We start from the raw sequence: 72,089 nt of genomic DNA, 5'->3' as shown, positions 1-72,089 counted from the left end.
GGCATCACTATAGAATAGCAATAGTGTCATTCTCCTCATAATCAAATTCATGTATTTGAGTGGTGCCATTCTCAAGGGCTCCCATCACATTCAAGAATGAATGACATTGGTGCATTTCTCCCACCAAACTTGATATATGTACATTCAAAGAAGAATGGTAGTGGTTCCATTCTCAAGGCATCCCATCGCCTTTAAGGGGGGAATGGCACCACTTCCATTCTCCCTTAAATTCAAGGAAGAATTGCACCACTGCCATTGTCAGGTCCTCCCATCACCTTAAAGGGGAGAATGGCACCACTGCCATTCTCAAGGCCTCCCACCCCATCACCTTGAAGCGGTCAAGGGAAACCCATGTATTTTCCCTTACGTTCAAGGAATAATGGAAGTGCTACCAATCTCCCTTACATTGAAGGAAGAATGGCACCACTGCCATTCTCAAGGCCTCCCATCCCATCACCTTGAAGTGGAGAATGGCACCACTACCATTCTCCCTTACATTAATCAAAGAAGAATGGCACTGGTGCCAATCTCTATGCCTTCCATCACCTTAATTGAAGGGGAGAATGGCACCACTACCATTCTCCCTTGGGAATGGCACCACTGTCATTCTCCCTTATCAAGGAAGAGTGGCACTACTCCTATTTTCCACAAGGTAGTGGTGTCATTCTCCCCTCCAAGAAATATATACAAGGGAAATGGTAGTTGTGCCTCTCTCCCCCTTACATCAGTTTGATTATGAGGAGAATGGCACCACTACCATTATCCCTTTTAATTTAATGAATTCTTGTCTTGAGTATGTTTATTGAATTTATTTGGGATATATGAGTACTTTATCTGATTTTAGTTTTCCTTACAAAATAAAAAGGGACCATGACTTTTAGAGGTGGGGACAAAATAAAGATGCTAGTGGGTAATGAAGTTGTGCGGTTGGTGCAGTATATTCAACTGACCCAGAGGGCCATTGCAGTGGTGTGAAAATAGGGATAGACAATGTATCGGTGATAATGGAAAGGGTATAAATAATGACGTGCTATTATCTTTCTCCACTATGGATGCAATGGCAATTGGTGAAGAAATTTGGAGTATTGTCAAATGGCTAAGACCTCTCTCCAATGTGTTGATGCAGTTTTGGATGAGGCCATGGATGAAGAGACTATAGAAAGTTAGTCCATGCCCCCTTATGTTGAGGCAATGCCTATTTCCTCATAGGAAAATGATAACAAAATTCGTGACTCTTGGAGAGAGAAAAAGGTGGCCTTGTGGAATGAGAGCATGATAGAGAGACCATTGGGAAGGGTGTGATCTTATATGTTTATCCCTATGATTCCGTAAACTTTGTTGTCTTGGGAGAGGATTGTTTAGGTGTGGGAATAGAGAAGAACAACCAGAACATGAGGACTACCTCAAACAAGCACTACACAAGAGATTGGTAGTGTAATCTTGGTTAAGTGACCAATCAAGAAAATTACCATGCTAGATGGAAGCCCATTGCAGAGATATGTGGCCATGGAACATGATGACAGTATAGATAATGTTGTGAATGGTGTATTGGTAAAATATCCTTCATCTTCAAGGAAACAAAGGTACACTTTCATTAAAAGAAAGCCCAATCAAAGAGAGCCACGGACATCAATGTTTAGAATGTCAATGGAATCAGTGATGTGCTAAGAAAAAAGGACTAAGTGATGCAAAAGTCTATGAGAATTGTTGGAGCAAGTTTTGGGTAGAGAATAAGAAGGATCCACAAGTTTTGGAATGTGTTGATGCAGTTGTATGGTCATGGATGTCAAAAGTCACAAATACTAAGAGGATTAAGATTCCACAGAATGTGTGTACAAAAGCACAAGAAGGCTTGCTTAGAGGTGGAGACTTACAAACCTCATCACTTATCTAGTAATTTGTTCTTATGTTTACATTTCTCAAATTCTACATAATGTTTTATACATATTGTGAAAAAAGTTCTTTCATTTATTTTATTGATGGTGCAGGAAAGCATTGTAAAACCCTTGGAGAACGTATATTAAAAGGTGTTTATAAACACCGCCCATTTGTGTGATTATCAACACCGCCCATTTGTGTGATTATCAACTTGTGTTAAAATCCATTGTACCCCTAAATAGTGTGAACAAAACCATCCGATGTTTGATCATCCAATCTACCAAAGTTATAAAAAGTTTTCCAAATTTAACGGAATTCATCCAATTTCAAATTCCCAAAATTTCTCCATTCGCCCAATTTATCTAATACGGCCTTATCCTCTTTTGTCGGCCTTATCCTCTTTTGTTGCTCTTTCCTTGAGTCTTTGTTTCTTCTCTACCTTCAAGTCCCTAGTATCCACTACCTTCTTTTCCTATTGAGGGATACTATTAATGGAGATGCTCAAGTTCCTTTCTTTAATGTTGCATCTCCTTTTCCAACTAGTCTTCTTGTCCTTAACATTTTAGTCAAACCATATTTTCTATTAGAGCTTTTCTACAATCAACTCAGGCATGGGTCACAATCTGGTCTCTTCTAGGTTTTCCAAGTTAATTAATCTCTCAGCCATGGCATTTTCAGTCAACCCCTCAGTGAGACTACAATTCTTAAACTAGGAACTATGTATTCCATGGGCCTTATAGCATTAACCCTATAGGTTAACCAAAATGGGGTATACCTAGTTGTGGCACTTTTTTGTATGATGCTCGGTAAGCCCATAGCACATATGTAAATTTATACTCCCGGTACATTCTACTATCTTCATTGGTATTTGTTAAAATTCCACAAATGATTTTGTTCGTGCTCTCTGTTTGGCCATTGGCAATAAGGTAACTACTTTTCTGTGAACTATCATGAAGCCCTTCATGAGACAATCAATCACCTCATTGATAAAATGTGACCCTTAGCTCTAAAGGGCATCCAAGACTAAAAATGATATGCTCGTATTAAAATAATTTAGTAGTGGTATGAGCATCAACCTTTCTGGTAGCCCCAACTCTTCCATCCATTTTGGTGAAATAGTGTGTTGCGGGTGATATGATGTAACGGGCTTGGGTTTTATATACATCAAGACTAATATGAGTCCTACAAATTCCATTTCCCATTCGTTAAAAGGTTATTGGACTATTACTGGGGTGAGGGGCATCTTGTCCCTCTAATGTGGTATATCAAATCATTGACACTCTCATCACATAACCTGACAAATTTTGTCACATCGCAAAATAATGTTTGAAATTTTGTCGCATTGCCAAAAAATGTTAACCACCATAGTCTTACTTGTAGAACCTTTTGTGTTGACACTTCCCTAGTGAAGTGTTCTCCTATGTTCCCGGAGTGTGCATCCTCTAACATATGTATAAATTTTGCCTCTCAGGCACACCTTCACAAAACATCATCTTTACCTAGCTTACATAGGAGTTATCCTGTTATTAGTTTCGATATGGTGCCGCTCGTACATGATAAGCTGCCACATCTTATCTTTTTTTAGGGATTAATCTTGTGGAAAACCATAAACGAGTATCGAGATATTTAAGCGCTCCAATCAGGCACCATGTCAATTTTGAGCAAGCATACATCCAGGAGATCATCGTCTATTCCAGTGGTAGATTTAGGGATTTGTGACATATGATTAGAAAGAACATGTTGTGTTCCTTTTCTTATAGTGATTCTAAGTCAAACTCTAAGATTCAAAGCAACCATCATGTAATCTGTCTTGTAGTGCAAGGTTTGTTAATAAGATGCTAATGGCCCACCAAGGATAGTGGTGGACACAAAGGATATAAGTTTATTGGACAAGATATAATGCTTGTACACCACATAAACCATGGCCAACCCTTCTCTTTCTATGGGTTGTGTCATTTATTTCAACTTCATTCAGAGTTATCTACTGGAAAAAAATGGTTGTCCAATTTGTGCTCCCTTGGTTATGCCAACACACACTCAATGGCAAAATTTGATGCATCAATATGCACATGATGGAATATTATATCCTAGTTTGGGGGTCTTCAAATATGTGCACTTACTAAGGCCTACTTTACCTTATTACATGCTTGCTGACATTCCTTAGTCCATTCAAAGAGTACTAGTAGTCTATATAATGGCCTTATAATTTTGGTATAGAATACAATGAACCTTCTGTAGTACCTGACATTCCTTAGTCCATTCAAAGAGTACTAGTAGTCTATATAATGGCCTTACAATTTCGGTATAGAATACAATGAACCTTCTGTAGTACCTGACATGTCCCATAAATCTTTGCACTCCCTTGAAAAAATTAGGAGGTGGAAATAATTCTAAAATCAATTTGAATTTTGTTTCATCGATGGAGATACAATTTTTAGACACAATGTGTCCAAGTATATAAGCCCATGATATACCCAAAATTAGCATTTCAATGGATTTAAGGATATTTGATGCAATTCACACCTTAAGCAAGCTAGGTGGTCTTTCCACTTGGAATGAGCACATAAATTATCAACAAAAACTTTCAACCACTTGTGGAGATAGTCCTTGAAATATGTGCACATAAGTCGCTATTTTTTTTTGCGGGGCCATTGGTTAGTCCAAAGGACGTAAGCTCATAGGAAAATGTGCCACCCATAGTGGTGAATGTCATCTTGTGTTGATCCTTGAGTGCAATGAACACTTGTTTATAACTAGATAAACTGTCCAAGGTGTAGGATTCTTTATCAGACAACTCTTTCTCAAATTTAGAAAGTCGTGGCTCCTTTTAAGGAGAAGATATGGCCTTAACATCGTCTCTTAGCCACTATGTGTATGCCCATTTTCTTTGTAACATGTTATATCAAACTTAATAACACTTTTACCTTAACCATTTTCTAATGTGTTTCCCTTTTGCCTTAACCATTTTCTAACGTGTTTCTCTTTTGGTGATGATTCAATATTAGATCTTGCTACCAACTTTGAGTCTGACACATCAATGAACATTCCCAACTCTTATCATAAGGATATAACTCAAAGGACCTTGCTTCATTGAGTTCAAATCCATGTTCTTAGTTTTTGACTAGGGAATACATCAATCGTTGACAACATATACATCCGATTTTCACTGAAATTTGGAAGAGGGACATCATATCTTCCTCTCCACACTGTGTGAAACGTTTTCTAGTTTGCTTATTTACATTGATGTGGTAATTCACTCATTTACCCTCCATAGGATGAGTCTTCCATGTTTATAAATCCACTATTAGAATGAGGCCATATTTGCTTAAATAGACTTGGTCTAAGGCCTAATCATGCACTAACCTGGCCTCCCTCATGAAATGTCTACAAAGTATGACATCATATGAATTTGGTTGGCACAAGAAATTCATCCCTCCATGAACATGTGAATGATATCCAAACTAGAAGATTTTTAATTTGATCCACGACTCCCATGGGTCTTGTAGATGTTCCATCAACCATCTATACATAAGATCCATTCATTCTAAGGCGAATTTTCTCCACTTTTTTGAGCATTTTTATGTAATTATACTCACCCATACACCACCATCTAGGATTGCAGTTGCTTGATATACAGGGTGAAAAATAAGGAGCATATCCTATGGTTAAAGTAGAGATGGGTTGGTGAATCTTTCTTTGATGGAAGGTAGAGTCTATAGGAAACTTTGGCGAATGTTTGAAATTTTTCAAGATATATGCTCACTTTTAGTGTAAATTTGATAATTTTTTTCCAAAATTAACCCAAAAATGCTACGTTGGGTTAATTTATATTACAAAAGCCCCACCAAAATCTTTCTTTGATGGAAGGTAGAGTCTATAGGAAACTTTGGCGAATGTTTGAAATTTTTCAAGATATATGCTCACTTTTAGTGTAAATTTGGTAAATTTTTTCCAAAATTAACCCAAAAATGCTACGTTGGGTTAATATATTAAAAAAGCCCCACCATATTTTGGGCATAAAAATAGCCCAAGACTTTTGGAAGACCCTTGAAAATTAGCATTTGGGCTGAATTTTACCCCTAATTTTATCTTTGTTGATATGCATTATGGTGATAGGAATGGCAACATTCATGTATCATTCTCATAGTGATGTCCCAACTGGTTGATTGGAATCTATATGAATTTAGGAGAATTACTATCTTCTCTCAATTGCTATGAGGTATGAACCTCTATTTTGTGTCTTGGTTTAACCTATGGTTCTCAACTTCCTTCAACCCATTTTTTAACATCCCTCCACCACCCACAGGGTAGGATTTACATGAACCAAGGGCCCACTAGGAATTTTTACCTCTGATGGGATGAGAATGACATCAAGCTAGGTACATCTCATGGTCCATATGCTATCTCAATTTACCTCTGATGGGATAAGAATAAGAATGACATCAAGCTAGCTACATCTCATGAATGGTCCATATGCTATCTCGATTTACCTCACTTGATGTTTAATCCCATTTTCTAATCAAGGATTATAAACCTCATCCCTTATCTTGTATACTCTTTTAAGAGGTCCTCTCTTGGCCCTTTCATGGAGCTAAGTTGTTTCTCCCCCCTTATTCTAAACCTAGCCCTAGGATGTCCAATTATTTATTTTGCCTTATCTCCCCTTGATGGACACAGTAGGTCAAGAGATTTATGGCTTCTTAGCTTTTGTTCAAACTTTCCCTAGGCCTAACAAATTAAAATCTTTTTTGTTTCAAGTTTCTCAATCTCTTTTTCAACATTGGGATATTCTCCCATTCCCTTTGGGGTTGCTGGTCATTCCATGGAAGTTTATTTGGGGGGTTTTGTATCGAGACACTCTCTTGATTGGATCATGTGACCTTGTTTCTATGGTTCCCTCATCTAAATCATCCTTGATAAGGACCATTGACTCACCCTTGCCTACCCTCTTTGGTCATTTTTTCCTACCTTTTTTTAGAGGTCAACGATAGAAACATGTACCTTGTCTTCATTCAATTGGTGGGCTTAGATTTGAGTTAGCATTTTTAGTGGGGCTATAATGTATCTTAGTTGTATACTTATCAAAATAAGAGGCTTATTATAGGATTGGTGGAAGTTTTTGCTTCCTTTCTTCACTTGTATGGACAATCCTTAATTAGATTGTCTACTCCACACTTTATATAAGTAAAAGTTAGAGCTATTAATACTTGTTTTGTGAAGCTTGATGCTCAGCAAAGTAGGAGAAACCAATTTGTGTGGGCACACTGCTACTTGATGAGGTCCTTTGATAATAATAAAATTACAATGGTGTCCTCTGAGCTGTTATATTTATTTATCCTCTTCCATTGGACAAAGGTTTAAAACATGAGCACATGAATAACTCCTTGCATAATGTAGAAATCAAGCACAATATCTTGTGGCTCATTATTATAGTCATGGCTTAGATTAGACTCACAAAGATATTCACTTTCTTCCAACTCTTCGACCAAAACTTGATTGGTGGGGGTTATCTTTGGTGGAGGTGGTTGTGGTGGGAAGGTGGTGGTAAGCCTATACATTCCCCATACATAACGTTATCCTTGTATGATTTAGGGTCTAGTATTACCAGTATGGTGGGGGTTGTCTTTGGTGGAGGTGGTTGTGGTGGGAAGGTGGTGGTAAGCCTATACATTCCCCATACATAACGTTATCCTTGTATGATTTAGGGTCTAGTATTACCAGTATGGGGGGGCTAGTAAATGTAGAGTTGGTATAGCTATTAGAACTTGTGATAGCAGGTTGAGCACCATATCTACACATGGACTCCTATTTGTACACAAAGGACTCTACTCTAAAGCTAAGATGAATGACCTTTTGACTAAGGAGTCATAATCTCCTAACGTAACTTGGGAGTAAACCAAAAGTAATGTTTTATGTGAAGACCTTGTCAAAATAATTTATGCAACTAGAAAGAATTCATCTTGCTCCTAGTTTCAACTAGAGAGATATGATATCTTATTGAGCTTATGATGTTTTAGATATAACTATGCTACTTGAATCCATGTCTTGAAATTCCTAGGATACTATATTCATGTGATGTGTAGTTTATTCTAGAATCCTATCAAGGTACCAATAGGTTTAACCTCTATTTCCCCATGTGTCTATGGTTGCCGCTAGGTGTACCCAATCCACGTTATCCGACTCAGTCATACCCGGTAGGACATTCATATAAGGAGAATCTTTCCCATCATCAGTCTCTTTTTTGCATGTATAGCAATACCTTAATGGGGCGGAGTGAATAGTGGTATCCGATCGATTATCGATGATAACCTTGCTTCCTAAAGGATGCGCGCGACCATTCTCAAGATCAACTCGAATGACAGAGTCCTGGAATTGTAGGTAGACATGGTTTTTCGACCAGTCAAGAACCATTTGTGCTTCCCTCATGAAAGGACATCCTAAGATCATTTGATATGACATAGGATGCTTGGAGAAATCCATTACAATGAAGGTATGTCTTACCTTGTATCCCAAAACCTTGATCTTAAGGTCCCTTAACATTCCAATAGGTTTAGCAATAGTTCCATTTGCCATCTTAACCACTATGTTTGTGACTTCGAGGTGAGGTCTTCCCATAGATTCACAACAATTTTTAGTCACAATGCTCACTCCAGCACCACCATCAAGGATTCCCTTTAAAGTTAATCCCTTGGTAGTAATGGGGAGGGTTGCATTGGATTCGTCACCTTCAAAGTACTGTCCCAACTTGTTAACATGTATTTCCACGACCGAGTTTTCATCTAGGTTGGGTTGTAGATCCCAATGTTCCTCCTCATCTTGAAGCATGTCGGGTCTATCCATATTTGCAAATTGTGGTAACCCCGCCTTCAGTTCTCCATTGAGAAATGCCCGAAGAGCTAAGAATAGCTCAGGATCTCCGTATAACTTGGATATGATCGTGGTTCTGATTTCAGAGGACATGAAATCCATTAGCTTGGACACATTCAATGGTGCTTTTTGAGACATCGCCCCTTGACTAGGGACTGGTGAAGATGGAATCACTTCCTCTTCGATGGGGTCAGGCATTCCCTCACTAAACATTCTTTCAAGCAAGAAGGGTGTTTGCCCACTTCCTGATGTCCTATCCTCACTTTCTTCCCGAATGATACTAGGTATAGCTAACGGTTTATGGCTCCTGTGAGGCTGAACTTGTGTAGGAAACACTGTGTCTGGAATTTTGATTCTTCTAGGGTCTGCTGGCTCCAGTTCTCTTTGTATTTCTTCCACCAACACAACAGGTGTGGTTCCTCGTGCCTGGTTGGTAACCTCAACCAAATTCAATGGCGTAATCTTGGGTGCACTAGGATTATGTGGACATTGAGTAATCAAATGATCTATGCCACAACGATTACATGTAAGTACCGGCATTCCCGATGTGCTCCCTTGATTTGGTTGCATTTGAGTAGCGATCTTCTGTAGCTTATTAGGGCACTCCACTACACCATGCGGTCCACCACAATCATAGCATTGAAGAGGTTGTCTCCTCGCTAGGGTATTAAGGTTTTGCCCTCTTGTGGCGAGAGCAGCCGCTTGATATACAGGCTTGACTTGCCCGAAATGATCCTCCATGTAGTACTGTGGGGAGTCATTTCAAACGTATCAATCCCATATGGAGCAGTGGGGTCTATCTCCTCTTCGTAATCCCCACACGCACTATGTGACTCACAACCCATCTGGTTTATAGGGGTAATCCTTGGATGTGGAGGTTGTGCCTAGCACTGGCGGTGGTAACGGCACAGACTGGACTACATTCGGGTTCCTTGGAACTATGTGCTGTGACGGTTGCTCGACAGGTGGTGCAGGCATCAGCGCGGGTACTTGAGGTGTGTTTAACCAGGCTAGTGGTGCTTGATTTGCCAACATACGTTTAAGTACTAGGCAATCCTTGGATTGATGGCCATACTTACCACATGCATTGCAATTCCCATTGAATTTAACTCTGAATGTGGGACATTCACTCGTACTATGTGGTCCTAAGCAAACTGAACACCATTGTTGCTCTCTCCTTGGGTACATATGGCTATTTTGAGGAGCTCTATTACCCCTAAAGTATTCTTGGAGAGCCTTAGTAAGGTCGGTCACAGACATTTTGGATATCTTGGGCTCCTTGGCAATAGGTTTTACCGTCATTGGCTCGTGCCTAGATACTTGCGAACTAACGGATTTTGTCTCCGAAGACACATTTTTACCTGCAATCATCAAGTTGTCTTCTAATTGGATTGCATTGGCAGTGACTGCTTCCCACGTCGTAAGACCTCTAATGACTAGGCCATTAGATATGTCCTCGTGGCGCAATCCTCGGATGAATCTATCAAGCAGTTGATTGTTATTATTGAAGCGCTCATCGGGAGTGCAGCGAGAATTTAGATGCTTTAATCGACTAATAAAGTCTCTCACTGACTCTCCTTCCTCGCGTTCAGCTTTTTGGAGTTGAGATGCTACTCCCCAAAGCACACCCTCACGTATGTATTCCTTCAAGAATAATCTCTTGAGAGTGGGATAGTGAGTATGCTCTTCAACCCTTAACTTTCGATACCAATCTCTGGCTTTTCCACTCAAGGTTAAGCCTAAGGCTTTACACTTCTGTAGCTCGTTGTGCTCTTCCAAGGAATCACACACATGTTCAAAAACTTCAATGTGCTTCCTAACATCTTCGTTACCACTGAAGTTCTGAGTGAGCTTGGCCACTTGTACCGCCTTGCTTCGTGGTTCTCTCTCAGGCATGCCCCGCATGTTTTCCACAATAGATCGTCCGATCGTCTGAGCAAATGCTGCAAGATCACCTAGGTGAGCAGGCATAGCTGGTGGAGGCACTTCTGGGATAGCCTGGTTGATAGGAGTTGGCGTTGGTCTTGGTATGTAGGCAGCTGACGTAGGATATGATATGTGACTAGGCCTAGCTCCTCTTGGATAAGGGTTGTGATAAGGCGGTCATGGAGCATATGCCATTGGCATACTAAGAGGCGTAGGAGCTACATGAGCATGAGTAGCGATAGGTACATATGGTCGATAGGCACTGGCACGCACTGTTGTAGGTACTGTTCCACTAGGTAGCGGTGTCGTACTAACTACAGTGGTAACAAGTGCGCTTTCTGTCATGCTCATCATCGGGGTAGGCATTGTGGATTCCCTAATGGAAAGTTGAGCCAAGGTTGGAAAGGTAAAGTTACTGCTCGTGGGCTCAACCTGCATTGAGACTCCAGGCGAAACAACATACGACGGGTCTATGGGACTCACCGAGGGAGTCTCCAATTGTGACAGGGTTGGCTGTTTGGCCTTGCGCGCATCCAAAAATTTCATAGGGCCAGTGGAAACTAGGTTCACTCCCCTATTTTGCCTCTCAAATTGGATAATTCTATGAATAAACTCACATATCATTTGTTGTTGCTCCTCTAGATTAGTGGCACTAGATGTAGATCGTATGACTTCTAACCAACCTACATGGTATGTATAACCCGTGTATAGGTCAGTCAGAGTCTCCGTGTGTAGATCATATTCCCAATTTTCATTGAGAAATATCCCATCTAGACTTGGAGTGCCAAACGGTTCTCTTGAAGTGGACGCAATGTCACTTCTTATGGATTGACTTCTAGGGACCTCTACTTTAGGAAGCGCGTCAGAAGGTGGTAGCTTCGTAGGGCCTTCATTAAACGAAGTGGGTAGAATATCCACATGGACACTCTTTGGGAAGGTAGGGTCTACATGAGATGTGAATGGCGAATCCACTACCCCTCCTTCGTTTACTTCACTGGTCGCATGTTCAGAGCGTGTAGCTCTACTAAAGGTCTCTATTAAACGACTAAACATACTAGATCCGGGTTGTGGGGCCCAAACTGGCATGTTTTGGCTTGCCTCCTCAGGGTTCTTGGTAGGGTGCCCTTCCATGGCTTCTGAGTCATAGGACGAGTCACTATCCACAATTCGTGGATCTTGGGTTGTTGCACTTCCTTGGGTTCTAGCTGAAGGCCAAGATGCTAACGTGGAGGGATGGTGAGAGCCTGCGTAAACTGAAACGCTTTCTAGTGGCTCAGACTCTAGCACCCGACCAGAGCATAGATGCATGTGACGTGGGTACCCTACGAGCGTTGGTAACTACCCTTGAAGCCCACACAAGTGGTTTCTTAGGTGTTTCGCACCCCGTTTTTACTTGTTTTTATATTATTTTTAATCCGTTTTTTATCCCCTTACTTATGGTCGAACCTGGACTAGGGCATGTGATAGCTCGAGACGAGCGTATCGTTTAAAGGGTCCTAGCGTGCTTTACAGCACAGTGTTTTCCTAATTCGGAGCTCATGTGGTCCTCATAACAGTCTATTTGCTTGTGGGGGAAGGGTGAAGGCTTTATCCCACATGCTCACTCCACTCCTTGGGGGGTGGGCTACATATAGAGCTCCACTTCCCTTAAGCTCACTTGAAAGAAAGCTATGGAGGCTCACTCTCCTATATATATATATCAAAAGACCGAGACCGAGGTCGGGGTTGATTGGGAGTTTTCTCTTTTTAAAATTTTTTTCTCACATACAAAATTTCTTTTCTCTTCACACGGTTTTTTTTTTCTTTTCAAATTTTTTTAATTTTTTTAAATTTTTTGGAGTTTTTTTTATTTCTGTTTTTTTTAAAAGAAAAAATCTTCTAGGGTTTGTTTTCTAGGGTTTGGACTTAGCCGCGGCACAGCTCGCTCACAGCACAGTCCTGCAGAAAACCAAAAAACAGAGCGCGGAACAAGAGAATGACCAGAGAGACCAGAATTGCAGAACCAAATTACGAAACACGAAAAAACATCAACATACACACAGTCGCCTTTCCTGCAATGTAAATTTCACTTCACGCAGCAGCCCGAGCTGCAAACTAGAGCTTGGTGTAGGGCATTTCCCCGGCAGCGGCGCCAAAAATGTGTGCTTTGCCGCACGAGTCGGAGCTGGGGACTTGCCGACGAACACCGTATGCGAGCCACGAATGGATGCAAGCATACAACCAGAAACCTAGCAAGCTCAAAGAGAAAGCAAAGGTGTGTCACTCACCGCTCAAACTGTCGCCGTGAAGGATTCTCGCGTCGCAGAGTGAAGAAGGAGCCGCTATCGTCGCTCTATCGCCTTGCCGCCGCCGTGCCGCCACACAGTGCTTGATCTCTCTCTCTCTCTCTCTCTCTCTCTCTCTCTCTCACACATACGCAGGAGAAGGGGAACTAGAAGATAAGGCAAGAGCACACTTTGTATTCAACACATTGAGAATAAGAGTTTTAGGGTTACATTTGACTCTTATAGGTGACTTAACCGTTCACACATGGGCACCCATACATGGCCGGCCGATCCTAACCCTTATCCTGCTGATATTCAAGGTGCGCCTCTCATCGACGATCACCCAATCCCTTTATCCTTTACATATGGTGCCGACAAGCCCGGCCCATGACTCAGAATACTTAAATTAATTACATGACGTAAAACATAGTACGTCTCAATGTCCGTCATAGGTTAACAGATATGGATGGAATGAATGTGATGTGATAAGGTTAGATGTGGATGGAATGTATGTGATGTGATGTGGATGCAATGAATGTGATGGATGTGAATGGGTGTGATAGATGTGAATGGGTGTGATGAGATATGAATGGATGTGATGAGATGTGATGAGATGTGAATGGATGCGATGAGATGTGAATGGATGTGAATGTGATGTGATGATATCTGAATGGATGCGATGAGATGTAAATGGATGTGAATGTGATGTGATGATATCTGAATGGATGTGATGTGATGTGAATATGATATGATGAGATGTAAATGGATGAGAATGTGATGTGATGATATTTGAATGGATGTGATGTGATGTGAATATGATATGATGAGATGTAAATGGATGTGAATATGATGTGATGAGACGTGAATGGATGAGATGTGATGTGATGAGATGTCGATCTGAATGAATATAAATGGATGTGATGTAATGTGAATGGATGGATGAGATGTGATGTGAATGGATGGATGAGATGTAAGGTGGATGAATGTGATGTGATGTGGATCTAGGTAGATGTGATGTGGATCTAGGTAGATATGATGTGGATCGGGGTAGATGTGAATGGATGAGATGTGATGTGAATGGATGTGATGTGATGTGATGTGGATATGGGTAGATGTGAATGGATGAGATGTGATGAGCATGGATGTGGTGTGATGTGATGAGGATAGATGTGATGAGATGTAATATGATGTGATTGGATGAGAATGGATGAAGACGATGATGGGAATACACATGACTGGATATGGAATAAGCAATGTGAACTGATGTAGAGGAATGTGGAATAATGAGAAATGATGTGGAACAATGTGGAAAGATGAGAGTTCGTTTAGAAACTGTATTTATGATCTGTTTTTAAATGACTGTTTTATGTCAAGAATGCTGGGGGAGCATTTTGACCATCTTGTGAATGAGGTCGTGGAAACCTAAGTGATAAAGTTACAATAGGTGACAGAGAGTCAACGGAGGATGTCTCACGTAGCAAGGTCGGCCGAGGTCTTGACCAGCCTCGGTTCGATTTAAATGGTGAGCTTCCAGTATGGTGGATGAGGGACCAAGGGGTCCCCTATGCAAAAAATAGCGAGTTTGGGTCATGCATCATTATCATACGGCATCCGATGGTGGTAAAAATTTGTGAGTAGGTCCATGGGGCTGCTACCCCACCACTAGCAAATTTACACCACCATCGGACGCCAGGTGGACTGGACGGTGTGTTCCCACCCGCTATTTTTTGCATAGTGCCCAAAGGGTCCCCTATGCAAAAAACATCGGGTTTGGGTGACACATCCTCATCATACAGCATCAGATGATGATAAAACTTTGTGAGAAGATCCATAGGGCTCCTAACCTACCACTCACAAAGTTTCACCCACCATCAAAAATCGGATGGGAGGGACGGTGTGTTGCCACCCGCTATTTTTCGCACAGTGCCCAAGAGGTCCCCTATGCAACAAAATAGCGGGTGGAATCTCTTGGTGAATGAGAGATTTGAACTAGAAGCTTGTGTAAAAGGCTTAGAAGAGGCTTGGATTTGCGACTTCAAGAAACTAGTTGGGCCTTGATGTGAAAAGGAACTAAATTGGACTTGCACCTTTTTGTAGCTCCATCACTATAGTATAATGTAAAGGATGTGTATCATTAGTTCAAGTATTTCACTCATCAAGTGGGAGAAAAATATGAATATATGGATGGAAATAGTGAGAAATAGGGAGATAATGGGGAGTTATAGTGAGAACTATATTGAAGAATATTGGTAAAATATTGAGGAATACTGATGTATTTATATGAAATAGTATTTTTGGAGGTGATTTAAGATGGAAATAAGGATTTGTGTATATTGGTTTTTGTAGAGAGAAGATGACCACTATTAGTGTACTAAAATAGGAGATAGTGAGGTAAATATGCTTAAAGGATGATTTTGAAGCTAAATGTTTGGGTTGGCACACTAAAGTGTCACTATATGTGAGGGTAGTCTAACTATAGTCTTAGTATAGAAGGGAAGGTTATAGGGAGTTTGAAATAATGAAAATTTATAGAGTTTAAAATAGTGGAAATTTTATTAGTGAGGAAAATATGTGAAATAATGTGCTTAAAATGATGATTTTGAAGCTAAGTGTTTGGGTTAGCACACTAAAGTGTCACTATATATGAGGGTACTCTAACGGTAGGCTTAGTATAGTAGGGACCATTATGAACTATACTCGGTAGTATAGTTAGTTTGTGAGGGAAATAAGGTGTTTATGAAGGTTATGAACTATATTGGGTAGTACAATGAGTTTATAAGGGAAATAGGGATTCTATGAATATATGGGGATTTGGCTAAGGATTGTGACTGTAGTGAGAAAATAGTGAAATAATAATGTGGAATAGTCTATGGTACTTAGTATATTTTTGAGATTATTTTGATTGTGCTGGAAAGCAAAAAGTAAGTTGTCATAGACATGTTTTAGAGGAAATTATGTTTTTAACAATAATAAAAGAAAAGAAAAGGGGTGTGTAATTATGTGTATTTATGACATTAACTATGACAAAAGAAAAGGAGTGTGTAATTATGTGTATTTTCCCCGATTCTTGAGCGTCCTCACTCACGAACATAAACGACTTGGCCACATATCATTTGCGATAATCAAAATAAAAAATTTAAAATTGTGAAAACCTTTATTTCTTTTAAGAATTCCATCATCAACATCATACACATTCTTCTAATGGAACTGGAATCATGTATAGCTTGTAATTGAAGGAGAGGGTGTGGCACCCCATCACTTCAACTATATGCTACACACAACCCGTCAACAACCTAGAGAATGGCTCATTTTTTGGTGCTTTAGAAAGAATTCTAAGGCATGGAATCCATCAATCCCATGGGCTTTATCCATATAGTATAATTGAGCATTCTCCTAAGAGCTACAAGCTACACATTCTTTCTATGAGAACTCACAAAAACTAATGGATTAACAATGGAAGAATAAGCCACCCACCTCCATGCTGAGAACATCTTCATTCAAATTGATTTTGATCATTGGATTCTCCCATAAAACAAATGCTCAAAAGCCATAGAAATGAGTTGCAAGCTTGATAGTACGATCATTACTACCATGATGTGCATCATAAATTCCTATAGAAATGGCTTAGTTGGCTCCAATATCTTGAAATGAAAGGCTAATTAATAGGAGGTCTCATGAGAGTGTCAACCTTGACCATTGACTACAAGACGAATCACTCTCGCATCAAAAAGTGGATAAAAGTTGACATTGGGGGGAGGAGTTGGAGAACATTCCATTAACATAGGTAATTGAACAAACTGAGGTTGTGGAAGAGGGAGAAACGAAAAAGTCAAAAAATATAGAACTATGAGGGAATGATTAGTAGTGGTAATAAGGTAAGGGAGATTCATAAAATGGTATAATGGATGGGAGTAAAGGAAATGAACTTGGAATATGATATGAAGGGGGACAAAAGGGAAGTTCTTCAAATGTGAGATTTGGAATGAAAGGGGATTATTAAAAACTAGAACACACACATCTTCATCATGAGTAAACATTAGTGGAGTAATTAGTGGAAGAGGTAGCTCTGAAGCATGTAATTGAATGATAAAGGCTAATTTGTCTCTTTGGTATTAAAGGACCAAAGAAGAATTGTCAAGACCTTTATGACACTTAGATAAGGAACTCTAATTCTCAATCCCAAAAATTAGATCATAACATATAAGTGCACAAATTAAAAGAATAAACCTCAATAAACTAAATTAAATAAGCAAAGTGAGATGGAGAATAGAGTAGAGGTCACCATTGACACGTCACACAAGATTAGGTTGGATCTCCCTTGGATGAGTGTGGCCCTTGTACCACTCACCCATATGTATTAGAAAAGTTTACTTTTCAAAAAGATAACTTCCAACAAAAACAAAGCTCAAGTGCTTTTGAGTTTTTGAGCGTAAAAGCTCTATAAAAATATTAATTAAAAGTCTTAGGCCTACCAAAAGCAAAAACTAATATTTGATATATACAAAGGTATGAGACCTTAGCTTTACAAAGATATTAATGCCTAAATATGAAACCATAAAATATGTTTATATTTCTTCAAAATATCTCATATGCTCCACCTACAATTAACACATAATCCGCCACTCAATCATCGCCTACATCCAAAATAATATTAGTTAGTACACATAGCTGAATAAAGACATTAATCCTGACCATATCATACTATCACACATAGCCGATAAACATTAATACTGGTAAATGGTATAAATAAAAGGTGCATCTAAACAAAATATCCCGAAATAAAATAATGGTCATCCCCATAGAGGTATGACTAACATTTTCTCTTGCTCAGGTTGCAATCAACCTCAATTGCGAGGATGGTAAGAGTGAATGAGATTTTGGTAAGAACAAAAAAACTTTTCTGCCATCCATTTGGCATCTTTAATAGGATGATTCTTGAAAGTCACAAGATACTTATCATAAGTGTTGCCTGTGCATGTAGTGATGGTCTCATGGTCAATAATAAACTCAGGCACAAGATGTTATTCTTCATCTACCAATTCAATAGATTGTTATAATGTAGGATGAGAAGATAGAGGTCCTCTGTCAATTAGAAGGTAGTTCCAACTTATTTTCATTATCATTTATTTTTGTAATTATCTTGAAAGGTCCATAAAATCTAGGAGCTAACTTAACACATGATTGGTCTCTATAAATTTAAGTCTCATTTTCTCAATATGAAGAAGCACATAATCTCCTTCATTGAAAATGACATGTTTGTGTTTACGATTTGCGTACTTCATGTATTTCTCTTCATCTTTTTGAATATTCAACTTTACTAACTCATGAATTTGGTCAAAGTCTCTAGCAAAAGAATTTGCAGCATCTATAGAATATTAAATTCTAGTTGTAGGAGTTGTCAAAGTTGTACCATAGACTATCTCAAATGGTGATTTCTTATTACCAGTATGAGGACAATTATTATATGCAAATTGAAAAATATGTACGTACTTATCCCACTACTTAGGGTGAGATGAGGAATATGATCTAAGAAAATCAAGAATTGTGCTATTTGTTACTTTGGGTTGTCCATTAGATTCTAGATGAAAAGCAGTAGAGAAGTCAAGCTTTGTTCCAGGGTGAAAGCATGATAAGGTGAACTAAAAACCTATGTCCTGGATAATGGTTTACAACTAGTTGTGAAACACTTTTATGCAGAGTTAGAGAATTAAAACATGGTTGGTTTAATCTTGTTTCACATTTATTATATCTAAAAGGCACTAGATAAATTGCTAGATACATCTTATGATGATATTAAATCCACTAATATTGGTTGTCTTCAAGTGTGGTATAACCAATGCAACTGGTAGAAAGTGTACCACCTGATCATGATTTCACCCTCCAATATTGTCAAACAAGGTAGTCGAGAAATCACTACAAAACTTTCTATCTCTATTAGAAACAATAATCTTTGGTAAACCATGATGCACAAACACTCGTTTAATGAAAATATGTGCAGCTTGATAAGTAGTCAATGTCTTTTTACAAGCAATAAAGTAAGCCTCTTTGCTAAATATATCAACCATAGTCCAAAAAATCATATCATTCTTGTTGAAATTCAAAGAAAAACCAATAATAAAACCCAAACTTATTTGTTCTCATGGTTCATTAGGAATAGGTAAATGCATAAGCAAACCAAATTTCTTTCCTTTTTGACGCTTAATCTTTTGACAAACAATTCATAAATAAACTTAGCAACATCTTTATGCATAGTAGGCTAAAAGAAATCTCTAGCTAAAAGAAATCTCTAGAAACTATTTACAAAGTAAATAATGCTCCTCTATTATCCACACGAGGGATAGGATATCTATTCTTGAAATTATTCTTATTTAAATCTTGGTAGTCAATGCACATGCAAAATGTTCCATTCTTCTTTTTCACAAGAAGAACATGTTCTCCATATGGCAAACTATTAGGCCTAATAAGTTTCCTATTATGTAGGTTCTCAATCTGAGACTATTAACATCATTTTTTTAGCGTGGTCATGCTTCTTGTAACTTATCATTTTGTAACCGCACAAAGTTCTTATTGATAAAAGAGATATGGGATGACCGAGCTTACAGCTTATGTAATGCCGGTCATAGTAGGAATGACCTAGATGTACATAGAGTTAGAAAGCTAGTTTTGGGCCCCCAATTGTAAATGGGCAACCGGCCATTGTAAAAAGTGAGCTCATGTATAGAAGACATTTTATGGAATATGAAAAAGGAACAATCCCATTTGTCCCAATTGAGTCTTTCTCTCTCTCTCTCTCTCTCTCTCTCTCTCTCTCTCTCTCTCTCTCCCCCTCAACAAAGCGTATGCCCGTACCATCTTGAAAGCATGCGGCCATACCATTCCAAGAAAAAAAAATAGACTGTTCATAGGAGGTTCCATCACTACAATTCCACACATTCATGCACCTACACTTGGGAAAATTGGTGCAAAACAACCCTCTTTTTAATGATATAAACTCTCGCTCATAAGGTCAGACCCCTTGGTCCACAGCTTAGAGCCAAACGGTGCTAGTCTTCAACAACACCAGTGAGAGTGAAGATCATCCCAGCATAGGACGAGTTACTCATGAACTTGAGATAGGAGAACTAGAGGCTCAATGTATGGACATACCACATGTCCAGGAGCAAGACCCTACCTCCCCTACCCATTCACACAGAAGCCTTTCTTCGAGGCTCAACATTTTTATCCTCAGAAACACATAGTCAGACGAGCCACATACCAACAAGGAGTGAGGTATGGAAAACCAACAGGAAAGAGAGCCCACACCGCCTCTAGATCCTAGAGAAAAAATAGGGAAAAGTGAGAGCCATTATAAACCCAGACTCATCCACTAGTCTTGAGGACCACATTTACGTGTGTAAGGGGTGGCTAATTCATACCAAGCCTAGAGACCAATACTAAACCCATGGCAAGAACCAGCTCCCCAAGGGCCTGCAACATCTTATCGGAGAGAAAGGGCCTACCTGGTCCCATCATCATATCAGTCTAGGCCACCAACAATACTCACCTCGGGGACCATATCTAGGGTACCACATGGAGCCACATGAGGCACAGCCCAATCCTCCCATGAGACAAGGACCCTTGATGGTCTACTATCCACATGGCCCAGCTCCTCCACCTATTGTTCCCCAACCAGCACCTGCTCATGGCACAACTAACCCCTGAAATGTTAAGGGTAGCCATGGAAATAGGGAGGGGGTAGTTGTCAGCATTACGCCCCTAGCACTATCTCAACCAGTACAAGGACCCAAACAAGAGAGTAGAACAAACCCACTAATATCTCTAAACTAATCACTAAGTTTGATGGGACTGGATATCCCATACCGTACTTAGAGATGTTTAACCAGATTTGTAAAGCCTTCGACCATGTGGATAACCAAGTCAAGGTGAGTGCCTTTGGCCTCACCCTAGATGGCAAAGCTTGCCAATGGTTTAGGTCCTTGAAAATAGAAGATAAGGCTACCTTCAAAGACTTGAAAGCCGCCCCTATCCCACAGGGCCGGGACATGAATACTGTTGCTAAATGACCACCCATGCAATGTTACCATTGCATAGGACCTCACCGAGTGGCTGAGTGTCCAATCAAAAAAGGGATAGAAAGTACCTCTGTAGGTGCTTCTGCATTATCCAGATAGAAGACCACACATATAAGGATGGTTTGCTGCTGAGAGCAGGGACTAGGAAAAGCTCATGAAGCTAATCCCAACACCAACATTAACTTGCTGAGTGTAAGAGATGGATTCATCCATACGGTCCCTCTCAATGCCGTGACCAAATTGCAGAACAGACAGAGGGCCGCAACTCACACTACAACAAAGGCATCTACCTCACGAGACCAGGGACACATGCAAAGGTCTTATCTTCAAAGAATGTCCTGAAACAAGAACGAGAAACTAAACACTCGAGAAAGAAAACCAAAAAAATTGGCAAAGGGGATTGCTAGGTAGTTATTAAGAGTGGTTTAGAAAGATGGCACAACCACCCATGCATTAACCTCTTCGTCACAGAAGAGGAACATCTACTACCTTCAACCACCCAAATTACAAAACCGATTGACACTAACTAGCTCCCTAAAACCTAGCCGAATACCCTAATCCCATCGAGGAAAAGGAAACGCTCTTAGGAGCCCAACTCCAACTGCTTACCTAGAGCCATGCCCCTCAGTCTCCAACATGCGACCTACTGAAGCAGCTCAAGTATATAATAGAGAGCTCCCAGAGCAGACACCCCCTCATAGGCCAACACAAGTAGCAACACCCACTGCCAACAGCTACCCCCCACTAGGGAAACGGAGTAGCTGAATATCTCAAAAACTTGGGGGATGACCATCTCAAAAGAACAAACACAAAGGTCCCCATCCAAATACCTTATACAAATAAGAGCTTGAGGACAAGCCAAGGTGACCTTCCTCAAGGAACATCGTCTTCTCCTAGAGACATTGAAAGTCTATCTTCCTTCCTCTCTTCTCAAATCCATATCCCCATTGGCACCTCTTCAAGGTAGCCCTAGCTTATGGAGGGATTCTGAAGGATTGGATGGAGGGACACCTCGAGGCAGGCATGTAGGAATCCGTGGAAATAGATAGCTCTAATGAGACACAGAGGAAGATGAACCCACTGAACCCCACGAGATCACTGGCACCCCCACAGTTCAAGTCAGTAAACTTGGACAATATTTTAAAGGCGATGAACTCAATGTTGCATTGCCAGTAACCTTCGACCTCTAGGTCACTACAATCTTGGATGTGGGGCTAGGAGTGAGCATTGTTACCAAACAATGCTGGGAAAAATGGGGGGCACTAGCCATGGATGACACAACATTACTGGTAAAATTCATTGGACGGAGCCACCCTCTAGATCCATTGGTCTATTGAAGGATTTGAAAATAAAGATCCTTGGAACCACCTTTCGCCACACCTTTGTGGTGATGAACTTTGGCCAGCAACCAGTTTCATACGATTGTATCCTTGGATGACCCTTCATAAGAGAAACTAAAATGATCCATGAGTGGGATACCACCACATCTACATTCGAAGGAAAGATTAGACAATTAAGATCAACCTATGCATGTGGAAGGTTCATCCCATGAGCGGCCGACCCTTCTCAGTAACAACTACCCGATCCACTGTAGTCCACCTACGTCAAACATGCCATAAAATAATAGATGAGGAAAAGGATAGTGAGGAATGTGCACCTCTTCAAGCGCCAGAAGACTCTGAGAATTGGATGCATATCCTTGCTACCTTGGACATACTTCTAAGGCGCACGGGAACGAGGTTTGCGATAGCCGATGGGCAAGAGATCACATCTCTCTATATGCTTTACACTGCATACTTGCCTGATGTTGCCACTTAGGAACCAGAAAAGGTTGATAAGGTAGAACCATCACGGGGAACACGCTCACATAAAACTCACAAACTTGATGGATTCCCTAGCCAAGAATGCTACATTTTCTGTACAGATTCAGATACCCACTTGCTAAAATACGTAGGGGCAACTAAAGCACATGAACACTTCAACTAAATAATGCAAAAGGATTTCACAAATAACTCCCTCCTAGTCCACATGACCACCCCCAAGCCAATTGAACCTAGTGACCCCCAACCCGAACCCCAAAAGCTTTGCCACACTCAACATGCGAAGCACGCAATAAGAAGTTAGCGCTGGCAAAAAAATCGTAGGGGGAATGCCCTAGGCTATCACCTGTTTGAGCTTGAAATGCTTGACGGAACACGCCTCCTAGCTATATATAGCATGATTGTAGAAAAACTGAGGTGTAAACAATGGTTCGATAACCAAGTGAAGGACAAGAAAATGAACGAGGGCGACATGGTCCTTCTCTTCAACATAAAAACCCATAAAGGAAACTCAAGCTCAGAGGCTTAGGACCTTTCCTAGTCACTCTGAGATAACCCCGAAGGCGCAGTGCGCATACAGACACTTGACGGCGTCAAAATGGTGGGATATTTCATTGGTAGCAAATTAAAACGCTACTATGGCCCACTAACCAAAACCACCCTCAAGGCCATTCATGACAAAAAGAAAAGAAAAAATGACCCACGAAGAAATGAAACAAGCATCCCAACAAGAGTCTAAAGAGAGACAAGCCAAACTTCGGGGGAAAAAATTTGTGGTCAACATGACCTAGGTTATAGACCTCAAAGAAGAAGATTGGGAGGTGAAGCCTACTTAGTTATGGTGGTTAGGAATGACCACCGCGATGAGCTTCACCCAAAAATTAGCTCTTATAGATACAGAGGCTAATTACAACTTAATGTCTTATGAGACATGGCTTGCCCTCAGGGAAACCTCATTGAAAGAGACTCCTTCCATGATCACAAACAGTGGCCTCTCAAGAAGTTCAGTGTTTAGGTACAATCACAATCTTGTTCCACATTGGAAATAATCCCTTGAAAGGAAAGTTTTATGTGATGCGTGCAGCAGGAACCATGCCTGAAGAGATTCTTCTCAGAAGAGGTTGGATGTGGGACACAACCAGTGCAACACCTGGGAAGCAAGGATGGCTACCCTACAGCTGGCCTCAGGCCTCGGGCCAAGTTACAGTCCTAATGATGGACAAAGAACCATACCCTTTGCTCCCTCATGCCAAGATGGTCCTACTCCTCCCCTCACCACCATTATTCTCCCCTCCAATCCACACAGATCCATACCGCTCAAAAAGAGATTGCTCCCCACTTTGGACACTCCAGTGCCTCACTTATCCTCTCAACTCCTCCACTTGGCCGCAACCCAAACCAAACTCTCAAAAGTCACCATCGCAGGCTGACCCCCCCCACAAAACTAACAACACTAAACCTCCTAACAACTCTAACAAACACAGACAGCGCAAGCACTCTTGACAGTGGGTACCTAAAAGGCTTCTCACAATGCAAGGGTATTATGAAGGTACTTCCACTCTGTGGATGCCCCAACAACGATCCACGTCTCATACTCATATACTAGTGACACAAGCTCCTCGTCCCTCTCGCACCAAATTCTCCCCAAGGCCAAACTATCCTCGCTCACATCCCAAGCCTTGCCCAGCAACATATTCTCGGTGGATCCCAAAACCTCTGCTTCAAGCTCAACATTACTATGAGGGAAATCGCCAAATTCAGGTCCCCAAATCACCAAGGTAAATACTGCCTACTCTTGTCACTCCACAGTTACCAACACTCTAATGGAAGCCCAAAGTGGCCTCCGCTACTAATACTACACAGGAGAAAGGGAAGAAAAAACTTCACGACGAACCCTAGCCCCCCCAATCGAAAACAATGATATACCCTTGACTTCGGCTACTCCCCCACTCGTCATTATAGGCTACCTTGGAGTACTCCCACTCAGCCTTTAACCTCTCCATTCTCAGCTACTCCCTCGTTACAAGCCTCTGAACTCCCGAAGGAGCTACCAACCTCACCATCACCCAATTGGAACCGTCTCCTCCATTTGGTGAAGTGGGCGCGCAGAGTCAATACAAAACCCATGATGGGGTGCTGGCTACATAGCTGAAAGGTACAAAACCTGTTTGCAGGGTGCCCCAAAAAAAATTTTAAAAAAATATTAGCCACGGCCATACCGAAAGAAGCTACGGCCGTACCATTCTCATCTAATGTTGCCACGGCCATTCCAACCTCAACTCCAAATGCCACCATGGCCGTACCATTCTCATCTAATGTTGCCACGGCCATTCCAACCTCAACTCCAAATGCCATGGCCATTCCAACCTCAACTTTAAATGCCACGGTCATTCCAACCTCAACCTCAAATTCCATGGTTGTTCCAATTTGAACCTCAACTGCCACGACCGTTACTAAACAAAAGACAGGCCCGTTACCAAAGAAAGCCATAGCCGTTCCAATGTCTACCACCAATGACATGCCGTACCATTTAACTTGTACACCCGTACCAACCAAAAACATATGCCTGTACCAATTAAAGCGTATGCCCGTACCCTAGAAATGCCACACCCGTAGTACCAACATCTGACACGACCGTGTTCTTCTGAAAGCTATAAATATGGGCCCACCACTCCCATTTCCTCACTTTCTACTTTTAGCCTACCAAAACTCTTGCAAAATTTTTCTTGAGCTTTCACTTCCTATCCCTCATCCTTCACCCCATGGCCGAGACTTTCGACTCCTCTCCCTGGAGGTTCCCTGGAGGTTCACAAGCACCCCACCGTGAGAAAGAAGCGCCCAACAAGGGGATGCTTCGAGGAGTACGGCCGCCATCCCACCCAGTTATCACATCTCGGGGATCATCTTATGAAACAAGTCAGCGGGCCACACATTCCACTCCCTTATGAAGAATAATCATAAGGTGCAGCATAAGCTCTTATACTACTCCAAGCCCTGCTACCACTAGTGTTGCTGCCGATCCAGCCACCATCACAGCCCACCTGGAGCAGCTTGGGCTCGACAGGCTACCAACTTTGGAACCTTGGGGCTCAGACTTACACAACTACCTCTACTTTACAGAAACTTATGATGCCAACAATAAGGCCACAGGTCAAGCGCTAGATAATGACGGCTAGGTCCACACCATCCATCTAAGTGTCAACCGGTCCGTGAAGCCCTCCACCCAAAATGCAACATCCATACGTGCACCTCACCAACACCCCGCGGTGCCTTTCGGGGTAGCACCACCAAGGATAGAGTAAAGTGGGCCAACATAACCCCGAGGAGGAGGTTGTGATGCCGGCCAGGGCCCTCTCGTTTTTACTCACACAACCAGGTGGACGGATTGCTTTAGTAGATACAGTTAGTATCTCAACACTGGCCAAGGTCCACCACAGCATGCCTGGTGGCATTCTTGTTGCCAGGCTGAGAGAGCTAGGCTGAGAGGTGGAGAAAGGCAAGGTGTCTTCATAAACGGATGATGCAATGGTGATTATCTTCAAGCGTCCAACCATGGAATGGCACTTCTGGAACCTCCCTGCCTACAAAGAGATGCCAACAAAGACTCTGTTGGCAATGACCTCGAAAACCCACCTTCAGTGAACACATCATGGGGTGGTGTTGTAGGCACTCGCAAGCATGAACATCTCATGGAAGCAAACCACTGCCTAAACAAGGCTTTTCTATTCCACCTGCTTAAGGACTACTCTTCTCTCTACTCTGAGTAGGAAAAAGTGAATCTTGTCGGCTTGGTATTGCAGGCTAGTTGCTAATGATCCAAACCCTAATGTAAGCTAGAAGAGCTAGACCTAACGCTCTGATACCATGATGAAAATATGGATCAAGCTCTCCTAATGACACACATATACCTAATTAATATTCTAATCCTACTCTAATGATAATACAATTAACATGACTAATCTAAGGTGAATGATACCAACACTATATTCGTGAGTTTGGGAATTTCCCAACTCCCATTTTTTGAATACTAAAAAGGTGGGACCTGGATAACATGCCTATAAGTTTCTCAAAACCATATCATGTGACCTATTGTTGGAAAGCACTTGGAAAATGGAATCTAGTGAGCTATAAAGCGCTCAATTTGGAGTAACGGTGTTCAAGTTATCATTAATCCAAAGATTTGACCACGTGTCCCAAACTACTAGGAAATTCCCATATTCCCCAATATGGTGTTTACCTAAGTGAACTCATGATGATGAGTATGTGTAATCGACTCAAGCACAATTAGGTTACAAGATTAAGACTTGTACTCATAAATAGGCTTGAGATGTGTGCAAGTGATATGATTTCATTGCTTGAAATGGCCCCCTTTTATGTGAGGAGGTACACCCTTGGGCTTGTACATCAATGTGGGATAAATCCCTTTGCTGATGTGGCTTCAGGCTATGCTTTGCACTTTCTTGGCTACTCTTTCTCACTCCCTACCTCTATCTTGTGCTCTTTGGCACCACATTTCTCAACACCTAGACGGTGGAACACCATCTAAGAGATCATTGAGAAACACATCCCTAAACTCTCGCAATCAAAGCAACTATGTACTTTTGTTTTATTGCCTTGGTTTTAGCTTTGGTACCTATGTTTTGTTCATAAGAAGACAAAATAGGTTTTTGAAAACAATGGTCTCGACCAAGGCCATGTAAGTTATCACAATTTAAATTAGTTTCAACTATGGAAACTTATCAACTACACTACGGAAACAAACTGATGCAAGAGAGTACAAATGTATACCTGTTGTTTGTCATCGATGGCACAACACAACTCTAAGGATGAAATCATGGGTGTACCTGGAACGTCCTGCTCACCCTATAGCCTCACTACTCTCTTCTCATGCATAAACTCTAGGCTGTTATCCTGGTAGCTATAACTCAAGGTAGGGACGAGGCACTTCCTACCGATTTTGCGGGTTGGGTTGGAAAACCCGCCATCTCCGGGTTCGATTAGCCTTTTACTCCTAACCACAAGTTGTCTCCATATAATGCCATACATGTGGGTTCGGTTTGTTCCACCTTCTTATCAACTTGCTCATGGCACTCAGTCTCGGGTCTTTTTAAAAGAACTTCCCATGGTTTACAATTTTCTTTCACTATGCCTACTCGAATCAATTAAGTTTGCTGTTGCAGCCAAAAGTGGAGAACTAGAATGGAAGTCAACATGTTGAACGATGAACAGGCTAAAGAAGGTGCAAAGAGAGATTCAGCCAAACCACATAGCCCGTGTAAAAAGAGAAACCCTCGACATAGAGCCAGGGAACCTCTGTAAAGCTATTTCTTGTCATAGCATTTCTTTTTTTGCCAGTCCAACCTTCAAGGTTTGCAAAAACACTCAAGTCAAATGAAATTGTTTGCAGGAATGCAAAAGCACTCAAACAGAATGGTTTGCAAAAGTGCTCCCCTGCTTAGGTATATATCGACTCTGGCCAGGTGCATGACCTAAAAATCCAAACTAGCCTTATAGCCCTGCATAGCTAAAGGTACCCCCAAGACCATTGTGTCCTAAACAATCTTATTGTGAGACCATTAGCCAATGATATAATGTACTTATGGTCATTGGCAATCACAACTTCTTAACTAACACGTTGTTAAGGAAGTTGTGAGTGGCTCCATCATCAAACATGACAGTGACTGTATGGGGCCACTTAACCTGCCATACAAGCGGACCAAATCATATAGTCGCTGGCTGCCACATTGCCTAGATAACACAGCAAGCGTGGGTACTATCCGTATGTCTAATAGTTTCCTCTCTAAACTCTACAGAACTAAGAGGTAACTACTAGATAGTGTGCAACTGTCGAGAGGATTTACCATCCTTCTTGGCATCATTGGAACTACCTCCAACTCCGCTGCTTTGCTATGTCTAGCCTTGAATGAGTTAAAGCATAGATTTTCCTTTCTAGCTTTCTTGTATTTTTCTTTCTTAGTGGATTTAGATTGGTTTCTCTCTCGAAAACTGTGTGATTTCTTTGCCCAGCACCCACTCTGCCCTCTTTGTTGCTCGAGGGGTTTACTATAAGTAAACCCTCTGTATCTCGTGCGTTTAAGGCCTATTTTAAAAATCCCTTATCTATGATTTTTTCATGAATAAAACATACCCTTTTTCTATTCAATCTGTAAATAACCCCTTTAAATGGTACCCTTTTATATGTAAAAAATGTATTGAAATGGATTTTTAAAATCCCTTTTGTTGAACCCATGTGCTATGCTTACATATTTATGAGTGACTCCCTCCCCCTCCCCCCTCGAGCTTTGCTGGTCACTCTGGTCTCCCTTTCTCCTTGTCGGCCCTCTCGAAAGAATTTCCTCTTAAATCTAGAGCCATCTTTACACTCTTAAAGTTGGAGCCCTCTTTACCCTCAATTGTCTTGCTAAGCCCGGATTTAGAGCAATGTGAAATGTTGTTCATAAATTTGCGCATACTTTATGGCCTCATCAAAATCTATCGGCTCGATTCCCTTTAATTTCAGCACAATCTCGTGGTAGTTGGAGATGTATTGTCTGATGCATCAACTGTGTATCCCAATCATGCCAGGACCTCTGCAACTCATTCACAAGCAAAAACTCTTTTCGAAACATCATCAACTGTGTATTCCAATCATGCCAGGACCTCTGCAACTCATTCACAAGCAAAAACTCTTTTCGAAATATCATTTTGAACTCTACCTAGGCCCTCAAAAGTCTGGCACTCTTGACCAAACTCATCCACCATTTGTACACCTTGCCTGTCAATGACAGGATGGCCTCTATAGGCCTCACCTCCTCTGGCACCTACCTAAGGTTATGAATATCCAGCCACTTCTGCATAAAGACGTTCACTGAGTCCTTGTTGCATTCTTTATCCTCTCCCTCAAAGCTTGGCGGCTTGAGGTCCTTGAGGAGATTAGTAGTCACTATTGCTCTAGCCCATGATCCTACTCGAGACACTATGTCCTCATTCAGTAGGAGGAAAATGCACCCTCCTATGTGTAGATCTCTGCACAACAACACCCCCTGTAGGAGTAACAAGACTAGTTAGTAGTGTCCAAACGGTCATGAATACTCCTAAGCATGGACAAAATCTTGGTCTGGTTTCTCTCCAATGCGTTGGTTCTTACAAATAACTGGGCTAAGGACCCCCTCGAGATATCCATCTTAGCATCTAACTCCACATCCGTGGGTCGAGTGTCATCTCCATAGGTGTCCTCATCATCAAGAAGATAGTCCTCGCAGTAATTCTCATAAGTGCCGTCAACCTGCAAGGGCTGATTGTCCACGAACTCTATGATGTCTGTCTTGCGGACAGAACTAGGGGGTCATCTACTAACTAGGAAACATTAGCATCAGGAGTAATTCTCATTAGTGTCATCAGCCTGCAAGGGCTGATCATCCATGAACTCCATGATGTTTGTCATGTGGACAAAACTAGGGGGTCATCTATGGACAAGGAAACATTAGGAGCTGTACGTTAATGGGAACATCCACGATCCCTTGTGAGCCCGAATGACGTTGCGTCATCTTGGCCTAGCGAGCGGTTCACTGCCTGACGAATGCAGTCAAACTCGACCTAGGACAAGCCCTTGGAGGACAACATATGAGAAAACCCCCCTTAATCCACCTAACGACAGTGCACTACCCCCACTAGCCATGCTGGAATATGATTTTTCAAGTCTTATTATTTTTTATTATATTGTTTTATTTTTACAGATAATCGTAATTTGTTATTTTTACAGATAAATAACAAATTATGATAAATAAATACATCAAAGGGAAGAAATTGGAGCTAGCTACCCAAGTCTCATATAGACGTGGTTTCATCGATGTTGGTGTCGATGTGCTAGCGGTCGATGCGCTGCGGACCTTATCCCACCCTCTCTCCCATGTGCGCAACAACAGGACGGAGAGTCATTCCATCATCAAGCTCAATCATAGCCATGGTGTGAGTAATGGCATCAAACGAGACGACGCATTTAACTCATTACATACACAAAGCAATAAACTGCTTGCAAGAGGAGGCAACCATCACTCACGAGATAACCCACACTCTCTCTCTCTCTCTCTCTCTTTCTCTCTCTCTCTCTTGATCCGACACGCTAGCCAACTATAGAAGGGGACGCAACAGTGAAAGGAGCAGTACTCTCTCACAACAATCGAGCATGCATTTTCACCATCACCGTGACATTAGGCCATTTGAGGCCGCGTCGCCATTGTGCATGCTCCATCCTCGACATCGTAGCGACCACACCGTAGCGCGTTGGTCATCCCTTAGAGTAGTCTCATCGCAGTGTGTGTAGGGATTGCAGCTGCCGTAGTGCATCAAACTACTGGCACATCGACGAGACTGCGTATCCAACGAGACGACCTGCACACTCTACCCAAGACCCAGAGAATGTGCCGACCCCGTTGGAGACGTGGTCTCGCCAATGTCGGTGTCATGTGCTTATGGTTGATGCTCTGCAGCATCGGCGACAATCCCTGCGCACTGTGGCAAGGTTACTCGAAGGGACGACTGGTGCGCTACGGCGTGGTCTCTACAGTGTCGAGGATGGAGCACACACAACGGCGGCACGGCATCGAATGGCCCAATGTTGCGGCCACGAACGATAGCAGAAATGCGTGCTCGACTGTCGTGAGAGAGAGCTGCTCCTTTCGCTGCTGCACCCCCTTCTGTAGTTGGTTGCACGTCGGATCAAAAGAGAGAGAGAGAGAGAGTGTTCTCTCGTGATGGTTGCCTCCTCTGGCATAGGCCCGCAAGCAACCTATTGCTTTGTGTGTAATGCGTCAAATGCGTCGTCGTCTGATGTCAGTGCTCACACCATGGCTATGGTTGAGCTTGATGATGGAACTACCCTCCTTGCTGCTGCTGCTGCTGCTGCGCACACGGGAGAGAGAGGGTGAGATAAGGTGACGGCTGGTGGCCCCAACTTCCTAGTTTCTACTGTGTGCGCCTTGCACTTGAGGTGGTTGTCGGGCCTTATTGCTTCACGTCCGTCAACGTGGACGCCTGTTATGCTATTGGGTCTGCTGGCAACATGGACGTCCGTTAGCTTCTGCCCTTGTCGTGGCTGGTCGCCGTTGTTTGTTGTGGCTGGGCGCCATTGTCCGCCTGCTATTGCTGTTGTGTCATGCCACGCTGTTGTGCGCCGCCTCTTTGCCATGCTATGGCCGCTACGCACGCCCGGGAATGTTGTTGTGTTAGTCGTGGCTATGCTGTTATACATCAAGAATAAGTGAGAGAGAGATGGTGGCACCGTGTCACGCAGCTGCTGCTGTTGCCGGCTGAAGATAGATCCCAAGCCCCTCCCGTTGTCTTTAGTACTGTAACACGTAAAGTCAGGACCCATCACTTTTTTTCTCACCCGCCAACGCATGGCCCATGGTCGAGGCATGCCCATGCATGTAGCATGCATGCTGGGGCCAATTGCAGCCTGACGCAACTTTAATAAAGACAGCGCAACCTTAATAATAGAAAAATTGGCGGTATACATTGAAAAATAGAAATTCGATATATATATATATATATATATTTTAGTTAAAACGGTGGAATATATTAGAAAAACTTAATTAAAATACATTAAAAAAATAACCTAAACAAATCTTGCGTTATCCAGAGCTTCACAATACCATTCACACAATGCTGCAAGTGAATGTTTCCACTGGGATTCGACCTCCAATGTCCACCTCAAATCCAAATCAACAAAGAGAGCGACACATATCAATTCAAGAACCTACACTTGGTGCTTTTGATGCAATAAATCTTCAATGGGAGACTCGTCATAATCCCCTTTCCAAGCTCGGTATTCTACAAATTGCTTATGTACCATGGGAAAGGGTACCCGACTTTGTGCTTGGTGAAAATCAAAGGCTCGATGCACCTACCAACTTTCGAGTGGAGTGGACAAAGAAGAGGGATCTTAGTTCGTTGCACGTACCAAATGAGGATAGCTACCTTCGTCTCATTGCGTGAGTTCCTCAAATACAGACACCATGCATCTTTTCATGCCCATCCATTGTGTACATTATTTGAAGGATTTTTTTTTCTTTGGCTTATAAGGAGATACTGGTGTGCTTTTGGGCCCCAAGATGCTACCCGTAGCTCCAATTTCAAGCCACATCTCAAAAGATGAGTACATTCCAAAAGGCAATTTGTTAGATGCCAACGTCACTTTGTCGTCTCACAATTATATTTATGGCCTAATGTGGCTCACATAAGCTATGTCCAGTATCAGCATGTTAACTCACATAATGATGTGTATCATGGAATGCATGATATGGGCCTTCCATCTATGAAATTATCTTTTGCTCCATGGTTGTCCACTCACATGAAGGGATGGATTTGTGACATGCTCCACAAGGGATTTACACCACAGCAAGTGTTGCAGCATCATATTGAATTGGTACAAAGGAGCTCACAAGAGGGTACATTTCAAGCTGCAAGAGATACCTTCCTTACTTTACGTGACATTTTAAATGTTGCAAACAAGCTAGAAGTGTTCATAATTGGCAACAACTATTACTGGGTAGACCTTCTTTTACCAACCATATGATGAGGCAAAGGGAAAGCCATTTACATTGGGTATCCAAACTTGCTGGCAGCTAGACATGATGAACACATATGGCAACAATAATTTGTTGGCCATGGACGCTACTTTTGGCACCAATAAGTATAAGGTATTGTATATTTTTATGATGCATATTATTTATCATTATTTCTATGAGATTGAGCTATTACTCTTCTTTGCACTCCATTTCCCAGCTTATTGTACTAAATTTCCATGCAGTTTCATTTCTACACCATCTTAGTCTTTGATGCTTTTTGGAATGGTGTTCCGGTTGCATGTATTAAGAGACTAAGTGAAGCTAGGAGGCATTTTGTATGGAGCAAGAAGCCTAGTTGTATTTTGAGCAACTTAATAAGCAAGATATTTTCTTGTATTTTGTGAGTCTCTCTCCTCACATAATGATCTAGCATGAGCACCACAAAATTCTAACATGGTATCTAGAGCTTGGCAAGATTAGGTCCCTTTTGTGGTGTAGAATAGGTCAATTTTATCTCTTTTTCTTTTGTGGAACTGAACCTCCTGCCAGTGGAGGAGCTCTAGCAACTCATGGAGGCAAGATCTCAACGTGTTTTCATCTAAGAAAATGTAGAGGAGGTCTGGGCGCTCATCTTCGTACAAGCAATTGGCGGATTACTCCTCTCGCTGCCGCGACATTGTCGCCTGAGCAAACCGGTGCATGTTTTTCTACGTAGCTGATGCCGTACGCAGGCATCTATAAGCTATGAAAGTTTAGGGCTTTTGAAGCCCATAGTCTCCACTATCCACAGCTCTCAAATCTCAGCTAAAATGGAGGCGTAAAACTCTCGTGGGAAGCAAAAGACCAGGCGCATACTGGTTTTTTCCATGAAAGCTTGCTCAAGCTTTTTGGTAATAGTGTTTATAAACACTAATAGTGTTCCTTAACACTAATGAGGCTTCTAATCCAGCAAAGGGGAGTCATTCCAAAGTGTTTTAAACACTAAGAGTGTTCTTAAACACTAATGGTGAATCTAATCACCAATGCAAGTGTCATTAGACATTCGAAATATGCTCTTAAGCACTAATCGTGTTTTTTAAATACTAATGGTGATCTTAATCACCAAACAAAGTGTTCATTGACACTAATGAAGCTCTCCCCATCAGAATTAGTGGTTGGCGGCACAAACCCTAAGTGCTAAACCATAAGCTTAACCATCTTAATCTCCTTTTTATGCAACATCCTTGGCTTGATTAAGGGTTGTTGCACTCTCATAAGCCTCTCTTTCTACTTAAGCCAAAATATCAAAAAATTTTGGTTTTTTTCTCTTTATAAATCAGCCCATTACTCTCTAGTAATCTCCTTCAATACCCAATGTCAAAGGACAACACCCAACTTAAGAAGTTCTCAGGAGAGGGCTTCCACACTTGGCAAGTCCTTATCAAGTACAAGATGATGTCCAAAGGTTTTTGGTGGCCATTCATCTCTGGCACTAAGGTTATTGATCGAACTAAGGCTGAAGATATTGAAGATGATGAGAGGACACAAGCCATCATCATGCTTCATCTTGATGAGGCTCTCATTCACCATGTGGACCAGCTTCCGACTGCAAAGGAGAAATGGGATAAGCTTGATAAGCTCTATGGAGCTCGTGGGTAAGAATTTCAAGATCTCACTTACAATTGAATTTTTCAGCTTGGAACTCAAAGAGGGAGATGGCATTGGAGCCTTCATCTCTCACTTGAAGGGCCTTATGGCATCAGTGAATGCGAGAATGGATGAAGATGATGCAGTGGCTGTTTTGCTAAAAGCAGTCAAGAAGGTGTACCCCACCTTAGTCACCACCCTGAAGAACATACCTAATCCCACCCTTAAAGGAGTCATTCAATCTTGTCTTGATGAAGAAAAGAGGCCAAAGGGAGGAGCTAAATCTTCAAATACAACAACTTCATCGAATATCGAACAAGCTTTGTCACATCAAGTGATCAAAGTAAGATGTATCCATTGCAAAAAGGTGGGTCATTTGGCAAATAATTGTTGGATCAAATATTCCAACAAAATGAAATGTAACAAGTGTAAACAAACGAGACATATCACTTCTAAATGTCCTAACAAAGAGTCAGAGGCTAACTTTGTATCAGCCTATAACTCCACTGAGAAATTGTTTTAAATCTCAATGTAACTACACCTATATTACTAACCTTGTACGCCTAATGTTATAAAGGCATCCTATGTCCAATACCACCTATTCCAATTTCCTTCATAGTTGGTATTGAGGGAGGGTATTAAGAGACTAAGGTTATGTAAAAGGGGAGGAGAAGGGTGTGTGTGTGTGAAGGGACTTAAGGTCCACTAGCTCACTTATTTAAAGGTGAAGCTAGGAGGCATTTTGTATGGAGCAAGAAGCCTAGTTGTATTTTAAGCAACTTAATAAGCAAGGTATTTTCTTGTATTTTGTGAGTCTCTTTCCTCCACATAATGATCTAGCATGAGCACCACAAAATTCTAACAGCATGGATTATCACCTAGTCTTGTCAAGCCGATGATACCAAGGCTTGGATGACCACGCTTAGAAATCACATTCTGGACTTTAATAGATCATGGGAAGCAAAGGATTTTATGGCTGACAATGCGGAAGAAAAAATTCAAGCTTTACAGTAAGTTCGTATTTCCCACATTTAATAATGAGTAAAACATCAAAATATCGATGTGTTAACTATAACCATTCATGTCTTTATGCTATGTAGGGAAGTACTTGGAGTCCTTATCTATTTATGCCTTTGGCATGTCCGAAGATGTTGGCTTAAGAACTTAATAAAAAAAGTACCCGATGCTTCCATTCGAGCTGACATGTTCAGAGCTTTGGGGCATATTATGAATATGCATGGCAAGCCATGCAAGAGCTCCCATGACAAGGAAGAAGAAGCAACCCATCTGGTAGAAACATTTGTGCAGACATAGCATGTCCACACATCATTCATACAGTACATCAAGGATCAATGGCTTCCACGAATCGGTATGTTATGTCTTTTTGCTTTGGTTTAAATTTTAGCTTGATTATATGCTATGCTATAATTTTATGATGCATAAACAAAATGTTATTTTAGGCATGTGGATCCGTGCATCGAGATTGCTGCCTCTTGCAAACCAAGAAACAAATGGGAGCATTAAATCATACCATGGCATCTTGAAGAGCTGATTCTTGTATGGACGTCGAACGATTCATGGTCATCGAATTGATTGGCTTATACAAAAGCTCGTGTATGCATGTCACTCATATGATTGGTACCAAGACATGCTTAAGGAGGCTGGATTTAAAAATAATTTCAATATACTTAATGTTGTGAGATGAACTCAGTCACACGTGCCAAAGCCATTCCTGACCATCATGTGAGGTTTCTCGATGAAGAGAACATAAATGCAAGAGTCAAAAGCCAAAGCAGAGAAAAACATTGGTACAAAGTGCAAAATGCTGATTGTGAATGGGCATGTTGTGAGTGTGATTGGGCAATGAGAGGAAACCTTTGCAAGCATCAAGTGAAGGTGATGATGGTTAATGGGCTCCACACATATAACCTCATTGCAAGGACTATGGATATGTATAATGATAACTTTGGGGACAATACTGGTGAGTATGCATGTCATTATCTTCTCATATATGTGATTCGATCCTTTGTTGTAAATATATTTCTTTAAAACTATGCTATGTGCAGGCCATGGAAACACTTTACATATGCTAAGAGTGTTATGCCTTCATTGTCTTTAAATACACTGAATGGAGATGAGAGATATACAGACCAACAGTCCACACTGATGGAGGATAGGCAAGATGACCCACTAATAATCGTGCAAGCCATGCAAAGGATATTCAATGAAACACTACAGATTTCAGGTCTGTATACACACTCAAATTATCTTGTTGTGTTCTTGTTCGCTTCTATGGTGGGAGATCTATGAATCTCACATGTGAATGTTTGGAAATAGGGAGTCATATTGCCTTGCTTACACATGCAAAAAGGATGGCCTTGCAAATTCTCACTTCTATGTAACAAATGAAGGCAAGGAGATCAAATATGGCTGCACATCCTTGTTCATAACTTTTACCAATTGATGATGGGTTTGGCAACTCTCTACAACGTGCAAAGCCATTCATCGAAGGTATGTAGGCCTTGTCTAAGAAAAGAGGAAAGGCTACGAGCACCCATTTGGTGGCTTTTCCAAAACCCAAGTCGAGGAAAAAGATCACCATGCAGGCTAAATTAGATAATAATGCAAAGAAGGATGGGTCCGGAGAGTAGTCAAGATGTGTACTCCTTTGGCAGCAGAAACAACTTATTTGTGTTTATTCTCGAGACGTGAACATCTATGAGTTCACATCCATAATTGTATTGTTGACTGTAGCAATGTAATTTCTTTGTGAGCAAATGCATAAACACTTTCCAAAAAACTATTTAATGGAAGGGACATTCATATATTGGATGTGTGAGAGAGACGGAGAGAGCTTGTGTTTGTTTTTTCTTTTACAACAGCTTGGTTATCATTTGATATTGCTTGTTGGAAATGATATTACAAGTCACATGATTTAAGTATATTAATCAAAGATTAAAACCCTCTAGTCACATGACTTAAACATCCATACATGCAGTGGAATAACATAACAAAGCGAGATTTAAGCATATTAATCAAAGATTAAAACCCTCTAGTCACATGACTTAAACATCCATACATGCAGTGGAATAACATAACAAAGCGAGATTTGATCATGCAAAAGCCAACACCACAATTATATTATATTTGTCAAAGAGATATACAAAATTCAAGTGACATACTTGACACATACTACATTTTCATATATATTGAAGTTGTGCATTTACAAAGCCTACTAAGAGGCCTCAATCTGGGCTATCAAGCTCTTCCCCACCATGCTTCTTTGTCCCCCTACGATATGTCAAAGCATAAGACATTGTCCGCACTCCTTGGCTTCGAGTATTGTATTGAACCCGCAACACTTCAGCCCATGACCCCTCCTAGTTTGTGAATGAATCAGCCCTTCCCATGGCCATGTCCTTATCTACTTGGACAATCCTATCCACGAGCTCAACCTCAGCCTGCAGGAGTACATTCAGTGATAAGCATAGATGTAACTTAATTCATATGCTTTATTTTATGCCATGTGTATGTCCACACACCTTCCATGGCAATCCCTCTATGCTCAATGGAACATGCAGCCCTTGCCATGGCTGTGTCATCCTGAACCTCACCTCCAACATCCATATTATCTTGGTCTTTGGTACCCCCACCCACAAGCTCAACCTCACTTGCAAGGTACAGTCAGTGTGATAAACATAGATGTAACTAAATTCATATGCTTTACCTTATGCAATGCGTATGTCCACACACCTTCCATGGCAACCTCTCTATGCTCAATGGAACATGCAGCTCCTACCATGGCTGTCATCCTGATTTTTACCTCCAACATCCATGCCAACATGTATATTATCTTGGGCTTTGGAACATGTACCTCCTGCCATGGTTGTGTCATCCTCTCCGATATCTGTCTCAACTGCATGTGAAATAGTAAGCAAGACAAGTGCATAGATGAAATTATATAGGCAACATCACAAGACTTGAGTGTCTACTAACAAAGCCGAGCAATAGCTAGGTAATAATGCATACCACGTTGCTCATGTGGGGATGCCCGAGACAGCATGTGGCATAGTGTATCCAATGCATCCTCCTCTAAACCATCCAATCCTTTCCGTGCACCAATTGGTGTTACCAAATCCACAGTGGGGCATTCTTGTGTCCTCTTCGGAGATGGACTAACCACATCATCCACATGCGTAGTAGAAGTGTCTAGTATAAAACATGATATTTGAAACATTAGAAATGAAAGTGCTAAAGTCAATAAATGTAAAAAAGACAAGTATTTGGTTGTGACTATACCACGAGCTGGCTCTAATGGTCCATCACAACCCAAGCAACCCTCGAACCTCTCTACCGGCCTTAGGACACGATTCTTTTCACCAAGGGTCGCTGCCCTATACTCTTCCATTCCTTCGTTGATGTAATCCTCAATGAATGATTCTTTCCAAGCAAGGATGTCCTTCCTATGGATGTCACAGGCATCCTCATATATAGATTTCCATTGAATCCCTGCTTTAACCTGCAATCTATATCTCTTCATGTAGATTCTGTTCATGGCTTTATCCCTTGATGATTTGACTGGGACTTTCGCATACTTACTTAGGCTTTCTCTTATCTTCCCTCTATCATAGATGACCATAGGCAATTCTGGATGCTTCGTTAGGCGATGATTAAATGTGTCTAAGCGAGAGACGGCTTTTGGTGTACCTTGATGCCCATAGCAATCGGGCACCAAGCATACATACTCCTTCTTAAACCCACCACACTTCAGCCTCTCTACATATCTACGCTGCTCCCACTAAGGCACATCACAATTAGGGAGTGATGAGTATGTGTATGTGGTAAATGTGTGTAGGGTATGTGTGTGTAAGATGGGTTGTGTGTGTATGTGTGTGTGTGTGTGTGTGTGTGTGTGTGTGTGTGAATGTAAATACTTGCATGTGGGCTTGCATGTGTGTGTATGTGGTAATTTGTGTGTGTAAGATGGTTTGGGTGTGTGTGTATTGTGGATGTGTAAATACATGCATGTGTGTGTGTGCGTGTGCGTGTGCGTGTGTGTGTGTATGATAAGTATGGGTATGTGTAAGTGGAATATGTGTATGCAAGATGGGTTGTGTGTGTGAGAGATGGGTTGGGCGTGAGTGTGTAAAACCATGCATTTGTGTGTAAGATGGGTTGTGTGTGTGTATAAAACCATCCATGTGTGTGTGTGTGTGATGAGTATGTTTGTGTGGTAAAATGTGTGTGTGAATTGTGGATGTGTAAATACTTGCATGTGTGTATGATGTGTGTATGTGTATGTGTATGTGTATGTGTATGGTGTGTGTGTATGTGTATGATAAGATGGTGTGTAAGTCTTAAGATGGTGTGTTGGTGTGTTGGAGTGTATATGCAAAAGACATTTGGTGTGCACAAACGAAATATACACATGAATTGAAACAAATCACAACTTGATAATTTAGAAAATTGCACTTCCATTACACGCCTAATCACCGTAAACTTTAAAGGGAGGTTGTTGCCCTTCATTTGAACTCTCAAAACCGCCCTCCTGGACATAGTCATGATCATCCACATCCTCTTGTTATTGTTTGTCCTCCTCTTGGATATTAGAATGAGGATCATCCTCATCCTCTTCATCTCCATGAACATCATTCGAGGGTGCAGGCCAATCATTCGAGGGTGCAGCATGGGGCTTATCCTCATTTTTACGAGTGGAACCCCCTTGCTCTCGTCTCTTAGACCAAGAAGATATTGATGGGGATATGGAGAATCCCATGGATGATCTTCGCCCGTGTGTGAGACTGTTATGCCATAAGGCACTAACCCTCCTCCTTGTTGCTGTAGAGGAGAGAACGTGATGCAGGTCGTCCAATGCTGGGGAATATTGTTGCCTCCTCTTCCTGACCTGGTCCTCACTATGTCCTCACTGCCCTCGGAATCACTTGAATAAAAGGGAGGCTTATCTTCTAACAGTCTCAACTTCTTGAGACTGTTATGCCATAAGGCACTAACCCTCCTCCTTGTTGCTGTAGAGGAGAGAACGTGATGCAGGTCGTCCAATGCTAGGGAGTGGGGAATATTGTTGCCTCCTCTTCCTGACCTGGTCCTCACTATGTCCTCACTGCCCTCGGAATCACTTGAATAAAAGGGAGGCTTGTCTTCTAACAGTCTCAACTTCTTGAGACTGTTATGCCATAAGGCACTAACCCTCCTCCTTGTTGCTGTAGAGGAGAGAACGTGATGCAGGTCGTCCAATGCTAGGGAGTGGGGAATATTGTTGCCTCCTCTTCCTAACCTGGTCCTTCCTCACTATGTCCTCACTGCCCTCGGAATCACTTGAATAAAAGGGAGGCTTGTCTTCTATCAGCTCAACTTCTTGAGAGCCCCCAAGCCAACGATTAGGCTGTGGAGGTGAGGAACCACACGAGGAGCTGGAGCTAATGGTGATTATCGAGCCCCTTATGCCATATCCCATGCCCCTGAATTTGCCAAGTCGGACTAGTTCCTCTCTACTGTCAGAGCCCTGGCAATTATTGGCTTCCCCTTCTCCCCTGAATCCGCTACCTCTCCGCCCTGAATCGGCCACAGAACCACACCCGAAGACAAGAGAGCTACTGCCTCTTGGCCCAAAATCGACCACAGAGCCTGTCTCGGGCGCCGAGGTGCGGTTGGGGGCTCCTGCGTGTGCGTTGGTATGCAAAAGGAAGAGTGGAGAGGGCGCTGGGCAAGGACGGAGGCTTGGCGACTGGGAGATGCCACGGTGCATGCTGTCCGTCCGCCACACACTGGAATGGACGGACGGGAAGACGCAGGCTCGAGCGGCTCCATGCAACTGATGTGCAATGAACAAAATGATGTGTGGAGTTCGAAACATGATGGCCCCATGCAACCGATGGGGCCATGCACATGAACATGCATCCCGACATCGGGCATGCATACGATGGGGGGCGGGTAAAGGTAAAACGGGGGCTTTGAAAAGTCAACCCCTCCACGTGTCAATAAGGCAAACGGAGGGGCTTGCCATCTATCCTCAGCCGCTGTTGCCCGTGTTTCGCTGCTGTGGCTCTGTGACGCATGTCATCACCTGTGGTTACTGCTACACACGGCGATACTGCAGCTCCGCTATGTCGTTTGCGCCCCCGGCCCTTTGACGGCTGGCTGAGGGTGATGTGTTGCGTTGTGCACCACCCTTAGTTGCGATTGCTGGCTGGCCGGCACTACTAGGCAGAGAGAGTATATGCTTTGATCCAGCCCCCTCGCTAGCTTGCTTCTCGCGCATCACAAGCTTGCTTGCTACCCACACTCCAACGGCTGCTTCGCTGCTTGCACAGAAGGCCAGTATGGTAGCTGCTTTCTTCCACACACACTCGTCGTGTCCCTGCAAGCGAGAGAGATGAAGAGATAGATTTTTTTTGTTTTCAGCTATGGCCGCCGCTCTCCACACAGTCGACCTTGCTGCAGTATGAATAAGGTGATTTTTCCCCACCACACCCCAAAAAAAAAAAAAAAACTTTGATAAGCTTGATAACCTTTGCGGCCTGGCCTTGCGGTCAAGACGAGAACCTTCTCTCTAATACCAATGTTACACTAGCGTAGCAACAACGCGTCAAGCATTGAGGAGAAAGAGCTCTTGTTCACCATCTAGCCATAGAGGGAATGAGGATAGGGTCCTCACAGCCCGATATATGCTTGCCCACACATGTCCGACCACCCACGAGACTACGCCCGAGCGCCCTTTCCCCCAAACCCCAGCTCACTTGCCGCCCATGCTTCGGTGGACGGTCGAGCTCCCTGTAGCTACTATGAGCCACGTAACATATTAAGTAAGATGAATAGCCATAATTAGATTAAAGGAAGTTTAGACAATGGGAAGATCAAGTTATATTTCTAAATATAGCCTTATACGGCTTGAATGCCCTTGTAAATGAATGAAATGCGAAGAAACTTGGAAAGGACTCTCTCACATCATCGATTTTAATCAATAGTTACTAAAAGACAAGAATGCATGGAAAATCTATAACACTATGGTGTGCTATCATGACTGTTGTAGTGATCAAAAGTTCAACCAAAGTTATTGATGTGGTCATCAAGTTAAATGTTCTTAAAAGTGCACAAGTTAAAAAAACCACAATATATATGAAGGAGTCATTTACCTTCCTAAATTAATGAGGAGTATAATCATGCGCCTCTACAATCAACTTTGAGCCTCATCGTCGCCGATCATGCCAGTCATCACCACCCACACATCCAAGGGACTAAATGTTAGGCAAAGGGGTGATGTTAACTCGATCAACACTTCTATCAAGTTAATGCCAATTAGGAAGAGCTTGAAATTACAAATTATCAAACTATACATCACTTTGAATCTCTGTGAAGTTAAAGGAGGAGGGGTGGAGAAATGCGGTCATAAATCATGGTAATTGGCCTCATGTTTAGTTCATGAAAGGTGTTTGCGATATGAAAGGTGGAGAAATGCGGTCATAAATCATGGTAATTGGCCTCATGTTTAGTTCATGAAAGGTGTTTGCGATATGAAAGGTGGAGAAATGCACTCATAAATCATGGTAAATGATCTTATATTTTATTCATGAAAGGTGTTTGCTTTATTGTAGTCAAGGTATAGTTCTCCATTATTTCAACCTCAAAGGTTCTCAATTAGTTTTAAAAAGACATTTTTGTTGAGATGTGTGTATGAAATGTGGACACTTTCAACATCAAAATAAATTTTTGTTGAGATGTGTGTATGAAATGTGGACACTTTCAACATCAAAATAAATTTTTGGTGTTTAGTTAAACTCGATATGTTTAAATTTCTAAAGTTGATAGTTTAATACTTACAAGTAAATGCAGAGACTTTGGAAGTCCATTTAATAGGTTTTTTTGTTTTTTAGCAGCACCTTATTAATTCGGAGTGAGTCATTTATCTATAAGGACATTTTGGTCTAGCACCTTATAAATTCGGATTAAGTCATTTAACTATAAGGATGTGGTTTGGTGGTTAATCCTTCTATTTCAAGATTATAAGGGATGGTTAAGAAGCTTTGTCCATTTAAGGTGTTCCTAGTTGGGCACAATTAATATGGTGTTGGGGATAAGGTACACATATGTGGTTCACAAAATATTTTATGTAGACACAAGTAATAAATTATAACTTTGAACCTAAAAATTAAACTTGTACGTTTGGGTGTTCAAATAAAACTTTGACATTTGTTGTGTTAAACATTGATAAGTGTGTAACCAGTGTTAGAAAAAAACTATCCTTTAGTGTAATTTTCACGAGTCAAATTGAGAAAAATTTGTAGTAATTTTAGCTAACCTTGAATTTAAAGATTCAAAATTTTAAAATTATAGTTATAAAACCGGTTAATCTATGCAATTTTTCAAATAAAAATTGGTTGAACTTCAAGATCATCCTTTATTCCAGTGGGGTTAGAAAAAAAGTTTATTTTTGACAATGTATAACTACAAGTAAATGCAAAAATATTTGAGGGAATTTTATCACCACTTTACAAGTTTTTATTGGAATATGTAGCTCTTCCTTTTATTGCAAGATGACTTTTTCACCAACATCACATGCACACAACTACAAGAGGAATGAGGGGTAGTTAAGGTGTGAACATCAAAATTTAATTTCTTGTTTTAAAAGGGTCGACAAAGGAACGTTTTAAGGGATTTTTTTAATTTTTAAGATATAATGAGCTCGAGGTTTTTTTTTTAATTCTCTCTATCCTTGATTTCGCTCTTAGAATTTTGAGCACCATACTCATGCGTTAGAGCTATAATGACACCAACCTGGTGCGCGTAAAAAACCTGGTGCAGTTTAGTGAACGCAGTTTATGGGGTTTCTAGCTTTTTCAATATGCGTGAATGAATGGGATCTTTTGGAATTTTGGAATTTTGTGCGCTAAAACGTAACCATTATAATTAATTGATTTTTAAAAAAATCCATGGTAAGCCCCTATTTAGGCATTTTGGGCACCCAAATTCAAATTTTTTCATTAATTTCTTATGTTTCCTTGTATGGGGAGACCTTACGTTTCCTTATTTTGTGTATGGGGAGACCTTAGTGGGTGAATAACATTAGGGGTAGTGGGGAGACCTTAGTGGGTGAGTAATGTTAGGGTGTAGTGGGGAGACCTTAGTGGGTGAGTAATGTTAGGGTGTAGTGGGTGAGTTAATGAGTAGTTAATACAATGAATAGACAGGGTGCTACCATGCATGGCGGTGGGCTATCTTCTCTTTTCTCATCTTCTTCGCCTCGTGTATGGCAGTGGACTATAGGCTATTGTCTCCTCTCCTTTACCTCATGCAAGGTTGTGGGCTATGGGCTAGCATCTCCTCTCTTTTGACTGGTTCAACTAGTTCAACTAGTGACTAGTTTGATTCTAGGTAGTTTATGACCTTCTCGCCTTTTCGATTTTTGCTACTTTTGTTTGCACACCTTTTCAGCACAGCAAGTCAACAGTAGCAGTAATAGAGCAGATAGGCTAGTCGTCGATCTTGTCAGTAGCACATTATCTGACTGATTTCATAGGTCGTCGACTGTCAACAGTAGGTTGTCTGACTGATTCCATGTTTGTATTGTACCTTGATGCTAATGCTGATATTATTGATTTTAGATGCCGACTGAACCAATTGGAAGACAAAGTAGTACACGAAGCTGACATGACAAGGTGACGCACAGAGTCGACTGCTGCAGGATAGAAAGGACAGTCCGCAAACAGTTGTAAACGCTCTAGTTGACGAATAGGGCACGCAGCCTTTGTGTAGCTGCAGTACAGTGTTGATGTAGCTGATAAAGTGTTGCATAGTACAGTGCTGATAGAGCATACTTCGGGAGGTCATCAGAGAAGAGCGACAGCGATTATGGTTGGCAAACAAGCACTGCAACGATTATGGTCACGGCAACAGGCACTACAATAGATCGCAAGAGCAGTGATGCGCAAGACTAGTCGATAGTAGGCGGAAGACAGAATGAATAACAAGACTCTGATATACCATGTTAAAGTTCATGGTGGATTAAGCCTAAACAAAAATAAGCTTCAGTGATTAACAAAATAAGCAAAGTATTTAATAGAGAAATAGCATAATAATATAAAGCATGAGGATTATTTATTCATAAATATGAGCCTCATTATATATGCTTTGAGTACATCTAATTAGGTGACCCTAATCTTTCTTAAGATATTGTCACATAGGCTGTAACGCATGGCAGATCGGATGGCCAGACGGGGCTTTAGCGTCAACGCCTCAGCCGGAGCATCGAGGATGTGGCCATCCGCCGGGGTTTAGTGGGAGAGGACACCCATGCGGAGTCATGGGCGGCCAGGCTAGTGTGGACAGTAGGCCACACACTATATAGCCTGGGGGATGAGGGGCAATCCTCATTCTTCCTCTATGGCTGGGTGGTGAGCCAAACGTCGTCCCCTCCTGTGGTAACGCCCGTAGTGGTGTTACGGTAATCTAACACTGGTATCAAAGCGTGAGTTTCGATTGGGTCAGGGTCCGTGCGTGACCGAGGACCGGAGCCCACTCAATGGTTTTCAACCATTCAAAAACTCTTATCCTTATCTCCACAATGGTCTGTGTGGAGGGAGGCGGCCAGAACGAAAGAAAGAATTCTCTCTCTCTCTCTCTCTCTCTCTCTCTCTCTCTCTCTCTCTCTCTCTCCGTCGCACACACCAAAGCGATAATCTGCAGGTAAGCGTTTTCTTTTTTGTGCCTTGAAGCTTGTCTGCGAAAAAATGGTTTTCGTCTGGTGTAGAGAGAGGTCGTCTGGTGTAGAGAGAGAATGGCTGTGAAGAGAGAGAGGTGACTTAAGCTTCGCGTCTGGTGCGGCTGTGAAGAAAAGAACCGGCGTCTGGTGTTGTCTGTTGGGTGGAGTAATCTAACACTAGTATGCCTGTGCTGCCGGCGGCCAACCCACAGGTGGCTAGCCAGACCATGCAGCGGCTGCCTAATGCTGCCAGTGGGCCAGCCTACTGGCGGCCAGCCAGCCACGACCAGACGGTCAGCCCCACGAAAAGAAGAAACAGAATTGCTGTATTTGATGTCTACTGTGGGGGGTGCGAAGACCAGCCCCGAGCTGTCTCGTGTAGATATGTTAGATCTGAAGTCGACGTGAAGACCGCTCTGTGTGGGGGGCAGAGCCACGCAGCGGTGGCGACCAGGCGCAGCCACGCAGCGGTGGCCGGCCTGGCCCAACGAGCGGCCACGGCCAGCCTTGACGGGTAGCCAGCCTGGCCCAGCGGGCGGCCTGCCTAGCGCTATTGGCGACCAACCCACAGGCGGCCACCAAAGCTAGCAGTCGGCGGCTAGCCACGGGCGGCTAGCCAAATATTTTTAATTTTTAATTTTTATTTTATTTTTATTTAAAAAAAATAAAATAAAAAATCAAACGAACACCTCTCTCCTGGCAGTGGAGGGATAATCCCGGCGGTGAGGGATAATCCAGGGTGTTTCAGGCACAGCTTTCCGAGGAAATTAATTTTTGTTATGAGTTGCAGGCACTTTTCTCTCGGATCGGAGCATCCCGGAGTAGCTACGCTTGTAGAGGCTCGCAACGCAACACAAATCGACAGTCGTCGTCATAGGCGACCGTAAGGGGGGCGACTATTCTCTCTCCACCACTGCTCATTTTATTAGCGTTTTTGTAATTTTCGAGTTCTCGCATTTTTCTTTGTGCAAGAATTAAAGATGTCTGCTAGGCGTAGTGTGTCCCCACCGCCTTCTACTTCTCTAGGGTTTTCAGGTCTCTTGTCCTCGGTCACGTGTTTAACCCTGACCGAATTGTCAGGCCGTATACATCCGACCGTTGTCCAGTCCAGAGTGCGCTCGTCGATCATGCGTGATCCGCCAGCGCCCTCCTCGTCTGTTGACCCTGCCTTAGGACCCAGCGAGCCCGTAGCGGCCGCAATAGCAGATGACTCCTTTCTGGCCGATGAGCCAGATGACATGAACACTGACGTTGGCGAGGGGACCGAGGAGGACCTCTTGGAATATGATGACGACGATTATGACCTGTTGGACCCTGCCCGACGTCCTGACAGAGACGGAGCTCTCTAGTGGACTTTTTAAATATCTTAATGCAAAACTGAACAATATGGGTAAAGTCCAGGCTGACTTAGTCACGATGCTACAGAGCATCTCCACACGGTTAGATGCACTGACAGTCGCCTCGACTAGTACTCCGACTCCTCGTAGTAGCCGAGCTCCTGCGACACGGGTGAGCGTAGCCTCGCCAGTGGTTGTAGGAGTACAAGCCGATGCGCCTGTGGGGCCGTCCGTAGAGACAGCTTCGTCGTTATTGAAAGACTTAAAGCCGCCTAGTTTTGGTGGTGAGGAGAAGGAGAGAAACAAGGACTCAGTCAACATGTTTCTAGCGAAGTGGTCAGACTTGCATGCGCTGCGACAGCAGCCTAGCCGGATACAGCCCGTAGAGGCTAGCCTCTCATTAACTGGCAAAGCGTACAAGTGGTGGATGAGTTTGACAACTCGTCTTGCCACTTGGACAGAGTTTGAAACGATGTTTCGAAAAGAGTTTTTGCCTATTAATGAGGTGGAGAGAAGCTGGGAGTTATGGGACAAGTGCTCGATGGAGAACAAATCCCTGACTCAGTACATCTCAGACTAAATTGCAAAATGATTTAGGGCACATGAAGGCTAGGTGTCCAAAGCCTAAAGCCAGCACGAGTGGCAACGAGCCCAAAAAAGATGGTAAATCCTCTAGTGCAGAAACTCCCTCTCAGTTCCGCAGAGTTCAGAGAGGTGACATTGTGTCATTGTGATGAGCATCACGCTTGTTCAGTGACACCAGCGATGTGGCAACCTACTGTAGGTCCACATGACATGGTGCGCATGTATGGCACCATAGGTGGCCGTAGAGTCACAGTTTTTATCGATGATGACTTCTTGAACTACTCGTTAGTCAAGAAGTTGGGGTTGACTGAGACCCAGAGTGATCATGAGTATACTGTTGGCCTAGCCAATGGATATGACAAAACGGTATGGAATATCGTAGTATTGGGGGTCCCATTATCTATGCAGGACTACGAGGCTCCGCTTGACTTTCAGGTCATGCACTTAGCCAGAGCAGACATATATCTAGGCAGGGAGTGGCTGTATGGCTTGGGCCCTAGTCTAGCTCGGAATTACTTACATAATACGCTACGTTTTGAGCAGGGAGGTAGAGTCATTACCCTGTAGGGCGACCGTACTGTCCCCGCCACACCACTTATTTCCTCCATGGAGCTGTGTACAGCGGTCCGCAGAGACCAAATAGCAGAGGTATACGCTTGTTACCCTCTTTTAAATTCTGTTTCCGTAGATGAAACTGTAAATGATGTTTGCGTAGACAAACAAGGAAAACAAAATAGCCTTGGACAAGACCCACTGTTTGAAAACCTTGCTTGGCACGCATGCGATTCAAACAAGAAAAAATCCAAGGTGAAAGAGACACTAAAGAAAAAGTACATAGATACTTTAATGAATTTATTAGAGGAATTTCAGGATGTTTTTCCTGATGATTTGCCAAATGGCTTACCACCATCTAGAGAAGTAGACCATGGCATCGAAGTTATACCAGGATCAAAACTTATAAGCAAACCAGCTTATAGATTAAGCCACTCCGAGGCATAGGAGGTGGAAAAACAATTGACGAAATATTTAAACAAAGGCTTTATTCGGCCTAGTTCAAGTCCGTGGGCATCGCCTATTCTTCTGGTAAAGAAGAAAGATGGATCTATGCAGATGTGCATAGACTATAGGGCTCTTAATCAGATAACGATTAAGAACAAGTATCCGATGCCACGCATGGATCAGTTGTTTGATCAACTCTATGGATCGAGATACTTCACAAAAATAGACCTGAGATCAGGGTATCATCAGGTTAGAATTAAAGCAGAAGATGTTGTGAAGACAGCATTTAGGACCCGTTTCGGGCATTTTGAGTTTTTGGTTATGCTATTTGGGCTAACCAATGCTCCAGCGATGTTTATGACGCTGATGGTTGGACAACATTTTACGTCCATATCTGGGAAAATTCGTAGTAGTTTTCCTAGATGATATTCTTGTGTACAGTAAGACACAAAAAGAACACATAGAGCATTTGCGTCTAGTGTTCGAGTTTTTTTTGCGAGAGCACAAACTATTTACAAAGAAGAGCAAATGTGAATTTTTTGAAACAGAAATTCACTACCTTGGCCATATTATATCTGCCGATGATACGCGGATGGAGCCAGAAAAAGTAGAGGCTATTCTTAAATGGCCAGCGCCGAAGAATCTCGAGGAATTGTAGATTTTTCTTGGCATGTTGGGGTTTTATCGACAATATGTGAAGGACTACGCGAAGATCGTAGTCCCGTTGACTGACCAGTTATTTACGATCAAAAACTAAAAACATTAGTTGGGGGAAGCCCAACAGAATAGCTTTGATAAGCTCAAGGTGACCGTAGCAGTTGCACCTGTTTTGACTATTGTCGATCCAAATGAGCCATTTGTTTTGGAAATAGACGCTAGTAATGAGGCCATTGGGGCCGTACTTATGCAAAGGGGACGCCCAATTGCATTTGAGAGTAAAAAGTTAGATCGTGCGCAGCGTAACTACTCGGCTTACGAGCGAGAGTTACTAGCGATAGTTCATGCATTGAAAAAGTGGAGACACTATTTATATGGTGCTTCTTTTGAGGTCCGGACAGACCATGAAAGTCTGAAATGGCTTTCAAGTCAAAATGAACTGAAGGGTAGAAAAGCTCGATGGGTGGAGATTCTACAGGAGTTTGACCTTCAGATACATTACCAGAAAGGTAAGTATAACGTGGTGGCAGATGCACTTAGTCGCATGCCACAGATTAATGAACTTAGTTTCGCAGTCTTCAAGAATGATTTCTTGGAGTCACTACGTGGTTTATGTGAGCAAGATCCATCTTTTACAGAGGTCTGGCATACTGTATACGTACGCACTTCTTCACAGACGCAACCACCTCCCTCGTTGGCACGGATTGCTAGTCCGGAGAGACTGGCCGAAGGTGCAACAGGAAGGGAAGCGAGAGTTAGTCTAAAGAGACTAAGCCGTGTCTTCTGGGTATAGTTTGGAGCCGGAGAGCTCCGACGTAGGCCCTTCATCACCTTTGACTGCCACGGCTTCAAAGGGAGGTGATAAACTTCGTCGGGGGGAGAAATATGCTAATTACTCCATTGACGATGGGTACTTACTCTACAAGGGTAGAGTATGTGTACCAAGTATTGGTGACTTTCGGGCCCAAATTCTTAAAGAAAGTCATGATAGTCCAAGTGCGGATCATCTCGGGATTCAGAAGACCTATGCACTAGTAAAAAGACACTTTTATTGGCCTAGTTTGTTTAAGGACGTCCAGACTTATGTGCTGAAATGCAGTAAGTGCCACGTCAATAAACACGAACGTCTTAAGGTTGGAGGACTACTCCATCCGCTAGAGATTCCTCAAGGAAAATGGGAAAGCATTTCCATGGATTTCATTACCGGTTTACCCAAGACGAGTCGAGGGAATGACTCGGTGTGGGTGGTAGTGGACAGGTTAACTAAAATGGCAAAGTTTATCGCCACGAAGAAAACTGTTAAAATGCCAGAGTTGGCAAAACTCTTTATTAAATATCTCTACAAGCTATATGGCCTGCCCGTAGATATAGTGTCGGATAGAGATAGAAAGTTCAACAGTCATTTTTGGAGGGAAGTCTTCAAAAAGTTGGATACTACTCTGAGTATGAGTACGGCAGATCATGTGGAGTCTGATGGTCAAACTGAAAGAGTTAACCAAATTCTAGAGGATATGTTGCGTTCTTATGTTAGTAAGAAGCAATCTAATTGGGAAGAGTACTTGCCCTTATTGGAGTTTGCCTATAATAGCTCCAAACACTCAGTGACTAGATTTACACCATTCATGTTAATGTATGGATTCCAGCCGAGATCTCCGATGGCTGTAGGCCTAGAAAAGGAGAAGATTCAATCTGTCAACAAGGATTTCCTTGAAGATATGAATGATATGCTCAAAGCCGCACGTGAGAGCATTCGTAGCGCTCAGGATCGCGCTAAAACTTATGCGGATAAAGGACATAGAAAGGTGACCTTTGCAGAAGGTGACTTTGTATTCCTTATTAAGGTTCCTACGCAGTCAGAAACCATGAAAATGGGAAAGTGTGATAAACTTTCTCCGAGATATTGTGGTCCTTTTAAAATCCTTAAGAAGATTGGGGACGTAGCATATAAACTGGAGTTACTGGAGAGTTCTCAAGTCCATCCTGTCTTCCATGTTAGTAAACTGAAGAAATCAGTTCACGGGTTAGAGAACGCAGTTTCTCCAGAAATTTTGGTGGACTTGATAGAGCCACCAAAGATACCACATGAACCTGAAAAGATTCTAGAGTATCGTGACAAACAAACCCGACATAAAGTGTACTAGGAGGTACTTGTTAAATGGACAGACAAGGATGAGGAGGCAACTACTTAGGAACGCCGTAGTGCGATTTCCAAGAGGTTTCCCCAGTTTGTTTTCGAGGATGAAAACTCTTCTTAAGGGGGGTTAATGTCACATAGGCTGTAACGCCTGTGAGACCGACGGCAGACCGGATGGCCAGATGGGACTTTAGTGTCAACGCCTCAGCCGGAGCGCCGAGGACGTGGCCATCCGAGGTTCAATGGGAGACCCATGTGGAGCCTATGGGTGGCCAGGCTAGTGTGGACGGCAGGCCACACACTATATAGCCTGGGGGATGAGGGGCAATCCTCATTCTTCCTCTATGGCTGGGTGGTGAGCCAGAGGCCGTCCCCTCCTGTGGTAATGCCCGTAGTGGTGTTACGGTAATCTAACAGATACTAATGAGATGCTCCCATATTCTCTCCATGATTCTAGCCTGTAAACTGAGCTATGAATCAACTGCATTCCCTCACCCTGATTTCTCTCCTACTAGATTCCCTGTCGAGTTACGTTGATTTTTCTTTTGAGAGTTTTACTATTGGTGATTACAGTTTTGACCTTTGCACTTGTTCCCCTAAGGTTATACTTCATATATTATCCCTCATTCCCATGTATATATCAATTTTATCCAACAACAATTAGTCAATGTGAAGACATTAAGGATATTTTTTAAAATGGATACTAGCTCTTTCAAGTACTTTCTGGTTGTAATATGAGCTTCGTGATATCGATATCAATCTTTCCAACAAGTATAAATCGCTTTGAAATGCACCGGTGAAGAAGGATATTATGGAAGACCTTGATTTTGTACCTCTCTCCATGCTGCCCAAAACAAAGGACACGCTGATTTTCTAAATTTAGACATGCTGGTTTTTTGTTTGGCTATATTGCTTGCATTTATGGCATGGTACAAATATGTATAAATGGAAATTTTTCTTAATCCTTTGAAGAAGAAGAAATGTAATGATGTATGCATCGCATCTTACTATTTCAAGTAATGATGTATGCATCGCATCTTACTATTTCAAGTAATATAAATATCTTTTTTTTACTTGTAATTTTTTCTTGGTTCATAATTTTTTAAATGATTTTTTTTTTTCAAAAAATGGTTGCTTATATTAAGAGGTTAGAAAGAGAAGTTACAACATGTTGAGAGCTCTAATGAGTACAATGTCCATGCACATGACATACAGTTCCTGAAATGCAGGCCCTAAGCTTGCCTTTCACTTTATTGAGAAGCTTCTCTAGCTGTGTATCCAGCTTTTCCCTCTTTTCCTGAGTGTGACTTTCAAAAAATATAGAGTGCTTTGATGAGCAACACATCCTTGGAGATGACGGACTCTCTCATCTTCAACAGTTCTTGAATTTGCTGTGTCATCTGGTCCACTTGCTTTCCTTTAGCTTTATTCTACAGACGATGAAGCTTGGTGTCCAGGTCTTTCAACCGTCTTTGTATGCATCTTTCACCTACATGTATCAAGTTCTCTTTCGGCTTGAAACTGTTAGTAGGCATACTATTAAAAATGGAATCAAGTCTATGTAACCACAAGCACCATAACAGTTCAATTCTCAAGACAGCCCATAGTTCCAAGGTGCAACCGATGCTTTCTCCAAGTAACAAGTTTTTCCAGCCAAGGGTGTAGCCATTCCATTGCTGAATGCAATTGGCCAATGACTCGAAAAATTTCTTTGCAATAGGGTAGTGCATGAAAATGTGCAGGTCATCCTCCACCTCTTTGCATCTATGGCACTTCCCATCCCCTATGTTAAGTCTAAGGGCTTTAAGCTGGGTCCAAATAGCTCTGAACATAACCAACCAAGCTAGGCATGCTTTTTTTGGTTCCACATATTTATTCCATAGCTTATCAAACACAAAATACCATTGTGATCTGCCCAGAAGGATTCCACATCTCTTGCTTAGAGTGCAATGGATAGCATCAGTCCTCTGTTTGGGGGGAATAGGGATAAGTCCTTTTTTATTCTTCCATTGGAAAGCTTTGTGAGCTGGCATATCTTTAATCGATAAGCAGCCAGGTGTCTGATTGGTGCCATAAGCTGATTCTCACCCCAATAAGGTCTAATTCTGCATATGAGACATTATAGTCTCTGATCAGATCAGCTCTGGACATCCAAGAATTGATGTCTCTGTCCCAAATATCCCACCAATAGCAGATTCCTTTCCTATGCATCCTCAAAACCGCTTCAGCTTGGGCATTATCAATTGGGGGGAGGGGAATGCTTGACCACCAGATGGAGTCTCTCCCATGTATACCCCATGTGTAACTAGGCTTCTTAGAAAGGATAAGGTCAGTCTTGATAGCATTCCAAGCTGACCAAAGCGAATCGACCAGTTGGCTGCTGCCAACCGGTTTCACCAAGTATTTGCTAGCCATAATTGTGAGCAGGAGGAGCTTCTTCCACTTAGGTAATTGTTTAAGCTGGAATTGTTCAAGATTTCTAGTGATCAACCTAGCGCAGTCTTAAGAGAGGTAGAGAAAGCTCCTCAGCACCCACTTGGCACCCATTCTATTAACCAGATTGGACACGTCTTTGATTCCAAGGCCCCCTTTACCTGTTTCCAAGTAGCACCATTCCCAGCTGACTTTAGGGATTTTCCTAATCCAGGGGTCCCCTCCCCATAGATAGTTCTTGCATAGCCTTATGAAATGCAATAGATCAGAGTCTGGAGGTCTCCAGCAGCTAAGAAAGTAGACGATAGAAGGGATAATAAAGTGGTTGATTACCATCTTTCTACCCCCCAGGTTTAGATGCATTTTTTGCCATCTGGTAAGTTTCTCTTCCACCTTGTTTAGCACCCACAGCCATCTCTGCTTAAGGGTGACCTTGAATCCCATGGGAATGCCCAATAATCTGAAAATCACTCCCTCTTCCAGGACTTTACAGCTAGCTTGAATCAGCCAGTCAGGAGGCTTATCAATGAAGGTCCCGATACCTGTTTTCTTATGGTTAATGACTCAGCCAGAAGCCCTACAGTAAATGTTCAAGCACTCCCAAAAGCACTTAATGCTTAGCTCATTATTGGCAACCATGGCATTAGTATCATCAGCAAACATTTGGGTGCATAGCTGTTTATTGTTGGGAAGAGAGATACCATTCATTTCCCCTTTGTCCATCCTATCTTTAATCAGCCAGTTCAAACCATCTGCAGCAATAGCATCGAGGGAGGGCTGCTAGAGGGCAGCCTTGTCTAATAGATTTGGTCAGGGAGAAAGTGCCAGAGAGCACACCATTGCGTTCACCCTAGCCGTGGCATTCCCAAAAAGGCTGCTAGAGGGCAGCCTTGTCTAATAGATTTGGTCAGGGAGAAAGTGCCAGAGAGCACACCATTGCGTTCACCCTAGCCGTGGCATTCCCAAAAAGAGTACTCACCATCTGGATGAAGTGCTGACCTGCACCCATGTGTTTAAGGGATTCTAAAACATAATGCCAACTGAGCCTATCATAGGCTTTATCAAAGTCAATTTTGAAAAAGATGTAGTCCTGTTCATATTCTTCTTCATACTCCATACCCTCCCACAATGTAATTATTATTTTTATTGCTTATTTAGTTTAAATGATTATTATTTTACAATGGCTATTGCTTTTTTAGTTAAATTTTCTTAAAATTACAATGAGGTTGTAATATAATTTCAATTTTAAATTTATTTGTGGCTGCAATTCAATGTAAATTTTTTAATGTAATTGATTTTAAATGTAGTACTCTGAAGTTTTCTTTTCTAAGGTTTGTAAAAGCTTAATAAACTGAAAGCTAAGGTGATTAATTTATAGGCATGGAGTGGATAGGCACCCATGGCAATGTCAAAAATATACTTTTTTTCAACCCAATGAAAAAAAGGCAACATTCAACCCCAACCAATTTTTATTAAAAAAATGCATAGATTAATCCATGTTATAACTAAAACCTCAAAATTTTGAATCTTTAAATTCAAAATTACAATCGGGTTTTTCTTAATTTGAGCCGTGAAAATATTCAAACGGCCAATTGCACATAGTTTTCAGTGTGAGTTGCTTGATAATTATAACGTGTAAGGATCCACGAAGACCGTGGACGGTGGGAGTGGCAAAAATGGCCGCGTGAAAAGACAAACGAGAAAATGCAAGCTGGCAAGAGGGATGGCTGCCAGCTGGCCGCAGTGGCAGAGAAGAGTAAAATGTCCATGTAGGCATTGTGGAGCCAGAAGGCCTATCTACGCAAAGTTACAGACCCTTTTGTGAGACGCTTCGAACTCTTGTTGATGAAAGTGATTGTGTGGATGAAGTTGCGAGTCAATGGGGTCGATCAACATCAAAGCGTTGATCACCATATGCCCGTGTGGGAACACCACGATACGTGCGTGCATGCCCCCATTGCCGACGAAGGGATCGCATTTACTACACACACTCACACACCGTAGACTAGGTCACACTGTCACAGTACGTCGTGGAGCTTATTAGTAGTGCGGGCCCTGATCACGGCCCACGGCATTCCCGCGCGCTACGTGAGCTCAGGCATCAGGCCCCAGGGGCTACTTTCGTTCTCTCTGACTTCCCGTCCCGACGCGGCTTATCTTGACTTTCCGTCGCTGCAACCGCCCCTCCGTCAAACAAGCACTATATATCGTCGCCATTCTCTCCATCCCCATCATGATTCAAACCATCCCCATCCACTGTGTAGCTGCATTCGTGACATCCCAGTGGACCTAGATTGCATCGTCTAGATCTAGTTCTACCCTTACATCACCCACCACATCCTCCCTTATCGCCAGCATGCTGCACCAGCCATCTCCGGCACTCGTTGCCTCCCTAGCTTGTTGCCTCTTCCTGCTTTCGCTCTCATTATCCCCTGCATCAGCTGCCGGGCCCTCTTCCAGTGCGGCGTCTCAAACCCACATGCTCGACTGGAAAGTAAGTTCATAACCTCCTTATTGCCCTAATTTGATTAACGCACACTTGATACATGGTTCCCATTAACTCAACGTCGTGTCGTGCTCGCGTCTCGGTCAGGTGCAGTACACCAATGTTACTCGCCTTTGCCACACCAAGTCTCTAGTCTCCATCAACGGGCAATTCCCCGGTCCGACCGTTTACGTCAGAGAAGGCGACACTGTGATCGTCAATGTGACCAACCTGGTCCCTTACAACATCACCGTTCATTGGTTAGCATTCTCGCGTATTCTGATTGTAAGCAAAGAATTTGTCCGTTTGGATCACTATTAATGGGCGAGCTAATGGTGGTGGTTGGATAATTAACGTAGGCATGGTGTGCGTCAACTCCTCAGTGCATGGGCCGATGGGCCTGCTTATATTACACAATGCCCGATCCAAACGGGTCACTCCTACGTCCACAAATTCCAAGTGGTCGATCAGAGAGGAACCCTGTTTTATCACGCGCACATCAGCTGGCTGCGAGCTACTGTCCATGGAGCTTTCATCATGCTTCCAAAGGCCCAAGTGGCGTATCCATTCAGTGCACCCTATACAGAGATCCCAGTTCTCATTGGTAGGTGGCTGGACGCGCTTATGAATTTAAAGTTGTATGATAATGTGCGAATACTTTGCTTTACTGAATCATACGCCCCCTCTGCTGTGAACTCTTTGCCCCATTAATGGTTTGCCGTTTGATTATAAAGCTGGCTTGCAAAAAGTATTTAGCCCCTCTACAGTCTAGCTAATCCTTGATTTGTTTCGTAATTGTGTTTGATCTTTTGTTCGGATGTCTCACTAGGGGAATGGTGGAATGCCAACGTAGAAGACGTGATAGCACAGTCGTTGCAAATTGGTGGTGCATACAACATCTCTGATGCTATCACAATCAATGGGCAGCCTGGGGCATTGTACAACTGCTCGCTAGCTGGTAAATAATGCCTGGAAAAAACCTCAATTGAATGAATATTTACGGTTATAATAGTCAATCGAGCAGTACTCAGATGATGGATTTATTGCCTGCAGATACACAGGTTTTCAGTGTCACTAAGGGCAGAACATACCTCCTGAGGATCATCAACGCTGCATTGAACTTTCAAATGTATGTGGCGGTTACCAACCACACACTGACAGTGGTGGAAGTGGATGCAGAATACACTAAACCTTTGGAAACAGACGTGGTGGTGCTTGCCCCTGGACAAACCACTAATGTTTTGGTCACGGCTAATCAACCGGCAGGGCAATATTTCATATCAGCTTCTGTCTTCTCTCCAACTAGCAACATCATAGTTCCCTTTCCCACAACGCCCGCTACTGCGATCCTGCGTTACGAAGGAGCGAGCACGGTTGCATCATCTAGCTTGGCTTTGCCAGTGTTCCCGGTCTACAACGATTCTTCCTATGTGGCAAATTTCACTCAGAGTTTGAGGGGTCAATCTTACTCTAGAGGCTACTACTACTATAAAGTGCCCCAGACAGTAGACGAGGATCTTTTCTTCACAATAGGCTATGCGCTGCAGCCTTGCTCTACGTGCTCGACAGCGGCATTCCCAGGCAGCCGGTTGTCTGCATCGGTTAATAATGTCACCTTCAAAAGCCCAAAAGTATCACTGCTTGAGGTACGTAACCCAATTTCAAATCAGGTATAACGTGATCTCCCTTCTTAGCTGGGCGAGTCGAGACTCGGGTTAGTTTGTGAGAGGCTGAGGGCTATTACAATATATATATGAGAGATGAGATGGGATGGTACTGCTCACACCTAGAGCTGGCTAATGTTTTCTGTTTGTTTTCTGTTTGTAACACATGTAGGCGTATTACAACCACATCAACGGGGTGTACGAGGCGGACTTCCCGTCGGAGCCCGTCTTCCAGTACAACTACACGGGAGTGTCTCCAAGCAACGCCTACTCTGTGTTGGCAACGAAGGTGAAGGTTCTCAACTTCAGCTCCAATGTGCAGATCGTTTTCCAAGACACATCCACCCTCTTCTTCGAGAACCATCCCATTCACCTGCACGGCCAGAACTTCTACATTGTGGGGACTGGCTTTGGCACTTACAATGCAAGCTCTGATCCGGCCAACTTCAACCTTCAAGACCCTCCCTCCAGAAACACGGTCGGCGTGCCAGCCGGAGGATGGGCTGCTGTTCGCTTCAGAACAACCAACCCAGGTAATTAATTTACATCTGTTTGTACTTATCTCTCGTCAATCAAATTGAAATCCATAGCTCACAAAGGGTAGAAAGATTGCTAGATTAATACTCTACTGTTCTCATTCTGCAGGAGTTTGGTTCATGCATTGCCACTTCGACATCCATAGCTCCTGGGGCATGGCCATGGCCTTCATAGTGAAGAATGGAAACGGTCCTGGGGAATCTTTACCACCTCCTCCTTCTGATCTTCCGCCTTGCTAGCTAGCTAGTTGGAACATTGTAATGCTTTGTTTAAACCCGAAGAAAACACACCCAAAAAAAAAGTAACTAAATGTAATTTTTTCCCTTTCTGCAAATCCAGGAAGCATGCAACTAACACGATTAGAAAACAATTCTGTCTTCACTTCGGCAGAGCTACCCACTGGCCCCTCTTAAATTCTAGTATTATACAGATTTTCCCACGGCACACGGCATTTTGTAGTTGTCACCCGTCGTCAGTGCTCACTCGTGTATCATAATTTGAATTTGGGAGTGAGCGATTCAATTACTTATGTAAACTATTCTTTTCTCATGATTGTAACACCTGTGACCTAGAGTCAGAGATATTCATAAAAAATGTCAAAGAACTTTTGGTTATTTTGCCGATCTAGACAAAAATATGCCTTTTGCTAGATATGTCCTAGTTATAAATGAATTTATCTAAGAAAAGTCAATAGTTCGTACCACGTACCCCCTCCTTACACCCTTGTAAAATAAAATGAGCTCTACCTCTACTTCTATAGAGCTTTTTTATACCCATAACGAGTGGGCAAGACCTTCCCCTTTGGCAGCCCGATTGTTAACCGTATATACTTATATATATATACATATATGTATATACATATATGTATATACATATATATATATATATATATCCATATATATATATACATACATACATACACATGTATATATACATATATATATCTATATGATATAACATATATATATATATATGTATATATGCATACATACATACATATATATATATATGTGTGTATATATATACACATATATATATGTGTGTATATATAAACACACACACATACACACACACACACATATATATATATATGTATATGTATACATATGTATATATTCATATATACATATGTATATATACATATATATGTGTGTGTGTGTATATACATATGTATGTATGTATGTATGTGTATATACACACACATATAAACGCTGTTGCAGGCAAACTAGGTAATATTTTCTGAAAACGAGAAATATTTAGCATCTTTAAAAGATTTTGTTTAAAAAGCTCAAATTTTTATGTTTTTTTAGAAAGTGATCTATGCATGTGTACAATGCCGCCCAAAAATGACACTATTTAGAACACTCTATGCATTTTTTTCAAAAAAAAAAATAGAACGAAAAAAACATGTTTTTGCTTACTTTTCTATATTACAACTTAAAATCTAACATTAAGAATTAAAAAATATACCAAAATAGAGACCATTTTTCATTAACATCTGTAATTTAGAAAAGTAATTAATACAACTCTAAAAAAGGAGTTGTTTTTTAGACATACAACTCATCGCATAGTTATGGCTCCTCATCATCACACTTATACCATCACCATCACTTGTTGGTGTGCCTTCCCTTGAGGAGGTAGATGAGGCATCCTCTTCATCACTATCCACAAAGATATTTTTTTCTTCTATGTGTACACCTGAAGCTAAGACTCCTTGGGTTCGCTATCGTGTTAGCACACTCGAGAATGTGCTATCAAGCTCAGAGTTATTGAAGCAAGGGATCTTCTCTTGTAAAATAGAAATGGTTGACTTTCTCAAGTGGCCTGCTTTTGTGAGAGTAAAGTCATACACTAAAATATCCACCTCATTAAGTGGTAGTACACTAGTACTAGCAGTGTTCTTTCCCCTATTACACTTGCCCTTTCCTTTTGTTGTATTTACCATTTCCAAGCTATACCTTCCCTCAAATGTATTAGCATGAGTTGTTCTCATCCAGTGCACTGTCAGTGACAATGTATGCTCACCAATTTCTTCTTTGTTGATAGCTATTACCTTGCCAATCCAAAACGGATGTTTTAAAAGCATCATCCTCAGCTAGGGTAGCAACAAGGGTACCCTCTTTTATGTCTTGTGGATCACCACTCCACATCTCTTGAATTCTTTTTCGCCTTTCTTTCGATCGTCTGGCTCCTATGTACATCTCTCTTGCTTTCCCATGAAGAAGTTTATCAATCTCTGTTGGAATTGGTGCTGCAAAATAAGTGGTTTTTTCAGCAAGAGTTGGCCACTGAAAAGAACTAGCTAGATTCCATGAGTTATTGATATTCCTTTTAAGTATTTCTTCTTGTTGTTCAAAGAACGTGTCCCACCATTTTACATCTTGCTCTCCTGCATACTGCTTTTCCTTCTCGGTTAGTGATCTGCTCTTTGCAATGCACCTTTGAAAGTCCATAGCACAACGTATCTTGCTTGCCTCCTTTGCGTCCTTTAAGCTTTCCAAGTGTCATTTTTTAAGCTTGCATAACCATGTTTGGAATAAATTTGAGAACTTTAAGGCCACCTAAAGGAAGCCACTCTACATCAGTAGAGAAAATCTTTCCACATAATAAAGTTTGACCACTTTCTTCTACAGGTTTAATCAGAAAGGTATGTTGATAACTTAGATCATTCAACTGCTCCAAGCTACTCCTTTTTTCTATCCTTGGCCCATTAATAAAAAACTTGAAATCCATTGTCTCCTTCAAACGCTCTACCATTAGCTTTGGTGTGTAAGCTTTCTCTATAAGTGTCATCATGCTCGGCAAAGTAAATGCATTGTGGCGAGATAATTTTTTTGAAAACGTACTAAACATCTGATCAATGTGGTCATGAGGGTGACCCACAAGTAGAAAATTCACTTTCACTTTCTTAAACACCCTAAGGAAACATCATGCTTAGGTATCCAAGAACTATTTGATTCTTATTCTCTCTTGCAGTGTTATCTAGCTGCAAATATAATATGCTTGGCAATGCACCTTCCCAATTAGATATCACATGATGAATGATTGTGACAGTTAGATTTGGATCATTGTGGATATTTGGATATGTGAAAAAAACCCTTAGGTGAACTTAAGCATTGTATACAAGGCAACCAACCAAATGCATTTGCACAAGTGTGTCGTCTATAATGTCCTTAGTAGATAGCCTAGCAAAGTGAGGCAAGCAAGTTTTTTTATGGTCCATTCCATCAATAACTAGCCCAAGATACTTTTCTGGAGATGCAAAACACTTTCCTCTATAATCCATTGCCTTCCTTCTTTCATTTGCTTGCTCTTCCCTGTGAATTCTCAAAGTATCCTTGACTATCCTTAGCTCATCTGGACCACTTGCAACCTTTCTTCTTGTTTTTAGCTTTACACACACAGTGCACACACCCATTCGAACTTTTCATGGGATAGTCACGTTGGCAAAGAAGTTTTCCAAAGCCTGGTAAAATAAGAGTATCTTGTATATTGCTCTTGTTTAGTTGTCATAGCATCTCTATACAATGAGAATACCTCTGACCTTGTAAAATTATCAGATAAGTTAAACCTTCCTGTTGTCGGCATACATTCTACATGATCCTTAAAATAACAATGAAGCCATGTTAAAACATTTTGCCCTGTTGGACCTATGGATAATAAAGAATCTAACGGCTTCAGTCTGCCCCATTTTTTGGTCCTGCAATTCACCCTCTCAAGCCGTACATTTCCAAGACACTCAAAGCAACCTTAAAGGCTATCCTACATACCAAATCAGAGCCAAGGCTATATTCAAATTTTCTATGCAAACAAGGTATTAGCAGACCACTAAGAAGTGCATCTTGCTCTCCACTACTCATGTCAAATTGCGTGTTCATAATGCCTTTAACTTTTGCAATCCAAACTTTGCTAGACATTCTTGCTTGCAACATTCTGTTTTAATTGCATCCCTTAATTATCTATCTGCACAGAAGAATGCTTTTCGCTTCAACCCATGTAGGTCTTACCTCGATACATTGGAGATGATATCAACTGCTTAATGATATCCAAGGCATCATGTTCATCACTACCATCATTTGTTGCTTGTTGTGGTGTGGAGACTTTACTTGGAGAAGCAAAGTAAGGACTCCTTCTTGTGCTCGTACCTTCATATGATGTAAAAGATAAGCCTGCTGATTGCCCATGGCTTGGAGTTTCCACTTCTCTATCTCTTTCTTCAGTTTTTTAAACCCTAGGAGACAAGGAATAGGATGAGAATGAGGGACCCTCTGAATGTGATGCGGTGGTAGGGGATGAGCTCCCACCCACTTGTGTAGGGGAAATGACCAATGGAATGTCTCTCCTCATGTCTTTCTCCTTCTCTAACAAATGAGAAATGAGAACCTAATAGCCCATGTGGCCATCATATAGAAATACATTAAACTTAATACATAATTAAGGTGGGACTTGATTAAGAAGCCCTAGAATTAAAACACTAAATAACTACTATTTTGGAACTATGAGGCTACATAAGAAGTTGAGAGGAGGCTCATTTAGTCATCTCGCATTGTGAGAGAGCAAGATATAAAGAAGAGAGAGAGAGAGAGAGAGAGAGAGAGAGAGAGAGAGAGAGAGAGAGAGCACTATTTGGGCACACAAGAAGCAAAGCAACAAGGAGAGCAAATCGCACTTTCAAGTCCAACCATGGCAAGGTACACAAAATCTCGATCCTTAGAAAGATTCCATAAAGATTTCCTTTTCTTCTTATTACTTAAAAGCTTTATTTGTGGTAACAATAACATTATTAATATTTGTTTGAACTTATAGGATGTTTTAACTTAGATGTTAGAAAAACTATTATAAAATGTACTTATATCTACCAATGAATAAAATTTTAATAACAACAACTAGTTTGAAATAAATCTTAAAAGATAAATAAAGTTTCTAAAGTATTTTTCTCAAAAGAAAGTTCCCACAAAGAATGGACACAATTTTAGTGTTTTTTATATATTAGGAGAGTAGCACACAATTTTTAAAAATTGTTTGTGTACACAAAGTTGATACATTGCATCAACTTTGGCATAGAATCTTGATGCTATGCATCGAGTTGATACACAACATTAAGTTGACTCTGTTTGTGTATGCAAAGTTGATGCAATGTATCAACTTTAAGAAGATACACAACATCAAGGTGGCTTCGCAAACTTGATACAATGTATCAACTTTAAGAAGATGCACAGCATTAAGGTGACCTAACAAAGTTGATGCAATGCATCAATTTTAAGAAGTTTTGTTTATTAATGCACAGTTAATGCATTTCATCAACTTTGTTAAGAAAACAATGTACACAAAGTTAATGCATTGTATCAATTTTTCTATGCAAACTTGATGTTTTATATTGAGTTGATACAGAATATCAAGTTCATATAGCAAAGTTGATGCAGTGTATCAACTTTAAGAAATTTTGTTTGGGTGTACAAAGATGTTGTATTCCATCAACTTTGCCACACAAACTTGATTTTTGCATCAATGTGATGCACAACATCTAGTTTGTGTGGCAAAGTTAATGCAATGCATCAATTTTGCATACACAAACAAAGTTTTTAAAAGTGGATGCATTGCATCAACTTTTCCACATAGACTTGATGCTATACATTGAGTTGATACACAACATGTAGTTGGTGTGGAAAATTTTATGAAATGCATCCACTTTTAAAAAAAAAATTGTGTATGCAAAGTTGGTGCATTGCATCAACAACAAAGTTGATGCACCGTATCAACTTTTTTGCACAAACTTGATGTTATGCATCGAGTTGATGCACAACATCAAAAGTTGATGTAGTGCATCAACTTTAAAAACCATTATGTAAAGTTGTATAAACTTTTTCTCACAAACTTGATGTTATGCATCGAGTTGATGCACAACATCAAGTTTCTATGGAGAAGTTGATGCAATGCAAGAACTCTTCATTTTTTAGGGAATTTATATGAGATGGTTTTTGATTAAGCTAGCACAATGTTAGTTAGGTTAAATGTATGTGCGGCAAGTTATTTCTAAACCTAACCATAGAAGAGCTATATCTAGAGGCACTGTCACCTCGCGCACTAAGGCCATTAACTTATAGGCACCTGATAGGGTGCATAGCCAGGGGGTGAAGGGGGGGGTATGCCCCCTTCTTAGGGGGTCCGGGGGGTGGGCACGCCCCCGGGCCCGAAGGACCGTTATAGTAAAACCTCATTGGTTTTCTCGACCTGTCCGACAGTGTAATTAGTACTCATATAGTGACTGCGAGCCCAAAAAAGCATAGTTTCTTACATAAAGTTGATGCACTGCATCAACTTCTCCATGAAAACTCGATGTTATGCATCGAGTTTGTGTGGAGAAGTTAATGCGGTGCATCAACTTTGCTTACATAAGCATGCCAAAAATAGTGAGGATGCTATAATAATTCAAAAGTCTCTTTTTTTTGCTAGTAAAATCGCCCTAAAAGCACTTCAGCCCAAAAAAACCATCGCTTTCTCCTTGGGCACTTTATTGCTTGCGCATATCTTCTTGCTATCCCTTTTTCTACACAGTGGGCAATATCTTTGCTTGATTTCATGCTACGCCACTTCTCTACGTTTTCTATACCACACTGTGACTACTAAAATTTGTTGACACAAGGTGGACAAAAGAGAAGGCGACCTTCATCTAAGGTGAGATCTTCTTCTCCATTCAAACTTTTTCAGTTTTCTATTATTTGATTCCGTTATAATGCATCCAATTTCCCATGAACTCGATGCAGTGCATCGAGTTTGCATGTAAACTAAAGGTTGAGAACAATCTACACTCAATCTTCTCCTAAAAGGACCGTGCATCTCGACAATTATTCTTATTCCTTCTCCTCTGCCCTCAATGATCTGGCAACCATATCGATGTGCCGCATCAAAATCTAGGCCCACAAGTTTATCTCTTCTCATCTCTCCCTTTGGTTTTCCATACCACTTTGCAACAATGCAATTCCTCTTTTAATGTTCTCCTGCTTGTTGCCTTTTTCTGTAAAAAATAGTTTATTTCTTAATTCATTCTTAAATTCTTCTTTTTTTATCATATAGAAGTAGAATATTTTTTGTTTTACTTTTAATGTCTTCTGATTTCATTTTCTTATCTTATAGAAGCTTGTTTTGCTCTATTTCTTGCATATTTTTATTTTTGATCTACTTGTGATAGCCTTGTTGTTGCTCACTTTAATGGTTAGCTCCACCTTATTGATTTTTTTGGATTTGATTGATTGAACCAACTAATAATTATTTTGCTAAATCTATTTCTTTTTATCTATAAAGTAGGGGTGACGAGATGAAGAAGTCCTCTAAGAGGCTTGCTATTGAGGCTCCAGAATTTGATTCACCTCCTCAAATACAAGCTACAAAGAAGGCAAGAAAGGAACATTCTAAAAAAACTGCAAAGGAAGCCCAAACTGCAAAGGAAGCCCAAGCTGCTACTTTACCTGGGAAAAGATCCCTCTTCCAACAAGTGGAGGCCTCACAACAACATGAGAAGAGATGGTGTTGCAAGGGTCAAGCATACCAACACAATGTTGAATGCTATTGCGGAGAAAGTACAAACTCAAACTCAACCAGGTTTAGGGACCATTGCCACTTTTCCTCCCCGGGGTACTGCGACGACTGAAGCCTTCACCCAAAAGAGATTTATAGCTTCATCACCATCCTCTATTGATGAAGATGAAGAAGAGAATCAGAAGGAGGATGATCCTATGTCTGTTCCAGTGAGAGCTAGGACAAAAACAACAACTTATTATGTACCCCCCAGGAAGAACTCATGGTTTTCTAAATGCACCAAAAGATAGACCTCAACTCTCAGCAGGTACATCAATTAAAACTCTTGCTTATCTTCAACATGAGTGGAGTCTTTCTGGGGTCGATGGTGGTCTTTTTTTCATCATTGCTAGGCACTCTGGCGTAAGGGTACTACAGCACTGTAGGTTGCAAAATCTATGCTGCTCTCACACTTGAAGAGGTAAAACTTCTTGCATGGGATCATAATAATGATAATGACTACCGTGCAAAGATGTCCCAGATTGAGAAAATCGGGTTTTTTCACTTGAGTTTGAGGAATATGTGGCACGACACCAAAAGGTTGATGGCATATTATAAAGACAATGTCTTTTGGAGGTTGGGATTCTTGTGGAGAAAGAGGAGCTCTCTTATGGACTCAAAAAGTATGATCCTGTATTTCAGCTTGCTTTTCGTACAGGACAGATTTGGGATCTTCAGAATAGAATCTTTTCAATGTGGGAGAATAAAGCTTTGAAAGGGAAGAAGACCTCTAAAGGGTTAAATGAATCTAGTGGCTTGGCTAAAAGTCGTGGTAAGAAGGTGGACACATCAATTGAAGACCTTGCAGAAGATATGAAGCTTAATCCATGGCAAGCACTTCAAGGAGTGAAGGACCAAACAGTGCTAGTTTCTGTCTTATCGCGTGTCATTTCGAAGGAGCTATCACTTGATGAAATGTCTTTGAAGCTACAAAAGCCATAAAGTTTATATGAAGATGCAAGAGGTCATGATGATAAAAAAAATTTTAAATTGCACCACTTGGAACGACGTACATGCAGAGTATCCCCAGTCTAGCTCTCAAGCAAGTTTGAAAGATTTTTTCTTGTCCTTCAGAGATTGGGTAATATTCTTTTGTTTTTGTATTAAAGATTCAAATGTGATGGTATGCTAGTATTGTTGTTATGTCTTAAGAAACCAACCACTAAGTATTATATTCTTGTATATTAACTTTCTACTAATAGAGCAGAAGCCTCCAACTAAAAAAGGCAAAAGTCACTCTCTCAAGAAGAATTAGAGTGTCCACAAAACTTTCTTGTGCACCTTGAAAGAGCTCGTCAAGAGAAAGCAAGACGCCTTCTACAAAATGCTGCTCCAACTAAAGGAGATGAACTAGAAGAGTTTTTTCTTCCTGGACAAGAAAGTAAAGTAGCATCCTATAAAGTGATTTGTGGGGATGTAAATAATCTTCAGAATATCATTCCAAAGAAAGATTACAGTCTTGTTATTGCTAATATCCCATACGGTTTTAATGTGAGTGGTTCTACAAATGATGAGAGAGCATATACCTATCAAGAAATTCAAAAGATGTTACAAAATTTTAAAGTAGTAACTACATCGAATATGTGGAGATTTGTGATCTTTCATAGCACTAGCCAAGCTGCATCAGTAACTGCAGCTCTGAGAAGAGAAGCACATGGTCTAGAGTCTCTTGTTTGGTATGGTTTCAAGAACTTATGTTTTTAGTTTCTTTTCATTATTATTCAAACACTTTAAATTTATGTTTCACTAAATTTAATTGTAGGGTCAAAACAAATATAGATCATGTTCCTGGTTTTCGTTTCAAAAGTTCCTTTGAACTGATCACGGTTGACTATAGGGATGAAATTGAGCAAAGATGTGTTAAAGCACATGTCAATGAGTCTGGATGCTCCAATGTGCTTTCTTTTCCCACAGTAACTAGAAAACTAAGGTATGTGACTAAGTCTAAAGCCTTGGTGAATCCCTACCAGAAGCCTCAATGCTTGATTAATCGTTTGATCAACCTATTTTCTACGCCAGATGATTGGATACTTGACTTATTTTCTGGAACTGGTATACACTTATTTTTGCTTTAAAAAATCATATTTAAATATATAATTTCTTATTATTGATTGTATGTTAGTTCTTATATTCATTTTTTTAAAACTGCAGGTACAACTGTGACATGTGCAGTTAAGAGAAAGAGAAACTGCATTGCAGTTGAAAAGCATGAGATTCCTATGCGTGTAAAGGGTGCTATGGAACTGCCAGATGAAGATCAAGAGGTGGGAGCAATCTCCATTGATGCTAATGAGAAGTTCCAGCCAGCATCAAAAGAACCTATGCCTCCCCTCTCTAATGAGCCTAGGGAATTAGCATCTCTAATAGAAAATGAAAATCTTACTTGGATGCTCCCTGGTCCCCAAGGAGAAGAAAATGATCACCAATCCAATAAAGAAGCATAGGAATATCCAGATCAAGCCCTAGATGTTTAGGATTTTGAGTTTACTACTTTACATAATTTAGTTTATCATGACTCTCCTACTTTACATGCTTTAGTTTATTGCTCTAGAAACCTTCAAGAAGTTTCATCTCATCTTTGTATAGAGAACTTTTATTTTATATTATTTGTATTGGCTTTGCTATTTGGGTTTAGAAATACATTCAAGCCTAATTGTAGGGTTTTTTATAAACTATAGAGCTTATGATGTTATCTATTCTAATCTTTTTTTATCACTTGTCAAATAATGTGTATATTTATGTATAGTGGTAAACTTTGTTCCAAGAAAGTTCATTAAAAAAGGTTTATTTCATTCATGAAATTTATAAAATAATTTTTAATTTAAAAAATTTTGGTATTTCTTTAAGTTGTGGGGACTTCTTCTATCCCATTTAAAAGTCAAGTTGTTTTTATGTCAAGCATTATTAGTTTATAAATTTTTGGAGGTCACCACATGTCCTCTCTTGAAAAAAGTATCAAAATTCATGTAGTTTTTTAATCTACACATGGAATTCTAGATGTGCTTTTAAAAAAAGTGTGTTTTTAAGCTTTCATGCATTTTTGGAGGGAATCTTTTTAGGTAACCCTCGTCAGTTACATATTTTACCCGCAACAGTATATATATATATATATATATATATATATATACATATATATATATATACATATATATATATATACATATATATATATATACATATATATATATATACATATATATATATATACATATATACATATATATATATATATACATATATACATATGTGTGTGTGTGTGTGTGTGTGTGTGTGTGTGTGTGTGTGCATGCATGCATGTATGTATGTATGTATATATGTATTTACATATATATATGTATATGTATATATATATACACACACATGTATGTGTGTGTATGTGTATGTGTATATAGATGTATATGTATATATATACATATACATATATATATATATACACACACACACACATATATATGTGTGTGTGTGTGTGTGTGTATATATACACACACACATGTATACATATATACATACATATATATATATACATATACATGTATATATATATATACATATATATATATATACATATACATACATATATATATATATACATATACATGTATATGTATATGTGTGTGTGTGTGTGTGTGTGTGTGTACATACATACATATATATGTATATGTATGTATGTATGTATGTATGTATATGTGTATATATACATACATACATACATATATATATATATATATATATATACATACATACATACATATCTAGATATATATATACATATATATATATATATATATTGAGAGATGTAATCGCGGTGTTGTGTGTATGTGGGAAAGCACCCTAAAGGTGCAAGATATTGTGGCAAGATAGGAATGCCACATGTAATATTGAATGGTGTGTGAGTGTTGACCAAAAGAGTGGAAAAGGGAGTGCCACATGGATGATGACATGTAAAGTGGGATAAGGCTAGTATATCTTTGTATGGTTCATTGTGATATACAATAGAATAGAATTGAGTGTTGAGTGTGCATTCTCTCTCTCTCTCTCTCTCTCTCTCTCTCTCTCTCTCTCTCTCTCTCTCTCATGGAGTTTTTAGTGTGGTTTAATCCACCTTAATTATGTTGCTTAATCTTGTGTCTATCACCATGATCAATCCCATTTTAGGATTGTTAACATGGTATCAGAGCTTGGGTGGGCTCTTGGTCATGGGTGATTATTATGTATATTAGCTTGTTTGTGTGTTTGTTTGATTAACCATGTTATTATGGATCATTTTTATAAAAAAAAATATGCACGCTTTATTATTGTTCTCTATTTGCATTTGAGAGAGGAGTTCAAAGCTGCCTATGAAGCTGAAAATCATGATTTCAGCATTATGAAGACTATGGAGTCTTCATCAAGCATCAAAGAAGCTGCCCACCAAAGAGAGTTGCAAATGGGAGTTTTGCAACATGAAGAGCCTGCTCATCATCAAAGAAGCTAAAAATGGAGAATTTTGGCAAGTATGAAGACTATGGAGTCTTCGATGTCAACAAGGAAGCTGCCAAGGAGACAAAGGTGTCTCAAGAAGGTTGGTTTTGTGAAGTTTTGCCTCAAAGTTTTGGTTTTGAGCATGGAAAAATGCTCAATGTTGAAGGGTTGCTGGTTGTTGGGATTTGTGGATCCCATGGTTCTTTGCATTTGGGCAAAGAGTGTAAGAGGTGCAATGCTTGTCTAAGAAGGGACAAGCAGTTATGGGCTTGGAAGAAGTCCATGGTTGAGCACATTGGAAAGAGTAATGCTTATGGTTTTGCTCATGGAAGATGGACAATGTTTGGTGGAAGCCTTTGGAGCTTTCACATTGGTTTACGGCTTGGTTTCTTGAGAGAAACCAAAATGGAGAAGCACCCTTGAGTGGTGCATGCAAGGAAGAAGCATGCGGTTTTTTATGCTCAACGAGAAGCTTACTATAGCCA

General features: G+C 41.2%; 1 protein-coding gene across 1 annotated transcript; it reads left to right on the top strand.

Moving 5' to 3' along the window:
• The first annotated feature begins 57,064 nt into the window (after nt 1-57,064).
• Nucleotides 57,065-60,128, top strand: LOC147633555 (putative laccase-11). The gene is made up of 7 exons (XM_086805865.1): nt 57,065-57,376; nt 57,476-57,627; nt 57,727-57,971; nt 58,197-58,325; nt 58,421-59,013; nt 59,204-59,564; nt 59,677-60,128. Exons 1-7 carry the CDS (start codon nt 57,239-57,241, stop codon nt 59,805-59,807), a joined length of 1,749 nt encoding a protein of 582 aa, XP_086661991.1. The 5' UTR covers nt 57,065-57,238; the 3' UTR covers nt 59,808-60,128.
• Nucleotides 60,129-72,089: the final 11,961 nt, after the last annotated feature.

Source organism: Cibotium barometz, chromosome 12, assembly GCF_041138505.1.
Source record: "Cibotium barometz isolate CiBa-2024 chromosome 12, ASM4113850v1, whole genome shotgun sequence".
Taxonomy (NCBI): Eukaryota; Viridiplantae; Streptophyta; class Polypodiopsida; order Cyatheales; family Cibotiaceae; genus Cibotium; species Cibotium barometz.
This window is presented reverse-complemented; position numbering and strand designations above follow the sequence as displayed.

Coding starts and splice junctions, on each gene's coding strand:
- LOC147633555 (XM_086805865.1), top strand. CDS start 57,239: ATGCTGCACCAGCCATCTCCGGCACTCGTTGCCTCCCTAGCTTGTTGC. Junction 57,377..57,475: donor CCCACATGCTCGACTGGAAA/GTAAGTTCATAA, acceptor CGTCTCGGTCAG/GTGCAGTACACCAATGTTAC. Junction 57,628..57,726: donor TACAACATCACCGTTCATTG/GTTAGCATTCTC, acceptor TAATTAACGTAG/GCATGGTGTGCGTCAACTCC.